Here is a 65209-nt window from a genome sequence, read left to right on the forward strand (position 1 = left end):
GACTCGTTAAAAAATGAACAATAGTAGTCGACTTTAGAAAATGCATATAGAGAGGCCATTTGAGGTTTCCAAGCTTTCTTTCTAGCATTAAAGTCCCCTTTTTCTGTCTCTAGATTGTGTGTTTTCATCACTCAGTAATGTGATCCACCACACTTTTTCTCTTTTTGTTGTTACTTTTTTTCTAGATTGGATAGAACTTATTTAGCTGGAATTGAAAATTGAGAGCTGAGAGCAAAGTAATTTTTAAATGTGTGAATAGTACTGTGAGACCTATTTTTAATAAAAAAGTTACTGAAAAGTAAATTTTATAGATTCCATGAACAATACACAATGCAATGTTCACGATTGAATTGATCAAAAGTTGCGATTACTGTTCATGAACACTAGCCGTAACACCCATTTGTGTGCAGCCAAAAAAAAAAAAAAAAAGGCGCAAACACACATAAGTTAGATCCAAACGCCACCTATATCTTCCAACATACTGAAGTCTAATGCTTTCTTCTTCTTTCTTCTTTCCTTTTTTTCTCTTTTTTTTTTTTTTTCTTTCTTTTCTTCTTCATGCTGGGTTTTTGCTCTTAGTTTCTTCTCTTTTTTCTTTTTTTCTTTTCTTTCTTCTTTACTCTAGTTTCTTCTCCTCCCACAGTCGGACCACACATGTGCTCCACCACACTTTTTCTCTTTTTCTTGTTGATGCTTTCTTCTTCTTTCTTCTTTCTCTTTTCTTTCTTTCTTTTCTTCTTCACATTGGGTTTTCTCTTTTTTTTTATATATAGATAGAGCGATCTTCATGCTGGGTTTTCTCATTTTTTTTATATAGATAGAGTGACGAGAACCACATTTTTTCTCTTTTTCTTGTTCACTTTTTATCTTCCTACGTACTGAAGTTCTTCCTCTTTCTTCTTTCTTCTTTCCTTCATTTTCTCTTTTCTTTCTTTCTTTCTTTCTTTTCTTCTTCACGAAGGGTTTTTTTTTTTCTCTTTTCTTTCGTTCTTTCTTTTCTTCTTCACAAGGGTTTTTGTTCTTAGTTTCTTTTCTTTTTTTTCCCTTCTTTTTTATTTCTTTCTCATTTCTCTTTTTCTTGTTCACTTTTTATCTTCCAACGTACTAAGGTGCGGTTTGGATTGCGCTGAACGCGTTCAGCGTTCAACGTTTTCCTCTTCTTCTTCTTTTTTTTCCTGCGAACATGTTCAGCGTTTTCCTTTTCTTTTTTCTTTTTTTTCCTACTGCACATCTCATCTCTAGGGGACAAATTATAGTGCAGTTACTGTGCACGTACTGTTCGCCTACTGTACAGTCACTGTTCACGTACTTTTAAAAAAATTTTAATTAAAAGTGGATCTCACGGTACTATTTACACATTTAAAAATTATTTTTCTACAATATTTTCAACTTTCAGTTTTTGATGCTTTCTTCTTCCCTTTTCTTGCTTTCTTTCTTTTCATCTTCACGCTGCTCAAAGTGGAAAATCAATATACTTTAAGTAATTAAACTTAACAGAATTCCATACCACTAAATTAAATGAACTTTCCATTTTACTTATTTTATATTATAAATAATTTTCATAATATTTTATTATATTATATATTTTAATTAACCATCTCTAAAAAAAAGTATAAAATATATGAATTCGGTTAATGTGTGCTTTAAATTATTTATTTTTTAAAATATTTTTTTTTAAATTAAAAAAATTGTTAATACTTTCTCAATTTTTTAAAAAAATATTTCTAAAAATAATTAATTATTATGTACCCGACACACATTAACTAAATCCAAAATATATTCATACTTTTATACTTCAACAGTTAATTATAACTTTTTCATGTATTTTTTCATGCTTTATTGTTTTTTTTTTAAACTACTTTGTTTAAATTATACACGTAATTACATTTTACCGACAAAGCATCTTTTCTTCTATTTTGGCTGCTTATCAATCAATAAAATATCAGACGTGTCCTTCAATTCTTTCTTTCATGACAGCTTGTATTTAGTTGGCACCTTGTGAAAGTGGTCCGTACATATCCTTTCTATAGTTTACTTACTCCGACTTGCATATCAGGGGAAAAAAAATTGCATAATTTTTCGCAGCACACCTAGCACCCATTTTTGCAGAAACTTGCATCCATGGTGGTGCTGGCGGCGGCTTCTTAATTCTCATGCCAAATTGTATTTAAAAATTTTTTATTAATTTTCTTATTTTAAATATGCTTGAAAATCAATTAATTTTCCTCATATATATAAAAAGTTAATTATGCTAATTTTATAAATTTAATATCTATATTTATATTTAATTAATTAATAAAGTAGTTATAACAACATCGCGGTTCAATCTCGGTCGAACCTCAAGCCGACCCAAAAACCATAAACCTCTCCCCTTATTGGTTCTGTGAATGGTCTGGGTCTAAAAATCATGCTCATTACTAAAAAAACTCCTAATATATTTGTTGAGTAATTTTTAATGCTAAATCTACAACATTTTTATAATAAATCTTAAGTGGTAAGTTATTACAAGTAATTACTATGGGCAATAAATTAATTTCAGTGATGAATTCAAATTAAAAACTTGTAACAACTTGTTACTTAGGATTTGTTTCAAAAATGCTGTGAAAATGTTATAGATGTAGCACTTCTCAACTATAAAATCAGGATTATTTACACAACTTTATCATAATTTATACACGTAACGGCTTTGAGTGGTGAAATTATGGCCATATCATTTTTTTTTCTCACCATTTATAACTCGTCACGTAGGTAAATTGTGACCAAATTTGTGAAAATTATTATGATAGTATACTAACTTGTATTTGTGCCCAATCTATATCTATATACATCTAAAAGCTGAAGTGTAGCATTTATTATTGTTACGCTCTTGTTGAGCCACATCAATGGCCACACCATCCATCCATTTTCAACATTTTCTCTCTTATGTTTAATTCTTTTTTTTTTTCCTTATTAACCTCCCAACTTATTGTTATACTTTTTCTAACTTTCCCCCTCCCTTTTACATTTTCATCTCTCCACTACTATCTACTTTAATATCACTTTTCCTCTATACCTTTATCTTCCTTTATTTTTTTCTTTTTCTTATTCCCCTCCTCTTACTATAAATTTACAATTCTCTTTCCATTCTATTCATAACTTTTCACATATAATATGTTATTTCTCTCGCTTTCCCTCTCTCATTTTTCACTTACAAAAGGTTATTTCTCTCTCTTATTTTTTTCATTTTAGGTGGATTTTTTAATATCTTTCTTGCATCTCTACTTTAGGTTGATGAATTTTTGTATTATTTGGAATTCTACTTTGAGTTGATGTGATTAAGTTTGGTGTTTTTTAGTTGTTATCTTTTTTATTCTCTTTGATTTCCTAGATGTTGTCATGTTGCATTATAAAGATAGTATATAAGGATATAATATTATTTTATTACATAACATGACTTAGATAATTTGGTGTTTATTATTATATTTTTTACTTTTTACTTTTTTTCTTCTCATATCATTTTCTATAAATTTCTTATTATTCTCTCTCAAAATCTCTTTTGAAAAAATGGTTATTCTCTTTCTCTTGATTTTTTATTTTTTCTTGCAGCTCTACTTTATATTGATGAATCATTGTGATTTTTAAAACTCTATTTTGGGTTCTTATGTTTTGGTGTTGTATTTTTTAGTTCCCCATCACAACTCACAAGTAGTCTCTCTCTCTCTCTCTCTCTCTCTCTCTCTCTCTCTCTCTCTCTCTCCAATAAAATTTCGAGAATAGACAATACATATTCAGTATAAGTTTGATATGAGTTTTGATTATCATGATAATCTCTTTTAAAGGAATGAATAATTTATTTAAAGAAAAATTATACATAACTACATATGTATATATTTTTATTTTGCTTAAATTTATAATCAACCTCATGCAATTTATTTAAAAGTAATGACGTTAAAACAAATGAATAACTGCCCTAAAGATTACATTTGTATATCCATAGCCTTTATATTTAGAAAGACTTTCACTTAGATTAGGTGTTTTCAACCCAAACATGTCTTTTCTCATTATGTAACTGCACAAAAATAGATCAAAGTGGACCAAAATGAACTGAAGTGATCCGAATGGACCGAATTCCCAAGCAAACCAATGGTACCAGAAGACAAGAAACCAAGGAAGGCGGAAGAAACATGTGAGCAAAGAAAAAAGGAAATATCTAGATAAAGTAGTCATCACCTCTACATTTAATGCACTATACCAACTCAGATGGTCGCATTAATGAAGTAGTGACCCCTGAACAGTGGTCTCATAGCTTGCAGCACAGTTTACCACCTTCAGCACAGCTCTAATGGGACAAGTATCCAAAAGAAGACCCCTAGCAGTACAAGTGGAGAGCTAGGATGAAATCCAAAGGATTATATAAAGGAAAGGAATCCCTCCAAGGAAAGGGAGGAAACATTGGAAGAAAAGAATAGAAACTTAAGAACATCACCTTGTATTAAGAACTTGAACATTGCCTCCTCGGCCAGACCCGAGGAAGTGTTATTTCCATATTTTGTACTTCTTTTACTATTCTCAAAGCCCTAACTCCACTAACCTTATAATTTGATCATAATAAAGCATTAAAGTTGACCTTGCAAGCTCATACTCTAACAAATTAATTACACTAGGCCTATAAAATCTAATTCCACTATTCTAAGTGGGCCTAGCATTTTTGGGCTCCAACACTAGGCATCTAGGAACCTTTTTATTTTGTTCATCTATTTATCTTGTCATCCCATTTATTTTAATGTTCATTCTCCATCCCCTTTACTTTATTGTCATCCCATTTATTTTAATGTTCGTCCCCCTCCCCTTTATTTTATTGTCATCCCATTTACATTTTGCTTATCCCCACTTCCCCTTTTTTTGTACCTTTTATTTCTTATGTTCATCCCCTCCCCTTTATTTTATTGGCATCCACTCCCCTTTTATTTTTGCACCTTTTATTTCTCACTCTCTCTCCACACATGCGCGCTCACGCGTATATCACTATCTCAACACCTAAAAATTATTTTCTATCTATTCTTTTTAAATAAGCTTTAAACCTTTAGTAAAGCACAATATGCGTATGTTGTCTCAAAGGATGGTTGATGGCTTTGAACTCCCATCTTTCTTTTGGAAAAAGGACCAATAAGGCTTGAAATAAATTAAAGCTTATTTAAGAAGAATCTCTAGAAAAAAAAAATTAATGAACCTTTACTTTTCCATGCCATTTAACTTCCTAACAACTTTATGTACTTGTCTTTATTTTATTGCACTTTATTTTCTAGTCTATACCACCTATTTACTTTTCTTTTCTTTTATACTTTTGCTCGTTAATAATGTTGCCATAAATTAATAGCTTGGATGAACAAATCTCTATAGCGTGCTTTTCCAAAAGAAAATGATCTTTCAAAAAGCTTTATTCCCTTTTCACAATTTGTTTTCAAAAACAAAACTCTTTCTCAAGGAAAGAACTTTTTAAAAATCTTTCCTTTTCTTTTAAAATGCTCTTTCTTTAAAAAAAAAAAAATCTTTTTCTATTTAAACCCAAAAAACAAATGCTTTTTTTTTCTCTAAAATATCTACCTTCCTTCTTTCGAAAATGTTTTCCTTTACTATGTTAGAATTTCTTTTCAAAGATATGATAAAAAGAAATCTTTTGAATGAGCAAAGTTTCTAAAATGAGTAATTCTTTCCTAAAAAAATCATGGGATTTTTGGAACCCAAACTTTTTAGAAAACAAAACCCATGAATACTTTTTTTTAAACCAAAAAAAAAATTGTTCAAAATAAATTTTCCCTACAAAATGTTTTTAATACAAGTTTCTTTCCACTATGAAAATCATGGGATTTTTAATTCAAAATTTTCCTCCTCAAAAATAAAAACCCATGAAAATTTTTCAAAGAAAAAAACCTTTTCCAATTCTTTCTTCTTCTTTTTTTTTTTTTTTTGAAATTACCCTCCTTTTACAAAAACATTTTCAAAATAGAACTCCTTTCTTCAAATCATATTCTCAAAATAAATTCATAGAATTTTTAAAAGTAAACCCTTTTTTTAATTAAAAAAAACCGTGAATCTTTTTCTTGAAACCCTAAAATGGCACGTCTTTTTTCTAAATAAACTCTTTTCAAAAAAAAACTTTTTCAAAAAAAAAATGAAAATTTGTTTCCTATTTCAAATTTTTCTTGTTCAAAAGAAATCTTTTCTTTCAAAAAAAATGATGAAAGTAGTTTTCAAAAACTTTCCATTTTTATATATAAAAAAACAATAAAACCTTTGCTCATAAAAAATATATATATTTTTCCCAAAACTTTCCTTTCAATAAATATAATTAATGTTTTCAAAGAAAAATTCTTTTACAAAATATGTGAATTTTCTATAGAAAAAATCTTTTACAAAATATTTGAATTTTCTAAAAAGAAATCCATTTCAAAATAATTCATACATTGTTGTTTAAAACTTTTTCTTAGGATTGCATCTATAGAGATTTGTGCCTATGGTTCAATTTCATTGAACCCATAGGCACTAATCAAGCTTACATAGTTCCTCCCCTTCTTGGTACTAATGTACTATTATTTTGTTCTTTTTTGCATGATAAGATAAGAAAACGTGGTGGATAACAACAAGGTGCTACTCTTCCAACTCCCTCTCTCTCTCTTTTTTACATTGTAATCTCTTTGTGTAATACTATGTAATATTCACATGCTAATTACATAGTAATTAAATATTTACATGCTATTGTATATATTATTTCTAGCAATGTGGTAAATGTCCTTCACATGTTATATGTGTGTGTGTGTTTTCATTTGAATAAAACTTTTTTTCAAAAAACCAAAATGCCAAATATCTTATTTCTTCACTCACACGTAACTGAACTTCTGAGTCCAAGATCTTTGGTTCGAGATTTTTGGTTCCAATGGGGTTCGCTCCTGAAGAGCACTCTTTGTCATCAAACCAAGACACCAATCAGTTTTTGGTATAGGTAGAGATTAAATTTCAGATCTCTTATTTAACCATCAGAGGTTTTACCAGTTAAGCTAACTGGAACACACATAATAAAGTAGGTTTTGAAAATGTAAAATAAAACTTTTTGTAAATTCCAAATATGAATGCTTTAAATAACAACCCATTCGATATTGATAAACAGTAACTGTACGGGTGAAAATGCTTAATACTTTTTATTCTATTTTTATTCGTCTTCTCTCTCTCCTCTCTTATAAAAATCGATTCTCTCTTTATCAAAAAAATGAAAATCGATTCTCTCTTCTCTGTCTTCTTTCTTCTATTATTATATAGTCTCACAAACATCTACTCTGCTCTCTCTCTGATGTAGTTGTTTATGGTGACCGTGGATGGCAATGGTGGTGGATTATGGTGGCTGAGGTTGTGGCGGTGAAGGTGGCGGCGGATCGTGGTGGCCATCTTTCCCGTTTTGAGATCTCCATCTTTTCGTTGTTCATCCAAATACTTGCCTCAAACTCATTTTCGCACCGATTAAACTCCAATCTCTTCATTTTTGGTTGATTTTTGGTGTTGCTTGGTGGTGGTGGTGGTGAGCTATCGGTGTTAGTGGTGGGTTGTGGGTCTATTCAGATTTGATTGCTGGGCTGTGGGTGGTGACTGTAGATTGGCTTCGATGGGTTGATTTGTGCTTGATCTATTAGATTTAACTGATTTGAGTTTTGAGAGGAAGAAAAACTAACACTAACCCTAACCCTTTCAATCTCTCTAATCCAAACTCTTAGCCGTCTCTTTTGTTTTGTCTCAATGGGGTACTCTCTTTTGCCTTGTCAATCGAATCCCAATACTAGGGCGGGTCAGTCTGTTTCGGTTTGTGAACCGAAACTAAATCCTATAGAAGCGGAGGCTGAGTGGGAGGTGGGGGAGGAGCTGCTGAAAAGTTGGGGGAAGGTAGATGTTGTTGATGGTGAGTTTGACATCGCTTTCTGTACAACAAGCGAGTCGGATGAAGCCATGGTTTTTACGATCAAGATCCCAGACCCCGAAGCCTGTCCACCTCTTTCATACTTTATTCAAAGTCCACCTCCACCTCCTCCTCCTTCTATACTGAACCATATTAAGGGAGTGAAGAAAAAGAAAATCACCACCAAAAACAACAGCAGCAGCTTCAGCTTCACCCCAAAGAAGATCAGCCCGGTTTCCAAAGTCGCCGAAGACGGGCCGCCGGGACCTTACCCCTCTCGCTACTACGCTGTGTTAGACGACCATCTATATTCTGTTGGTGGCCTTGACCCTGATTTCTCAGCTTCAACTATTGCAGATGTGTACGAAAATTACACACTCCCCCATGACAACCCTCTCAATATAGTCGGCTATATCCCCACTACCGACGTCTGGATGCTCAACCTTAAATGTCCTGACAAGGGTTGGGAACGTGGTCCATCCATGAAATATCGTAGACAAAACCCTCAGACCATTGTTGTTGATGGTAAGCTCTATGTTTTTGGCGGCGGTTTGGGTTGGTTGCAACCCAAAGATACTTTCTCTGGCTGGATGGAGGTTTATGACCCCAAACTGCGTACCTGGGAAACCTTGCCAAACCCCCCAACTTATAGCAAGATCGACATGGATGTCATTTTCGCACACTCGAATTTTAAAGGCGAGAATCAGATCATAATAAATGGGCCGCCAGTACTTGGAGGAGATTCTAATGCGAAGGGTCATTACATTGCTTATGATGTGATATCTCGCTCTTGGAATCATGTGTTTGATGAGGCTCACCTTTCATGGGCAGAAGAAGTTCAGTGTAAAAGAGCTCAAGTTGTTTCTACTACTCTTTATTGGACTACCCTCTTAACTGAGTACACTGATATGATATTTATCTACGGATATAATGTATATTCGAGAGGGTGGACTCGGAGAAAGGTCAATATTAGATCCATTTTAATTGAGGGTGAAGATTTCCTTCCAACCGGTCCTGGTTTTCTCCACTTAGCTGGTTCGAAATTCTGCCTTCTGTTGTTTTCCTACCACAGACCTCATTATTATCTTAATTGTCTCATATTTGACCTCTATGGTGAAGCGAGTAATACAACCATTCTTTCCGTTCAGAAATACTTGTTGGATTCCTGTTTACAATTTCTGGACTGCATGATTATGTAGGTTTTCTCTTTTCTCTTTATATCGCTTTCATCTCTTATGCCATGCCACACACGTGACACGCCCATATATTATTCTTCTCATTTTTTTATAATTATTCTTTGTACTAGTGGCTAAACACACAGCAATGGTCCATCCCGTTCTAAATTTCGAATTGGGGAGTTCTGGTTTCCTTAGGTTTGAGTATACAGGTATTCTTTATTCAATGTTCTTATGCATGCACTTTATAAAAAAGATGACAGTTGTCAAATTTTTTGTTTTTTTTTTTATTTTTTTATTTTTTATTGTGGCTATTCTCTTGCATAGGGTGGTGGGAAGATAGAATATAATAATAATATTGTGCGTGTAATTGCATGTATTCTTTATGGAGTAATTAATGAGACCAGAGTCTTGTGGTTCAATGACACTATCGAGTCATTCCCATGGGAAAACTTGGGTTCAAATCAATGGCGAAGTCAGGATTTTAATTTAGGAGGGCAAGATGAAAATAAAGAATTGAAGAGAAAATCAATTGCAATCTTTTTGATTAGTATAATAAAAAAATACTTAACTAATTAAACAAAAAAAATTGATTAACATATAAATATAAGGTAAGTGTTAAGTTTTTTTTTTTTCCCTTGTGCGTAACGCTAGATTTAGTATAAATGTCTTTGTATTTAAGATACTTCATATGTGACTATAAGTATATTTTTCAAACAAGTAAAAGTTAAAAAAAAAAACAATCAATATATGGTTATTATTATACAAAGTTAAAAGAACTTCTTACTAATCACTAGCCGAGAAGAGTATATTACAACTGGAGCCAAGAGTGACAGCCTCATAGCACAATTACATGCAATTGCAAAGTTGAAGACCATAAGCTTAAAGCAAACAAAAACTTATACAAAACAAATACTAAATCTACAAGAAATATATATATATATATATATATATATATAAGGGGGGTGGGGTTTGGGTGAGGTCGGGGGGCAATTGCCCCCTCTCGAACCCCCTACCTCCGCCCCTGGTTTAAATGCCCCCTCTCCACTTGTTGTAAGAAGAAAAAAGAACAATAATTGATGAGAATCTAGGTGACATTTAAATTAAATTTCACTAGTAAAATATGGGTGAGCGCCCCTAATTAGACAAAATATTAAGAGTAATAGCATAATGTAACAATTAAAGATAGAATTCTCAATTTTAAATATTCCCAAGAACTCTATGCTTTTATAGTTTTTTTGTTCATAGCATGAATCATGGCAGAAAGTTGTACAATTGATCTTCTTGAATTTGAAGTAATAGTAACTAGTCCTAAATCAGGAGACGATTATGCTTAAGGAGTGTTTGGAAACTATTTAGTTGACTGCAAAAATATCATTCAAAGGTGACAGGGAGAAAACTGAATAATGAATATTGTTTAAGAGGGAATGCATACTCAGAAAATGAAGCATATGTTGTTATTTTTAAATTAAGGAATATTTATGAAACTGTTGACAATACATGTTGCTTATTCTTCCTTGCTGTTTGATTGCAGATTATTGCTGGAAAAGATTCCCCACATCACAATGAAGCATGTATTTCAGGAAGCAAATAGAAGTGCTGATTCACTTGCTAGTATAGGTTGTACTTTGCAGGAAGAACTTATAATTTTTGATTACCCCCATCTGATGTAGTTGCTGCATTAGTGAGTACAGACAAATGGGGAAACATTTTGTAGGTATGTTGCTACCAACTTAGCCATTTTGGCTATCTAGTTTATATATAATTCCTTTAAACCAAAAAAAAAAAAAAAAAACAATACATGTTGCTAAGGCTTACGTCTTGGGAGTTAGAGAATCAAGGAATTTGTTTGATAATGCTTTTTTTTCTCGACTACTTGTTTAGCTCATCCCAAAATGACTGTTTTTCTTTTGTACTCTGAAGCTCAACAGAGAAAGAGTAGAGGCTTAGAAGGAAAGGAAGAAGGAGAAGAGGAGGAGGAGGAAGAAAGAGAAGAAGGGGAGATGGTGAGGTTGGGCAGGAAATGCAGAAATGTAAACATAGGCACAAGGATGGCAGGAATAATGTTCATTTTTCATGTTTGTAAATTATATATATTGCTTCCTGTAGTACAGTCATGGTCTGCCTGCTCAATTCAATTATCTACATTGTCTATGCTCAATACTTCAAGATGTTTTTCCCCCTCTTCTTTGGGTTTGCATCAATTTATTTATATGCGTGATGTATGTTTTATTCTAGAATTATTTTTTCTTTGTTTAATCTTCAAGTGAAAATAGAAGCTTGGGTGAGAAAAATCTTACACCAGTAATATTCTATTAGCCGTCATTTTCTATCTTTTGTTTTGATAAGTGCCTTCATCTATTTTTGTATTTTTCTTTCTTAAACAGCAAAGTTTTGTTTAGATTAGAAACCTCTGCCATTAGATTAGGCTGCATGCACTATAAATATTTGTGGATCTGGTCTTTTTTCTCCTGAGATTAATTTAAGGTGCATGCTCATTCTACGTTGGCTGTCCCCAATAAAATCATAAACTAGATTGGAAACTTGGAATTGGCACTGTGCGATGTGCTTTAATTGAAGAATATAATGTGATTTTTATACAGCTAAGATTCTTTGGTTCTCACAACAATGGTAAATTGATGTTTGAGCTTTTTAATTGTAGCAGAGGATTCTTGCATTCTTATTGCCTTATTGTAGCTTAATTGGCAAGCCAGCTGCAAGCTAATGCAAGGTATAATTTCATCTGTTATAAATGATTCTTAATTTCAATTCTTTGTGCTTTCAAGTGTGTAGAAGTTGTTAACTAAATGGAATCAGTTGGTCAATGTAACATCGGTTGTTGTAGCTTTCTTGCCGCTACCAGCACCTTTGTTTTTTTTTTTTTTTTATAAATGGTCATTAAATATGATTTAGGCTTGGTTATTTTGGTTGGATTGGCTCTCTGCCTTCAATATATGCAAACCATCCATCATGGTTTATGGAAAAATAGGTTGGTGCTTTTGAGGTGTTATTTACTTCAAAATAACCTCTACAGCATAATTATTGGATACTCTCAGAATATCATAAATATATACTCCCCCTCTCACATAACTGGGGTTTCATTAATTAAATTCATAGTGAGATCTACAATTCATATAAGAGGGGGAGTACGCATTTATTGTACTCCCAGAGTATTCAAAAATTTTCCTCCATATACAGCCAACATATGTCTTGCTCCCTTATGATTTGTTTGAACAAGAGCAAGAAGACAATGGGAGAGAGAGAGAGGGAAAGAAGATGATGGCGTGAAAAGCAGAGAGTTAATGCTATATTTTTCCTTTAATAAAAAGAGTTAATACTTTTAAATCACTAATTTTTAGAGACCAATAATGACTTGAGCATGAGTGCTTTTTCACCGTTAGATCTAATAGAAATTAATGATCAGAAAAATGTGCAACTCTTGCTAAGATTTTTTTTCTTTTCTTTTTCTTTGAGAAATCTAACGGGGAGTTTTATTATGAAAATAGAAAACTTCTGTCTTTCGTTACAAGAAGAGAGACATCAACTAGGATATCCTCTAACCAATACTGAGGTGCATACAAAAATTTGGCTTTTTTTGCTAACTTGTCAATAACAAAATTGCCAATCCTGCATACATGATTAAAAGCAACAATTCTCAGACTTGAAGCAGCAACCCACGAATCTTCAATGAGGTGACCAAAATGGGCGAGACAAACAAACCCCATTTGAAATTAGAGACTTAGGGTCTGTTTGAATAGAACTTATTTTGCTGAAACTGAAAACTGAAAACATAGTAGCAAAATAATTTTTAAATGTGTAAATAATGCCGTGGGACCCATTTTTAATAAAAAAGTTGCTGAAAGTGAAGTTTGTGGGCACATGAACAGTACACGGTGCACTGTTTGCGGTTGAATTGGTCAAAAGTTGTGGCTAGTGTTCATGCACAGTGCATGAACAATAGCCTTTGTCCTTTAAAAGTTGAGAGGCTGCGCAGGAAAAAAAAAAAAAAAAGCTAAAACATGGGACTGGAAAACATAGACGCAGATAAATTGGATCCAAATGCATTCGTAGTATGCATTTGGGTTTTGCATTTTTGTGTTTGCCTTTTTTTTTTCCCTAGACAGCGCCTCTTGCACTATTCATTGTCCATGAATCGTGCTTTTAAGCTTATGAACAATGCCAAACGCCTAAACAGTAACTTTTTTATTATTTTTTTATTATTTTCAGTTTTCAGCAAAATAAGTATCTAAACAAACCCTTAATAATCATCTCAGCATCTTTCTCTAAAACCACATCTTGGGGACCTATTTCAAATGCAAAGGCTATAGCTCTTCTACAGGCAAGAGCTTCCATTTCATCAACTGATGGAGGCAGATTAATTTTTTCTGACAAAGCCCCAGTGACCTACCCTTCACTGTTCCGAATAATGACTTTGATACCTGCTGTTGAGATGTCCTCAAAATGTGCCTTATAACAAGAAGGCAAAGGGGGATACCACTGTTTGGCCGAGCAACAAATTTGGGGGAGTGCTGAGAATCCGTAACAACAAAGAACTCAAGTAGGCTAGACATGGTAGTGGAATAAACCTGGGAGTATGGCAGTGAAGCTTGCTGCAACGAGGTAGCATTTCTCTTATGCCATATGCTGCAACCAATCATGGCGAAACACTCAGCAAGGTTTGGCTCTCCAATCTTCAAAATACCCATGAATAAGTCACTGAATGTTGCAAATTGTTCTAGAAGGCAAGACCGACAAAATTTACCCTCCCACCATATTTCCTTGACCATCTAACATCCCCAAATGGCATGCACTGAATCTTCCAGCTCCGAGTTGCAAATATCACAAGTGGCAATTTTGGTGATGTGTCTTTTAAACAAGTTCTTTTTAGTGGGTAAGGACTCATTACATGCCCTCCAAATAAAATGTTTGACTTTGGCCGGGACCTTCAGACCCCAGATATTGTTCCAAAACACCGAATGGGCTGCTGGATTAGACGTACCTGGTTGCAAGGAAGCCTCTTTAGCCAAAGGCAATTTATAGGCACAGCTAGTCGTTTAATTTCCTTGGGTTGTTCCTTGCCATATTAGCTTATCTGGGATGCATCTGTTACTTAGGGGCAAACCCAGAACAGACTTTGCTTCGTGAGGTAGGAATTCAACAGAAATCCTGTCCTCCAACCAACGTGGACCTTCCTCATCCATAAGAGCACAGACTCGGGCATTGAGTGGCAGGCTTTTCTAAGGGGATATGACCTTACCCTCTGGAAACCATGAATCACCCCGAACTTTAACTTTCCGACCATCACCTATACGCAAAGTAGAACCTAGACCAACCACATTCCTAGCCTTCAAAATTCTTTGCCAAGTATAGGAACCTCCAATCTCGACATCCCCATCCATGATTGAGCAATTGGGGAAATACTTAGCTTTGAAATATATACGTGGCATTAATTTATGTAGTCATATGACACAATAAAGAGCAATTAACAAAAAGTCAAACGTTTCGACTTTATATTATACTAGTCACTAATCCGTGTGATGCACGGGAAAATTCATCAAAAAAATATTTATACATGATATATAAATTGATATTAGAAAATTTGTAGAAAAGAGTAACATAATTAAACTAAATTTTGTTTAGACAAAGTAGAAAATTATAGAATCAATTTTTTGGTTTATTTTAATAAAATAATGAGTTCTAACCAAATAAATAAATTTTGTTTATATATATATATATATATATATATATATACACACACCATAATTAAATGTGGAAAAATGCTCAACTTCATTTTCTTTTTCTTTTACATCTTCCCCTAGATTGATAGAAGTTGTAAGATAAATTCCCTAATATTTGAGTACTTGAACATTGAATTTGAATGGTTTAATGAGTAAGTTCTATAAATCCATAATCATAGTTTTTAAAAATATTTCATCCTACCAAAAGTCTTGTAGTTCAATTAGTATGTTCAAGTGTTGTTTCCAACTAAGATATTTAAGTTTTAATCCCTCTACATTCAAGCTTACACATATTAGCAAAATGGATATCTTGCATTATCTTAATGATGTTGCTACTCTATATAGATTGAAATGATTGTGTATTCAAGTGTTTGTTGTAAACTATTACAAAAAGTAGTAAAAGCAATGAAATTTGCAGCGAAGAGTAAAAAATGTTTCTACTTGCAAAAAAAAAAAAAAAAAAGAAGAAGAAAAAAAACCTCCATTCTAGACTAACAAAGCAAATTTATGAATCCTTGATCCTCTTTTGACAAACAAATTTATTATCCTATCTATGATGACTTTCTAATAGTGCTTGGATAAAAGTTGAATGCCACTTAAAAGAAATGGGGAAAAGGATAATAAAATGGGAATAAAAAAGGAAGATGATTTAGAAAATTAGAATTGCAAGACATTTCCAACCAAACTCAGGTTGGTATTAGCATGCCGCATCTTATGAAATAGAGATTATGCAACAAAAAATATGAGTATGGGGTTGCAACATAAAATGCATAAGGTTAGGCTAATTCACTAACAACTAAAGGCATGAGAGTTGAAGAAAAATACTAACCAATTCAATTAGTCTATGTTTATTTTAAAATATTAGATGTTTTATAATTTTATAATTTTATTGATGAAAGTACACAAATATAAGACATCTCTTAAGCCCAAGTATGACACCTAGTTTAAGTTGCCTAGTGGGTCTACCACAATAATACAACGCAAATTCAATAACAGACTACACTTCACAATTTTCATCCCACACTCCTCTCACCAATTCAAACTGGATCACTCACTCCCAACAATCTCAAACCCTTGATCCTCCAACTACCTTCCACTCCCACCTCACCGTTAACTCAACCACAAATCTACCATTCCTTGGTATACCAACCCAGCATCCATGAATCCCTTGGAACCTAGCAGAAATAAGTCAATAACAAAGAAATAACCCATTGGAAATTTTTTATTTCGTATTAGTGCACACCCAAAGAAATTACAAAAAATAAGAAATAAATCTCCACGAAACAGGATCAAATTCACAAAACTAAATCAAGATTATTATCCATTAAACACAACTAAATACTAAAACTTCCTTCTAACTATGATTATTTTGAAGTTTAGTCGCTTATGGAGACTCAGGGCTACTAAGCTTTGGAATGATTGTTGGGGCTTGTGATTGTTACAAGTCCTTAGATTTTGGGGATGTTTAGGCTGATTGTGGTATTGACTGGGAGCAAAAAGTGGGGTTTGTGACAAAGGCAATTGAACATGTTGATAAGAGATTAGCTCCACAATGGTTGTTTGGTTTTTGGGAATTCATGGATTACATCAAAGGAAGTTGTAGATTAAGGGGCGTTGATTGTTGTTCGATGTTGTTAAAGTTAAAGAAATCATCTAAATTTTAGGGTTAGAGAAAAGGCCAAAGAGAGAGAAAGAGGAGTCACAAAATAAAGAACCAAAGAGAAGAGAGGAGTGGCATTAGAATTCAGGTACAAATTCTAGTTTTAAAAAAAAAAAGTTAAATAATTTTGTTTAAGAAAAATAATAATGATGTGGCAAGCTCTAGAGAGGTCAACAAAAAGTTAAAGACTTCAATTATATATATATATAAAAAGAAGCATGAAACAAGGTCATTTCATTAAATGAAGACAAAACAAATTTAGCACGAAACAACTCCTATTAAATGAAGATTGGGTTTGTTATTGAGAACAACAATGTTTCCAACCAATGCATTAAGTCTTCTTGCACGTGATAAACACGTGGGTTTATTACCTATTAAAGTTGGATTTAATTTTCTATGAATTATTGTTATTAGTTAGTTAGAGTTTCAAGATTTCACGATTAGTAGATATTTTTAGTTGGATATTTTTCTGAAGGCTTTGTAAAGTATATATAAGTCTTTGTACAGTGTTTTGTAATTATTCACTTTCATTCAATATGATATTGCATATTCAAATTTAGAGAAAGTGTTCACTGAGAGAAAGAAAGAGAGAATTTCAAATTCTAACATAGTACAATGTTTGATCATATCCCTTCTCCACATCCACTTTCATCTGTCCCATCTACTCTATTTGATTCTGATTCTGATTTTCCTTCTACAAGTGGATTTGAGCATTTTACTCTAGACCTTGTTCAGTTTCAGATACTAAACCAAAACCAATTATTGATCCAATTCATGAACCTATTCTTGCACTAAAACCTATACCAGATAATGACCCTTCTGCTCTCGATGTTAAGAGATCCACTAGAATTCCTAGTCCTATTCCTAGTCCAATTCATTTTAGGAGACTTGTTAAGTAAAGCACTTGGTTTTCATTAGTTTTCTTTCTTACTATTCAAGATGAACTTGATTAACATTCATTTCCCTACTCATCTTGAGGGGGAGTATCAAAGAATAGAAGATAACAAGTGAGAAGCAAGTCGAATATCTAACTTCTTTTAATATGACAATAGCAGCTACAAGTTGTTTAGTGTGTGTTAGTATTAGTCAATTAGTTATATTATTAGCCACGTGTTAATTTGTTAGTGGTTGTTTTTGCAGTTTATAGAAGGAATCCACATAGTTTAGAGCTAAATTAGGGACTTATTATGTAGTTAAGCCTAATTGATGTGTATAAATACTTTCTATTTACACAAACACTATTCACTATTCACTACAAGAAAAAAAATGTTTATTGCAATGAAAAAAAATTGTTGCAATAACATTAGAGTCATTGCAATAATTGATAAGGGGTGTTGCAATAAAATTTTAGGTAATAGGTTTGTGCAACAAAAAACAATTTTGCAATAAACTCCAAATATTTTAATGACAATATATATATATATATATATATATATATATATATATATATATATATATATATATATTCACAAATCTTATTGCCAGGGACAAATCTAGGTGGGGGCCTAAAGGAGCCTGCCCCCCCCCCCCCCCTCGGCGCGGGCCCAAAAAAAAAAATTAACAGCTTAAATTTTTCACCAAAAAAAAAAAAATATATATATATATATATATATATATATATATATATATAGGCTTGGCCCCCTTTTGTTTTTAGATTAGGCCCCCCTCCCAAAAATCCTGAATACCAAGCCCAGCCGGCTAGCCCAAGAGGCAAGACTCACAAGAGCCCATGGCCCATGTTAAAAAAAAATAAAAAAAAATAAAAAAAAAAAACTCAGCAGTAATTCAGTAAACCTAACAGAGAAAAGAGAAAGTGAAGAAAAATAAAAAATAAAAAGAAATGAAACAGAGTACCCAGAGAGATAGTGAGGCGAGAGCAAGACAGAGAGATAGAGACCCATCACGGTGACACTAACACAAGACCCACGCCTGACGCCACTACCCACGCCACTGACCCACCCCATCTTGCCGCCACCGCCAGTTACTCGAGCCTTCACATCACAAGTATTTAATCTATGAATCTATGATAGTATGATCCTTTTCTAGTTTCCTTCAAAACCTAAAAAATAAATAAAATGTTTGTGCTAGTTGTGTTGCTTGTGGAGTGTTTGTGTTTTTATTGATGACTGATGATGAGTGATGAATTGATTACTACTGATGTTGGTGATTGTGATTCTATGAATTGAATTTGTGCTGCGGCCTATGGTGTTTTTTTTGGTGGGGCTTTTTGGCTTTGTGACTCTTTGTCACTTTGTGTGTGTTTGTGACTCTTTGTCACTTGTATAGTTGTATTATATAGATAAGAGAGAGAGAGAGAGAGAGAGAGAGAGAGTTTGTACAGATTACTTTGACTAGAGAGAGAGTTTGTAGAGATTACTTTGACTGTTTGTTCTCATCTTTGTCATCCAACTCACTTTTTGCAATAACTTAAATTGAAAATATCATTGTCATAACTTGATACAAATTATTTTGCAATCTATTATGTGAAAATTTCAAAGTGACAACTTATTGCAACAAATATATCATTGCAATAACTAAATATAAATCATTTTACAATCTATGAAAATGACAAACATGAAGTTGCAATGAAGATATTTTTACAATAATCTAATATCAATTATTTTACAATCTATTGTAATGATAAATATGAAACAATTAATTGTCTATTACGATGAGATATCATTGCAATACTTTGACCTAAATTATTTTTGTTAATTATTTGCAATCTATTGCAATAAAATTCGTGAAATAATAACCTATTGCTACAAGATATTTGAAGCAGTAAATTTTTTATTACAACAACAAATATATTATTAGCAGGGACGGAGCCAGGAATTTGAGTGAGGGGGGCTGGAGTATTGAACAAAACTCACCTGTTACTCAACTTTTTATAATTTTGCTTAAGAATTTTTGGAAACTGAGGTAATAGCATTTTATGGAATTGAAATGTCAAAAAATTTTGGAATTGAGATCAAGATTTTGAATTCTATTTCAGATTGACTACTGGAATGAAATATTTTGGTATCATTGTGTACTGATACACTGTTTCACAATTAACATCAAATATATATATATTAACACACATACCCACACGACACACACCATTATTAAACTAAATGAAAGTATAATTTATAATGAATATAATATATTGTTTTACAAAAATCAAATAAAATGATTAGATTGCTATTAAAAATAAAGCAAATGTGGCATTTTTGTAAATAAACAAAAATGTTGGGTATTTTGTAAACTATAAATAAATAACATTCTCTATTCCCAATCCTACCCATTCTTGTTTTTACTGTTTACCTCACATTTGGTCTTTAAACAAGTGTTACTTTCCGTTTATCTGCTTGCTCTTCTTCATCCGTGTACCTTCTAATAATCTTCTTCTTCGCTTTTTTTTTTTTCCGATTTGTCTTTTTTATGTTTTTGTTAAATCATTTTTTTCATATTGTTCTCACCTTCCTTTCTCTCACTGTGCCTCTTGACTATTTTAGTCAGACTCAAATCCTTCATATTTTTTTCTCCTCTGTTTTAAACAAAAATGAACTACAGCATATGCAATGGTTCACAAAGTGGCCAACCATAAATTTATTTGGGTCCAAAATGCTAGGAGTGAGCTGATAATAAGCAAAGAGAGACCAATGATGACCAAGTTTTTTTTTTTTTTAGGGCTAATTGAAAATTAAATGTACCTATAGAAAATTTTTTCTCAAAATCCAGGCCCATCCCTGATTATTAGATCAAAATTATCATTATAATATTTTAAGTTTATTGCAACGAACTTTTTTGTAACACAAACCTATTACCTCAAATTTTATTGCAATACTTTGCATAAACAATTGCAATGACTCTGATATTATTACAATGACTCCTTCTTCTTCTTCTTTTTTGTAGTGAGGCTTTGAATTTGGATGTGGCTTCTCATGTTTCCTATGTCATCCTCTCATTCATACGGTTTATGTTTATGCGTGGGGAAAGGATTTACAGAATCTCTATCAATACAATAAAAGAAATGGAAAAGAAAGATGGGAACTTGGTTTTTCTCAAGGAAAAGCTCTCTCTTTTCATACAAAGGCTTGACTTCAATAATATTCACACTTTCTGTATTTCTAGGGTTTGTCCAACCCTTATCTAAAGCCTCTTGCCACGCCTCACAGCTATGTGTGTGCTAACAGATGTGCAGTGGACAAGTACATAGCAAAGTACAGAGATTGTGCAGCTCACAACCTGGTCTCTCCCTAAGGTCGTGAGTTGGTCGCAAGGTACACGTCTACACTTTCATCCAAAATACCTGCCACGTGGATCTCGCGCGCAAGCTAGGTCGCGAGCAGGTCACCTCCAAGTTGCAAGATCACTGGCTGATGCTACTTCAAATTTTCAAGATGAGGCTCAAGTACTCTACCCCAAAATACATGAAAACCCAGAAAAACAGTACATTAACATTAATCACATAACTCATTGCTTCATCCAACTTGATTTTTGCACAAAAACAAATGTCAAATTCACTATCAACAACATCTACCTTCCCCCAAGTTTTCAGCAGCTCCTCATCCACCTCCACCTCCACCTCCACCTCCATAGGATTGGGTTTTGATTGACAAAACAAAAGAGAGACCGCTAAAGGTTATGGTTTGGAATGCGAGAGAGAATAAAAATAATACAGAGGGAATATAAATAAAAGGGTTAGGGGATGTCTGAATTTACTACTCCTAGTCAAAGTCCATTTACCCTTTACATAGGCCTTTAAGCCCATTTTAAGGACATGGACTCCTTTCTATATTCTTTGTGTTCTTCTAGCCTAATTTGCCATCATTAAATGTGTTTTTTTCAATACTAAACGTTTACCTCTCAATATTACATAGGGGATAAAGTTGATTAAATGTTGGTTATTTTTTGTTTCTTTAGTAAATACTTAAGCATGTATTTTTGGATTAGCTTTTTCGCTTCATTGCCTATATGCAACTTTTTAAATCCTTTTTAGCAAATCAACAAAAAGCTTAGTATCAAAGAGTTGTTTATCCTTGGATGAGGAACTTTTCGGCTAGCCTAGACTACAAGGCCCACTCATCTGAGGAGGCCCACTCGTCCCAAATGGAGGACCCATTGCAACAAATGCAACCCATGTCTACTCTCATGACTCATCCATCACACACACAAAGACGGAGAGGGAAAGCACTTGCGAGCTTGGCTTTGGTAACCATCCGTCACCCCCCCAAAGACAGACGAGTGAAGGTGGCTATACGAATTCTACCACCCTACTACACTCGCATAGAAACTATTACATAAGACTCCTACATTCTCGCAACTGTCAGCAAATGGGTAACTCTCATCTCCTACAAATCAGCCAAACGATAACTCCAAATCCCTACAATTCTGCTAAGGTGGTTATTCACAGACCCCTATCTAAACACCAAGACACCACAATTTGAAGGTACGTGAAAAAACTCAATTCTCAAGCTCTTTCTTTTGAGTTCATTGAGATTATTGTGAGTTTCTAACTTAATCTTTGGAGAGTCTTTGGTCAGCACCACATCAATGCGCTCTGAGGGTATGTCCATTTTTCAAGTTTCTTGATTCTTCATCTTTTTCTAACGTCTACAAGTTTGGACGATCGACTTACTAACAATTTTGGACATCATCATCCTTCAAAAAATTAATTAACTTTTTAGTTTGTTATGTCCAATTACACTATGGTTTCTATTTTGTAGGATGTTTACTTTTAATACAGTCCTACTACAGAGATAATTTTTGGGTTTTGTTGTTGATGTAAAATATTATCAAGGTGTATAATTTATAGATGACATCAATTTGTGTTGCTAGTCTCCTTTAGATTTGGACTCGTTAGTTTTTGGAAGTAATTAAAATTTTAAATGAAGTTCACTTGAAACAAGGAAAGTAATTAAAATTTTAAATGTAGTTCACTTGAAACAAGGGAAGAATAGGATAGCTTTGTGACCTTTCGAAATGGAAAAAACAAGCACCTAAAACTTTTTAAGTGCTGTAAAGAAAGGTTTCAGTTATCTCTAGCTCAAAATATGATTTAAATTCAAAATCATGTAAAAAACAGATCATTTTTGTATTACGTGGCTTACTTTTATTAGTTTTATGAGTATCATGTGTTGTTCACTATGCTCCGAAAATATTTAATAATTTTCCTCGCCTAAATTGGATGAGAATTGGTATCAAGGGAACTAAAAAAGAGAGGATAACAACATTAATTGGATGACCCTATACAACCATGCACATTGGCAGAGCGGCTTAAGCATTCAAATATCAATTATCTTTGCTGCTTTCTTATAACAATGTATAAACTACAAACAAGCCAAAGCAATGCCTCGATGAGATTTTAAATGCAATATCAAAGCTATGGAGGTTTAACTCACAACTATAGTTATTATTACAACCGTGTACATGACAAAATAACAAAGTGATATAGAATGAATCTAACAAAAACAAATGAAACGTCTCCTTGTCATGCACTACCTAAACTCAGCAAAGTCTTTAGAGAGGGGAATGTGTATAAAAAGAAAAGAAAAAAGAAAATAAAATCCGCAAGTTCATGAAGTCCTCCATTGCAACTCAATTTGAATACGCCCATTCTTCGAGTCTATAAGATGGTACTTCTCATTTATTCGTTTATTGGAGATAACATCCGAAAGATTGATGTCAATATAACCCAGAGATTCCTGATTCAAATGAAAACAGTGTCAATCACATCTGAAAAACAAAACTACGATAACTAAATTACAGTACCCAAAAAAAAAAAACAAACTATTATCTTCAGGTAAAGCATGTTGATGAAGAACTGGATTTATTAATAAATTGTCATCAACCAACCAAAATAACGATAATCGAAAAGTATATTTTGTACCTTTGGATGCAGCAGGCCCATCCTTGATGAGGTGCTGACCACCTCTACATGCAGTCTGTCATTAGTGGGAGGCTCGTCCAGCATAAACGTGAATTCCTCCTCCCATCTTGGATCTCTGTTCTTCTTTATATGCTGTTCCATAAAAATAAAAAAAAGTCATAATCCATAGACCATGAAGCAACCATATCATCACTACTGACCCCAAACAACCCATCTTGAAGGTGAGGGTAGTAAATTTATAGAACCATTTTTACCTAACCACTGCGCAGCATATACAGAAATGAACTACATGCACAAGTCTAATGACCTATTTTAGAAACCGTGCTTTCCCAAAGACATAAAAGATAGCTGCTTTTAAAGGGTATTAATTGCATGGTCCCACTATCTTCATACCTTAGTCTTTCTCTCCTCCCCTCTGAATAGAATCCGTGCATATGGATTAGTATGGTGCTTCCCTTCAACATCTTGAGCTTCATGAATTATAATTACCAACATACCTCCACCAGCAGGTGTCCCATCTGGAGCCTTCTTTATCGACTTTGATTCTTCCAAACTTTTTGGTAATTCTTCCTCTTTGAAAGGTTTGTATGTCAATTCCACTACAATCTGCCCACGTGACTTCTCGTTCTGAGGATCGTTCAAGTCCATATTCTTAAGAAGGTCAAGTGTCAGAACTTTTGGCTCATCAGGGGTGAGGTCTTTCAGAGGGACAACATGCATGCCCATCTTGTCAGGTTTGCCAACCTGAGAATAGGAAATAAAAAGCTTCAGACACAGCAACACAGAAACAGGAAATGCCACTTACCTGCTATCTCAGCATAATATACCTGCTCCCAATCATAAACATGAAGCTCTAAAGCCTGGGATTGTGGATCTTTAACGACCATATTGAACTCTTCATTCCATTCAGGGTTCAAGTTTTTGTGCTTCACAGTTGTCTTCTTTGATGGAAGCTTATCCTCAGTGAGTTTTAGTTTCACATATGGGTCCGATGCACCTAAGAGATCTTTCTTTTTTAGTTTCACAGCCCTCAGAACCTTGACATGGAGAATTCCAACCGGCCTCTTTAAAGCCCTATAATTTCCAACCAGTATTGTTAGCAAAAAAATAGAATTGACAATGGAATGGAACAAATACACAGAAGAATGCAGAAACCTACTTCGTTGGATCCAAAATAGGCACATCCAGGGCTTTGGGCCACAGATACATGTTGGCAACCTGATCTTTGATAAGTTCCTGCAGAAAAATCTCTTCCAACAAAGTTAAAACCATGGATCATAAAAAAAAACAAAAACAAAGCCTTAGTCCCAAAATGGATCATATATACCATAAAAAACATAACTGATAATTATACTTGATCAAACAACCATCTACAGCATTAAACACCACTTTTTTTTTTGTGCTACTCAGGGGAACACCACTGCCCAGTGATATAAAGTAGAAATAATTAACAAAGCTTTTCCTTTATCTACTAGGATAGCTAAAAGGAGAGAAGAGCTAAATGAAATATGGATGTACCTGGACAAACCTGTAAAGGCCAGGTATTGACATAAGATCAGCCCCCATAAGCTTCAGTCCAAAGTCAACATGTGGCTGCAAAATGAAAGAAAATATAATCGAGCTTTAGTCCACATAAAAAGCATTGATTCTAGTATTCTGCAATGAATAATCCCACAGCAGTCTAAAAGCCAATTACCCAAAAAGATAATTCCAAATAAAAGATCACCCAAGACATCCAATATTAGAATTTTTTCTGAATGATAAGTGTTTAAAAAATTATCATGGTATGGCACTTTTAGCTGAGGCTACAATGCCAGAGCCATCAACTATGTGGTACCAACACTGGCAAATTATACACTAATAAAATATATAAAAAAGAAATGTTGTTTTACTTTTATCCAGTTCCCACAACTAAACTGACTGCCCCAATCTTTGAGTACAAAAAAAATTCTTTGGCATGAGACCTATATATGGGGTGACTATGTGCCATGTAAACTGTAATGAAGTTTCTGACACATCTAACATCTAAATCTCCAAGGGCTCAAGTATGCGTGTAAACAGTAAAGTGCAGCTATAAGTACAGTTTTCAGACCTATATAACACCTAAATGTCCAAATATTAGTAGACCAGGCAACAACCAAATTCTAGCAACTTTCTGAAAATAGCTCAACTTAGTGTTTCAAAGCAGAGGAAGACATAAAAAAGTGTTATCAAAGGAACTTCAACCAATAGACATTTTCAACTCCTCTTGTTTAAGCTGCCTATTAAATAAGGACCCAAGAACACTGTCCCATAACCGTAAGGCCATTACACCTCTTGTATATGACAAGGATACCCCATCATTAAGCATAATTGTTGCGTGGACTTAAGCAATATAGACCCAATGGTAAATAATCATACACATCATCACAAACCTTATCCATGAGAGACACATGGATATTGGCAAAACAAGGAAAGCTTGGAACCAAGGGCTTCAGAGTAATACGTGGAGCAGCAAATACTTGCAAATCCACCACCTGAAATCATTGAGACAAAACAGAGTAAAGAAGCAGTAAAACTCTCTCTCCCTCTCTCTCTCTCTCCCTCTCAAACACACACACATAATAGAAATTCTTCCTTGCACAGTAAACTAAACCAATAACCTGGACAGTTGCTTTCAAACCGAATGCTTTAACAGCAACAGTGACATTGGGATTTCCAGCCCATTTTATGGATGGTTCCATAATCAACTCCTTCTCATCAGTTATATAAACTTTCATTCCTGACATTACAAAATTTGATGAAAAGAATTAGAAAAGAGTTCTAGAAATACAGAGTACAAAATAAATAATGAAGATATACAACTAATCGATCAAATATATATACAGGAAAAAAAAGGGGGGGGGGGGGGGGGAGGGACTTCAAAGGTGCTCCTGATATATAAAAGCACTATGGATTTCATAGTAGATGCTGGTAGAGATTGGGAAAACTAAGTTTGGTTACATAAAAGGTTGTAAACAAGACAAGGTGAGCCGAGTATTAAAATTTTTAAAATTGTTCATTTAACTTTATTTCGAACACAAGCCAAGCTTGAACGCATCAAAAAACTTTTTTTTTTTAGAAACAACACATCAAAAAACTAGAATACATGTTCAAGCTTGGTTCATTTTCTTGTTGAACAAACTCAAACTTGATTAGCTTATTCTTTTCCCATATATAGTAAACACTGAAACTAGAAAATTTTACCCACAAATATATGCTAATAATTAATAACTAAATCATAGCTGAAACTAAATTACTTGAGTTAATTAGATAGAACGCTTTTGGTTTATAAATTCAATAAAAATTATATTCACCAACCTTGTTTTGTTAAAAATTATATATAATAACTAAGAAATTGACTATTTATATTTATAATAAATCACAAATAATAATTTGATATTTTATGAAATTGTTTACAAACTTAAGCAATCCACTATCAAGTCTGTAAACAGCAACAAGCCCTAATCCCAATTCTTTTAGGTCGATTATGGATCCTCAACAAATTAGTTAGGGTTGGCCACATGTATTCCTTTCCTCCATTCTATTTTATCTTAAGTCTTACACAATCCACTATCAAGTCTTTTTTTTTTTCTTAATTTGATAATTGGGAGAGAGGATTTGAACCCTAGATATCTTCGTTAGAGACACCAGGAGGTGCCAACCAATTAAGCCAATTAAGCTAAGAGCCAAGCCAATAAAGCTAAAAGAATCTTCGCCACTATCGAGTCTATACAAGAACATTTTTATACAAGTATAAATATAAACATAGTTATATATATATATATATATATATATAAATCGAGTCTCATACTTGCTAGATTTTTCACAAAAACATTATTATGTTTGAGCTCGACTCGTTTAATAGTTGAGCCTCAATTTGGGATTGATCTTGCCTAGTTTGCTAAATAAACTAACATAAAAAACTTTTTCCCCAAGATGAGCCCAAACTATTAATAAACAACTTGTTTCATGTTCAATTACAAAGTAATACCAGATTCTCAAAGCCTAAAAAATCTCTTAACAAATATAAGATCAGAATATCCATCAACCATGTAAATAGGAAATTATAATGAAAAAGAAACTTACTGCAAACAACCAGGAGAGGCTTTTCTTTTTTTATTTTCAACTACTAGCATTTATTTCAAAAACTGAAGATGGAACAAAACAGTGAGTCACGTATGCTAAACTTTCCAGATTGTTGGGCATAAGAACACAAGAGATGAATCCAAAAACAAACAAACAAAATTTCTCAGAAATTCCAGTGATTAACAAGTTACAATAGCAGTTCCCAACAAAACAGTGTCCCAATAATATTTTAAACGTAAAATGTATATGTACATGAAGGCATCTTTAATATCCTTTCAAAAATCTTCAAATATCAATACCCCAATAACACTAATCAAGCATTCTTTGACAATGTTTTTCCTCCATACAAAAGCTAGCTACAACGTAAGAGTTTACATGACAAGTTTCAATGAAATAGAAAAACTATAAAATCAGGTGCATCATATCTACGAACCTTGAAAAGTTGGTGGTAGGGACCCTAAGGTAAGAGTTTCAAATTCAACGGACTCAATTTTATATTTCGGAATTTGCTCAGCAATTATAGGCTTCGCAATGTTCTTTGCAGTCTTGCAAATTGCCTATGTAAGATAAATTAAAGAGTCTCGAATAATCAATATGAATAGATAAGTAGAAGCAATAAGGTATTGAAAAAGGGGAAAAATCAGGAGTAGTCACACAGATACAAAACCTTGTCAAGATAAGGCCACATATACAGTATAAACTTGTTTAGCCAGTCAACCTTCAAAAAAACAAAAAAAAAAAATATGATAAAAATAAGAATGAAATTGTCTAGATACAAAACAAATCAAGACCCAGAAAACATTGTAGCCTGAGGAAGTTACAAATAGTATTTACATACACGATCGTAGTCTGGATTTTTCACCCATAGTGGTATCTCAGGAAGCATCCGCTGCAAAGTTTCTGAGTCGTGCTGAACCAAGGGACGGATTTCAGGATCCTGACCAAGCCAATCAGAAACCAATTAAACTTAACCTCATATGTTAACGTGAGTTAGATTCCAAACTTTAGGCAAGGTTATACCCAAATCCACCCACATTTTCTCTTCGTTTTCTTATAGATGAGACGCCCTTTCATATATTATAGAAGCATTAAATTGGCTAGAATGCTAAATATTGAACTGAAAAGTATCATGCCAGAATTAAGCAAAATCACCAACATATTTGTGTGCGTGTACATGTGTTTACTAGGAAGCCAAATAGTCTGCAAACTGCATTTCATGCAGAAAAGAAAGCCACACAATATATATCATTCTTGGCCTAGCAGAGATCAAGATTGCCACACTAATATACAAGCTAGGAACAAGAGAATTCAAATTCATCAAATTAGTAATAAACCTTAACACTAAAAAATATCTACTCCAAGAAAGCCAATGATAAATATCCTCAAAATTTTCCCATAAATAGTAACATATTATATCCCTTTCCTTCTCTCTTAGTCACAACCATTCTCTAGGAAATAACAAACCAAAACAAAAGACCAAACCAAATCACCTACATTGGCAAATAACAAAAGTCACACCATGTATTCATATGTATTAGGACTTCACTTCTTTTTCTTTCACTTTGTTTTGCTTTCTCATCAACCCAACACAGCATCAAAAAAAAAATATTTTAAATCTATAACTGCAACCGATAGCCAAATACACCAAAAAAAACGTAATAATCTTGATTAACACAACACAAACCAATCCATATATCTTTCTTAGTACATGTCCATACATACATAAAAACATTCAGAAAGAAACAGAGAGATAGAGAGGGACCTCAACATCAATGGGCTGGAAATATATGAAGAGGAAATAGCCAGCAACAAGACCTATAGAAATACCAAATCCAAATCCACAAAAACCCAATATAGTACTAAAGAACCCCATCTCAAATCTCCTCCCAAAAAAAGCTTTAAAAACCAAAACTTTCCCACAAACCAAACAACCCCAGATCACAAATTCCCTCTCTTTCTCTTTCCCAATTTAGAAAACTCCTCAAAACCCCATTTTCCTGCTTCCTCGAGTTCTCCTCAAATCACCGATCCTCTGTCCATATAAACCAATATTAAAATAATATAAACCAAACAAAGTGTCATAAAATATATACTAAATATAATATTATTAATATTATAATGACTTATTTGTCCTTGTCGATTGAGATCAAAAAATGTAAGAAGCTGAAAAGGTTTGTGGCACTTGTCACTCACTGAAGTAGAAACGGAGAGACAACGCAAGGCATAGAATTTAATTAAAAATTTAATTTAATTTAATTTAATTTAAAATACATAAACATAAATCAAATTCAAAAGTAGTAAAGTCCTATACTTAAGTATTTAGTAAAAGCGTGTTATACAAGGTTTTTTTTTTTTTTTTTTTGTTTCCTTAACTTTTCAGGTAGGATACGTTATTCTTGGCGCTTTGTGTCGGGACGAAGAGGAGTGATCCAGTGAAACTCAAGATTTGGTGAGCTCGTCCACTTGGAAGGATTCTATTGGTGGGGTGGCGGGGAGAGATACGGAGTTTTTGAGGAAAAGTAAGATTTGGAACGAGGGAAAAGTAAATATTTGGAACAAGGGAAGCGGGAAATGCGGGGGGGATGCCACGTCGACAAATAGTAGTTGGTGGGTTGGGTTCTGCGATAGGGTAGTAGCTTAGCTAAGAGGGTTTAGAATTTTGAAGATGTGTGTTGTCAGTTGTGTACTTGTGTTGGACCTTATCTTGAGTAAATTTATAGTGTCATAAATTTTTCTACAATTTTACCATAATTTTGCTATGTAACGGGTTGTAAATAATAAAAATAAAATAATAGATCTATATGGGTTCATAATTTCATCACTCTCAAGTCGTTACGTAGTAAAATTGTGATAAAGCTGTAGAAAAGTTTGTGATACTAAACTTGGCTGCTTATCTTAGGTTGGGGCCCTTGGGAGTAACTGTCGCCTGTCGGTAACGGAAATAAGGGGACTGAGATAGCGACATCAATTGTGATGTAAGTTTGAATATTGGTTCTAAAAGGATAATAAGGTCATAAACTCATAATGTTGCAACACATTTTTTAGGTATTTACTTTGGAATGAATAATAATCAATACAACCCAATAGTACTCAAATTTATTGTAGATCTTATGAGTTATGACATAATCAATACAAAAATCCAACCAAATCAAGAGAATCCAAACATTTGGGGTATTATTTATGACTACAACTTCCTTCAATATATTTAGATTGGACATGATTTTAACAAATCTACAATAAGATTACATTTTTGTTTTCCTTATATCCTCCATACTTGCAAAATTTCAAGAAAATCAAAGATTTATATCTATGTCATCAATCAAATATTTAAATTTCAAGTTTTTATAATCTAAAATTATGCATTTGAAATAAGTTTATAAATCGAATAGTAATTAATACATCAAATTAACACGAAATTTGACATGTGTGTTAACAATATAAAAAACATACAATTCAACGATTAGATTTTCAAATTGTGTAACCGTGTTAATTTTTTTAGTATGAGTTATAATCAAATTTTGTCATTTAAGAAAACTCACACAAGCACACCAATAAGAACTTACCCACACAAACCTAACCAAGTCATCCGCTATCATCAACCTATGAAGACGTGGTGTGATATAAAATAAGATTGTTTTTTGCTTTTTTTTTATTGAAAGTGAATTAAAGTATATTTGTACTTGAAAAGTAAGGTTTTAAAAAACTGTACATGAGCAAAATAAGCCAAAAGCTAGATTTAAAAAACTCAAGGCAAACGGACATGTTACTAGTCACCAAATTTGTTGTCATCTCCAACAACATCAAGCATCGACAACCAAACTAGAGAAAATGAGCGGCGTATAGAAAGGTGAGGAGATCCCAGGGGTCAAGGTTAGGGTTGGTCGCTAAAAGGGTGGGGTGGGTCACTAGGTCATAAATTGTTGGTCGCAACTCACAAGTTACTAGGGGTGAGATGCAAGTTGATGGGTCATGGATTATCAACGGAAGGTAGGTTGATTGGGTCATAAGTTTATGGCAACAATTAGGGGTGTGCATAAAACCCACCAACTCAGTGTTTATAGTTGGGCTTCATGGGTTGGGTTAGGTTGGATTTATTTTGACTTTTGGATCTGGTTGGATTTTAGTTGATAGTTTTTTCAACCCATCTAACCTAACCCGATCCACATTGTATATAAGCTTAATTCAAGCATATTTATAACTCGTAATAATTTATTACAAAATGTTTTAATAATTGAAGAAAACTCAATTATTTATAATGCATAAAAATATTTATTCACAATCTACTAGTTTAATTTCTCAACCTAACAAGGTTAGGTTAAATTTTTTAAAGAAAAAAAAAAGAAAAAAGAAAAAACCTCCAGCACAACAAGTTCACACCCTTAGCAATCCAATGGATGAGATGGTGGAGGTGGGTGGGGGTATGTTGTTAATGATGGGGGAAATTGTTTTACGCCCCAAGTTTTTTGCTTGACTAACATTCTTAGTTTAGCCAGTGGCGAAGCCAAGAATTCAGTTTAGGGGGGCAATGTTGAAAGCAAAATTAATCTAAAAAAAATTAATTGACATTAATAGCAAACTAAATACACAAATATATATTAATGTCATTTCGAGATTAATCTAAATAAATAGAGTTTAAACTATCAATTTTATGTCTAACAATAAATTGTTGTAAAAGTGTTAAGAGTATAACAATGAACTAGTAATTTTGTATCCTCACTGCCTTGAAAGATATTAAAAATAATGTTGAATTCAAAATTTTTTTCTCTATTATTTTAAGCAGTTAAAATTTGGATTATAGCAAAAACGAGATTAAAAAAATAAATAAAAACTAAAAAATAAGAAAAAGAGTGGAGGCTGTGGTTTTAGTGGTATATATGAATATAAGTAGGCCATTTTTTTATATAAAAAATAATGATTATGTAGAACCCACCTAGAGGAGAGTTGGTATTTTCACAAGTTGACACTGAGAATTATATAATTAGTAGACAATAGAGCAGCGTAAGTAGTGGGCTAAATGAAAATTGAATGTTCAACAATTGTGAATTTATTATGAGAAATACTATATATACTATATAGTATTGCTCTGACAATTGTGAAATTTGTTATGAAAAAAATTGTGTAAATTCGTTATTTACTATTAGTAGTTTGGAAACTTGTCAAAAGACAATACTTTTAGTCTTATATGGGGCAATTGAACTTTGTTTTCATTGGAAAAAGACGAAAATGTGTTATGTACTTATACAGGACATTAGATTAAGAAGCAGAGAAATTTTCTTATTTATGCTAGGGCAAAGAGATAGAAAATTTTTGTAGGGGCAAGTTGCTTTAGTTTTGGGGAGGTGAAGGGGACACTTGCCCCCTCTCGCCCTCCCCTGGGGCCACTAATGAGTTGAGCCAAATACTAAAAAAAAAAACATGATTTTTATTTTTTATTAAAAAAAAATCTTTAAAATGGCTTTGCGGCAATTATGTTCATTTAACTCACAATTAACTTATTCTCAAACACACAAAAAAAGTCTTAATAACAAAGAAATTCCTTTAAAAAATCACAGAGTCTAATGAGTTCTACCACCTCACATGCATAGACCCCTCAGATTTTGAACTCAAAACTCAAATCGTGAGCTCATATGTATAAGGTGGTAGGACACATCAAACGTTGTGTAATTTTGCATAATATTCGAAACACTCAATAAGAAAAGTTAGGAGCCTTGTAGCTTATTGCATGACACAATTCTTCCAATGAGAATAATATAAGTTTGAATTCTTCCTACCTTTGTTCGATAATGATACCAGGAATGTCATCAATCTTGCTGTGATATATATCAAAAGTACCTTTTTTTCAGTTACATGCAAAGAATAATTTCTAATACGGGTATATAATCATCTATTCGTCTTTCTTGCAAAATATAAAGATTTTATGTAAAAGTCAAGACTAAAACTTGCAAATTAGGCGAATTTGGTTGGAGATTTCTAGTATCGTTGTTTAAAATAATGTGAAAAATGTGGTTTAAAAAGTGTTATGAAAACACGTATTTACAGTATTTATAGAACAAAAAGATTTGTTTGAAACTATGTTTCAAATAACATTTTTTATATTTCAAATAACATGTTTCAGTGTGAAGGAGAATAAAAGTGATCGTGATGGACCAACCCGATGGGTATGATTATTTTAGGTTGACGGTATTTATCGTGGCCATGTATGATGGGTCCACAGTGGACGGATTGACACAATACGGGGATCATCCTTCCAAGATGATTTCCAGGAAGTCTTGAATAAGGGTCCACGCTACGTAATTAGGGCTGATGTGACCTTGATTGTTCTCCACATAAAACGTGCACAAGAAGAATTCTTGCCTCGCACGTTTCGCCTTAATAAAAGGTATTTGAAAGGAAAGAGTTCTACTCCTAGAAGGAAAGGACTTTGTCATCAAGGTGTGGATGCTAACCCTACCCCATTATAAATATGCCAAAATCCTCACAAATCAAGGTACGCACAATTAACCTAATTCTAAAACTCTAGGGTTGTAAAAAAAGAGAATCTAACTTGACCTTCGGAGGGTTTTTGGCCGGCACCACACCGGTGCACTTTTTTAGGTCCTTTATTTTCTTTTTGCATGTGTTGCTTCGGTTTGGGAGTGCTAGCAGCTTACTAGTGATTTTTTCGGCATCATCAGTTGGCGCCGTCTGTGGGAAGGATTATTTAGCCTTTGCTCTATTCCTGAGACAAAAAGTTGCATGGTACTCACTCGATCGATGGCAACAACCAACAATCAAGGTGATGAACTGCACGCCACAGCTCTAAAGAGGCAAGTCCAGACGCTTGCAGCGGCGGTTGAGCGCCTCACTAAGCAGAATCATGATTTAGAAGAGCAACTGTGACAAAGGAATGCACACCAAAGTGCACCTGAGGAAGACCAGGAAGGTGCTAGTCTGAAAGGAAGGAACGCGGAAGGACCTGAGGGTAGCAACGTTCTGACCAGACCGGAGCGACAGGAGACCAACCAACCATCCGTCTCAGACACCTTGCCGACTCACATAGCAGCTGAGATGCAGGAGATGAGGGAACGTATGGATGTGATGATGAACGCCCTTAGAGGACGAGTCTCCAGCGACCTGGACGACCTAGTCCATAGAACAGATTCGCCTTTCACAGCGCTCGTGAATTCATGCCCCCTTCCTCCCAAGTTTCGCATGCCTTACGTGGAGAATTACGACGGATCCAAGGACCCATTGGATCACTTAGAATCTTTCAGAACCCTAATGCATCTTCAGGGTGTATCGGACGAAATCATGTGCAGGGCTTTTCTCACCACTTTGAAAGGGCCTGCGAGGGACTGGTACAGTAGGCTGACGCCTAATTCCATCAGCACTTTTAAGGAATTAGGCGCACAGTTCATATCACACTTTATTGGCAGTCACTGGCATAAGAAGTCTACTGCGTGTCTATTGAATATTAAGCAACGAGAAGATGAGACATTAAGATCATACATAGCCCGCTTTAATAAGGAAGCCCTCTCGATAGACGAGGCAGATGACAAGATACTTGTGGCAGCATTCACAAACAGGTTACGAAAGGGTAAGTTCTTGTTTTCTCTGTACAAGAATGACCCAAAGACTATGTCCGATTTGTTTTACAGGGCGACGAAGTATATGAACGCAGAGGATGCCTTGCTAGCTCGAAAGGACAAACCCAGAAAGAAGGAAAGACAAGAAGATACACAACAGGACAAAGGACGAAAAATGGCAAGGACCAGAAAACGACGGGAAGATCGACGACCCAAACCGCCTACGAGAAGATTTACGAACTTCACCCCCCTCACAGCCCCAATTGACCAAGTGTTAATGCAGATCAAAGATGAAGGAACCTTGACGTTTCTTGGCAAGTTGAAGGGAGATCCGAACAAGAGGCCAAGAGATAGATACTGCCGTTTTCATGGCGATCATGGCCATGATACGACGGACTGCTATGACTTGAAGCAACAAATTGAGGCCCTTACCAAACAAGGAAGGTTATAGAGGTTCGTGAGGAAGGAGAGAATGGATCAACCCCAGGACCAGAATCCCCGACGGGAAAATGAGCGTCCCAGACCACCTGTAGGAGATATACGGATGATTGTAGGGGGCATTACTTCTGCAGGGTCCTCCAAAAAGGCCAGAAAGACATACTTGCAAACGGTTCAAAGCGTCCAGTCGACAGGTCCCTCACTAAAAGCAACACGACGGGATAGCCCCAACATCGGGTTTTCGGAAGAGGATGCACGACGCCTTCACCACCCACACGACGACGCGCTCGTGGTCAGCATACGGGCAGGGGACTACAACATGCATCGAGTTTTGGTAGACAACGGAAGCTCAGCAGATATCCTCTATTACCCCACATTCTAGCAAATGGATGACTGGTCCCAACAAATACACATCTTGTTGGTTTCGGAGGAACAAGGGTCTATCCTTTAGGCATCGTCACGTTGTCTGTGACGGTGGGAGATTACCCACAGCAAGTAACCAATGATGTTTCTTTTCTCGTGGTTGATTGCTCTTCAACATATAACGCCATCCTTGGACGGCCCACCCTCAATGCATGGAAGGCTGTCACCTCTACCTACCATCTAATGATCAAATTTCCCACCAAATACGGAGTTGGAGAATTGAAGGGAAATCAGGTGGCTGCACGGGAATGTTACGTCGCCATGATGAAAATGGATGACCACTTACAAGCAATGAACATCGAGGAACAGAGAACAGTGGCAAAACCAGTAGAATAATTGGAAGAAGTACAACTGGATGATTTAAGGCCCGACCGAATAACCAGAATCGGCACCCTCACCAGCCAAACAGTCCGACAAGCGCTCGCATTATTCTTAAAAGAAAACCAGGATGTTTTTGCATGGAGTCACGAGGATATGCCCGGGATAGATCCAACAGTCATAGTTCACAGGTTGAACGTGTCACCCTCTTCCCTCCTGTTCAACAGAAGAAGCGAGTGTTCGCCCCCGAACGAGATCGAGCCATAGCAGAAGAAGTACAAAAGCTACAAGAAGCAGACTTCATACGCGAGGTTTACTACCCTGATTGGTTGGCGAACATAGTAATGGTCAAGAAGGCCAATGGGAAGTGGAGAATGTGTGTCGACTTCACGGATCTGAATAGGGCCTGCCCTAAGGACAGTTACCCGCTCCCATGCATTGACACCCTAGTAGACTCCACTGCAAAACATGAACTCTTGAGCTTCATGGATGCTTTCTCCGGCTACAAGCAAATCAAATTAGAGAAGACTGATCAAGAGAAAACCTCGTTTGTAACGAGTCAGGGGCTTTTCTGCTATAAGGTAATGTCTTTCGGGCTTAAAAACGTGGGAGCCACATATCAGAGGTTGATGAACAAGATGTTCGCGCACCAAATTGGCAGAAACGTGCAGGTTTACGTGGATGATATGTTGGTAAAAAGCGTAAAGGTGTCTGATCACCTGAGGGACCTCCAAGAGACTTTCAATACTCTTCGGGCATACAAAATGAAGCTAAACCCGAACAAATGCGCGTTCGGAGTAACCGTAGGAAAATTCTTGGGGTTCATGGTATCCCGGAGGGGCATTAAAGTCAACCCAAAAAAAGTAAAGGCAATAATGGAACTGACTCCTCCAAGGACGGTAAAGGAGGTACAAAGCTTGACCGGGAAGATAACAGCATTGAACAGGTTCGTATCAAGAGCGATGGATAAATGCCTTCCATTCTTCCGAACACTGAAGAGATCATTCGAATGGACGGACGAATGTCAAAAGGCCTTTGAAGAGTTAAAGATATATCTCTCCGCTCCGCCATTGCTTAGCCCATCTATGCCGGGAGAAGAATTGTTCATGTACCTTACCGTCTCCTCAGTCGCGGTCAGTACAGCTCTCATTAGTGAAGAAGGAAAGGTACAAAAGCCTGTATACTTTATAAGCCGGGCCCTAAGAGGAGCAGAAGAAAGGTACCCTCAAATGGAAAAACTTGCGTTTGCCCTTGTGACCGCGGCTCGGAAGCTCAAGCCATACTTTCAAGCGCACACCATAAATGTCCTGACAGATAAACCCTTACGAAAAGCAATGAGTAATCCCGAAGCTGCTGGACGGATGGCGTTATGGGCAATCGAGCTAAGTGAATTCAATATCCAATATCAACCACAGACGGCAGTAAAGGGACAGATATTGGCAGACTTCGTTGCCAAATTCACTACCGCAAATGAGCAGGGGGCAGAAGAGACGCCCATATGGAGAATTCATACAGACGGATCTTCCAATAAGCACGCTGGAGGTGTTGGTGTCGTGCTCCACACCCCGGAAGGAGATAAGATTCAATGCATGATCCGTCTGGACCTCACCACTACTAACAACGAAGCAGAATACGAGGCCTTGGTTTCGGGATTGGAGCTTGCAATAGCGGCAGGAGCTAAAAGGGCGGTCGTCTACTCCGATTCTCAAATCGTGGCCGGTTAGATTAATGGGAGCTATGATTGCAAGAACGAGAGGATGAAAAGGTACCTTGGGGAAGTAAAGGGTCGAGCGAATAACCTCCCATTCACGATGATCCAAATCCCAAGGAAGGAGAACCAAGAAGCGGATCGACTCGCCAAAGCAGCTTCGGCCGAACCCATGATCATCCCTGAACATGTATTATCCTTCATCCAGCTTTCTTCATTATTAGATGACGTTAGCATGCAGGAGGTAAGCAGTGAGTATTGTTGGACGGCTCCAATTTTGGCGTATCTCAAGGAAGGCAAGCTGCTTGATAAAAAAGAAGACGCAAGGAGGTTGAAGGTTAAGGCTGCCCAGTTCGTCTTGATCAAAGACATCCTATACAAAAGAGGATTCTCCCGACCATATCTAAGATGCATCGGCCGCGAAGAAGCAGACTACGTGATGAGGGAGGTCCATGAAGGAGTTTGCGGAAACCATTCTGGATCAAGGTCTCTAGTGCACAAACTACTCCGAGCAGGATATTACTGGCCAACAATGCAAAAGGATGCCCACACATATGTTAGAGCTTGCGACAAGTGTCAACGATTTGGCAATTTCATTAGACAGCCAACGAAAGAACTTACCCCTATAACGGCTCCATGGCCGTTTGCACAATGGGGGCTAGACATCATGGGTCCATTTCCAACAACGGTGTGGCAGCTAAAGTTCTTGGTGGTTGGTATTGACTATTTCACCAAATGAGTAGAAGCAGAGGCTCTGGCTACTATCACGGAGAAAAACATTCGTAGTTTTGTGTGGAGAAGTATTATTTGTAGATATGAAATTCCGAGGGTACTCGTTTCAGACAATGGGAAACAATTTGACAACGACACATTCAGGAACTTTTGTTCTCAACTTGGAATAAAAAATCACTACTCATCACCCGCCCACCCGCAGGCCAACGGATAAGTTGAAGTCACGAACCGGTCCTTGTTGAAGATTATCAAGACCCGGCTCGAGGGGGCAAAGGGCATATGGCCGACGAATTACCAAGTATTTTATGGGCATACAAGACAACGGCAAGAACACCGACAAGAGAGACACCATTTCGATTGGCGTATGGTACTGAGGCCCTCATACTTGGCAAAGATAGGATTAACAAGCTACCGTGTGGAAAGCTATGATGAGAGCAAGAATGACGAAGCTTTGCATTTACAACTCGACCTTGTAGACGAAGTTAGGGCAGCAGCTGCACAAAGACTAGCGCGATACCAAGACATGATGGCAAAACATTACAACTCCAAGGTGAGGCACAGGGATTTCCAGGTGGGAGATCTGGTCTTACGAAAAGTACTCGGCGCTACAAAGGATGCCTCCCAAGGAAAACTGGGTCCTAACTAGGAAGGACCATACAGAATCATTTCATGGCACAGGAAAGGAACGTACCACTTAGAGCCATTAGACGGAAGAAAGCTCAGCCATCCATGGAACACAGAGCACCTGAAGAAATATTATCAGTAGATGAAGGGTAAAGACAACAGCAATATCTACCTCCTCGTTTCTAGTTTATTTTTAAACAGTCATAATTTTTACTTGTTAAAGCCAAAGTTTTTTATTGAACAATATAGTCTATTAGTATGTCGTAATAAGAGGAGTTTTATTTACAACATATGGAATGTGTTTTGCTTAAAGTCTACCAAGTCCACACAATGGACGGATCCTCCAAAAGGATGGAGATATGTCAAGTCCACATAGTGGACGAATCATCCAACCAGGATAAAAATCTACAAAGTCAACAGTGTACGAATCATCCAAAAGGATGGAAATATGTTAAGTGCACATAGTGGACGGATCATCCACCAGGATGAAAATCTTCTAAGTCCACACAGTAGACGGATCATTCAAAAGGATGGAAATATACAGTCCACATAGTGGACGGATCATCCAAAACGATAAAAATATGCAAAGTCCACATAGTGGACGGATCATCCAAAATAGATAAATATCTACCTAGTCCACATAATGGACGGATAATCCACAATGGATGAAAAGTTTTTAGTTCCACAAGGTGGACGAATCATCTAAAGAAAGGTGAAAATGCATCAAGTTCACATGTTGACGGGTTATCCAAGAAATATAAAAATACGCTAAAGTTCACAAAAATGAACGGATTGCCCGACGAAAAATAAAAACCAACTAGATTATAAAAAGAGAAAGTCCTACACATTACAAAAATAAAGTTAACAAAAGACAATGGTGAAATGTTCACTACAAAATTTACATTAGTCTTGAACTACAACGGTCTCTTCATTGTTCTCGGGACCTTCTGGCAATGGCTGGAGGGAGTCGACGACAACGGTTTCTTTTTCAGCCTTGAAGACCCCGTCATCACCAGGACCTTCGCCAAAGAGCTCTTCCATCCCCTCAGAGTTGACGGGTCGAGCAGGTGTCTGGGCCTCAGCATCAATGTTGATATGAGCAAGGTCCAGGTTAGGAAATGAGGCCTTCACCTGACAGAGACAATCGTCGAACCCGTCGCTAAAGGAGGACCCAAGCTCGGCAAGAAGGGAGTCGAAGTCACGGTATTCCTTAATAGCCTCGACTTTTGCTTGATGAATGTTGTCGTTGTTAGCCTTTACCGTCTCCCTCAGCAACTCCACTTCTTTCTCCAAGTTCTCACGAGCTTGCTCGGATAGTTTCAGTTTCTGCTCGTGACGAACCCTCCAAAGCTTTAGTTCGTCTAGCTCCTCTGCCGTCGCCTTTGCCTTGGCGCGAACCCGTTCAAGAGCTCTCTCTTGGGCCAGGCAACGGTCAAACAAGCCTTTGGCCATGAGCACCGCCTACACCAGTTCAGATAATAAATTATTTCAAGGCTTAAAGGAACAAGACGGAGTGAAAATGTCTAAACACACATATGACGGACACTGACCTGAGTTAAACTGAACAAGCATGTCTCACCCATAGCCTCGGTAGCATGATTTCCGAGGTCTTCATAGTCCTCGTCCGTTATAATGGACCCAATACGACGGAGAGCGTATTGGGGATCCTCTCGGAGCAGGACGGGGGGCTTTTCCTTGACAGGGTCTGGGTTAGTCATTAGGCCCTTACCTTTGCCTATCCCCAGCTTGGGAGGTAGTCTCGCCACGCCCAACCCCTGGTCTGCAGGTAGACCCGTCACTAGCTTCTGTTTCTTGTTATGACGGTCCCACTTTCAAAAGAAGGTCTCTTAGTGGACGGGTGCGACGGATCCGTCTTTGGAGCGTCACCTCCTTGTTTCTTCTTGGCCGCCTGCTGCTTGATAATAGCCCGTTTCCTGGCATCGTCCATTTCTGCAAGAGAATACGGTTTAAAAAAAAAAAAAAAAAAAAGAGCGTTATGAAATAAGTGACGACGGAATGATTCCAGAACTTACGTTTGCGTACTCCTACGTCGTATCGACGAGCTACGGCTGTAGGTTCAGGACCGTCACAGTACCAGTGCAGCGTATCTAAGGTGACGAGTTTCGACCAAGTCCTTTCTAACAACTTAGTTTTTTGAAAAATTCTCTCCAAAAAGCCAAACTGCTCGGTCATAATAGGTGGACGGTCCCTCGCTGTTAAAAAAAAAAATGCTAAGAATAAATCCATGGAAAGAAGGTGCAACGGTTGATAAGAAGACAAGCTCATACCAGACGGGGGGCATTATCCCCCACGTTTTATCTACCGGCATGTAGTCGTCATCACCTGGACGACACATCCAGTTATCTCCTCGAAGGAAGAAGTATCGACCCTTCCAGTTACGATTGGAGTCCGGGGTCTCGAACACCAGCCTAAGTACCAGACTCCTCAGCACAAAGCTGTACATGCCCTTTAATTTGGTAATCTCGGACGGACGGTAACAATGAAAGAATTCTTCCACTGTTAACCGTCTCGCTCTGTCGGACATTACACCGTTCAGCACTTCAACACTCAGGAAAACTCTCCATGCATTCGGTGAAATCTGGGTGACAGCCAGACCCAAGTATTGGAGGAGACGACGGTGTAATGCACTCAGAGGAAAACGGAGGCCAGCTTTTAGCATTTGCTCGTAAACCCCGACGTCTTCAAGACCATAATAATAGCATTTCTCTAATTTGAATGGAATACAGATGGATATGGTGTCGGGTATTTGATATTTTTGCCTTAGCGTATTGAAGTGCGCTGGCTTGATGGTTGACACGAAGTCGTTCACCATCCACAAGGGGAGCAGGACGAATTCTCTGAAACCATCAGGGCCTATGACGGATTGGACCGATGGATCTACACCATCTAGGTCGTCGGTCGAGTCATACTCTGACCCGTCCTCGTCCTGCCCTTCATCTTCCTCATGGGAAGGAGAGCTAGCTGACGGTTCCCTCTCCCCGCTGGAGGTGTCATGGTCTGCTCGACCTGACGGGAACACCTCTTCGTAGCCCGCTCCCTCGCGGGCATAGGACTGACTACTCGACGCCTCACTAGACATCTGACACCTACAGATGACGGGTAAAGGAAACCTGAGACTTTAGATCTATACCGACTACCGGACCAACATGCAAAGTAAAAAGCGAAAAACTAAGTGGTAAGAAGGAACTTACAAGTAGACGGCTAATAAATGCAACAAATCAAACAAGGAAGACGGTTGCTCTCTGAACAAGGAGGACGACTGCTCTCTGAACAAGGTGGACGGTTGCGCTCTAAACTGCAGGAAAATCTCTAAAAGTGTGAAAATGAGAACGATGGGTAGTATATATATAGAGGGAACGGCGCGATAAACGAAGAGACGCATCGGTTCCTTCAAACAACCAGTTAAGTACCTTCACGTGCCCCTGTGCATTTATGATAGCGTTCCAGCCTGTCTGTCAGAAACACACCCGGTAGGTGTCATAGCTAACCGTCATTCCATGAGACCGTAAAGGATAGGTGACGATCTCATGAAATGAGGGGGCAACTGAAGGAGAATAAAAGTGATTGTGACGGACCAACCCGATGGGTACGATTATTTTAGGTTGACGGTATTTATCGTGGCCATGTATGACGAGTCCACAGTGGACGGATTGACACAATACGGGGATCATCCTTCCAGGATGATTTCTAGGAAGTCTTGAATAAGGGTCCACGCTACGTAATTAGGGCTGATGTGGCCTTGATTGTTCTCCACATAAAACGTGCACAAGAAGAATTCTTGTCTCGCATGTTTCGCCTTAATAAAAGGTATTCGAAAGGAAAGAGTTCTACTCCTAGAAGGAAAGGACTTTGTCATCAAGGCGTGGATGCTAACCCTACCCCATTACATTATATGCCGAAATCCTCACAAATCAAGGTACGCACAATTAACCCAATTCTAGCACTCTAGGGTTGTAAAAAAAGAGAATCTAACTTGACCTTCGAAGGGTTTTTGGCCGGCATCACACCGGTGCACTCTTTTAAGTCCTTTATTTTCTTTTTGCAGGTGTTGCTTCAGTTTGGGAGTGCTAGCAGCTTACTGGTGATTTTTTCGGCATCATCACAGTGAGTGTAAAAATATAATTGTATGTTTGGTATGTGCGTGTTTTTTTTTTAAGCCGACAAATGGGCCTCCTAGTTGGAATTAATTTTTTTGTCATCAAAGGTAGATCCCTGGTTGGAATTGAATAATGAAGCTTTATGTATTGTCTAATCAAGTGGGCTCCATGGTTTTTAACATATTTACAAAAGCGTCATTATGGCTGCTTTTGTTTCACTGGTAAATCAGTTTCAGAAATTATTTTCCGCATTTGTGTGTGTTTGGTAGCAACTAAAAATTTGGTCAAACTGAAAATCACTTACCTTTGACCGTAAAATACCCCTTCCCACCCGTAAAACAATTTCTGTTTCTATTTTACCTTCAATTCATTTCCGCCTCTCACGCACTCTCTCGGGTTCTCGCATTCTCCCTCATGCCAGTCGAGCTCCACCCTCTCCCTCATACCAGTTCGAGCTCAACCGTCTCCCTTACGCCAATCCGAGCTCCACCCACAGTCTGACGAGTGCAGCCACTCTCCCACACACCTCTGATCCACACACCTACGACCCATCTGTTCAAACCCACCCTCGCCGGAAGTCCCCTCCATCTTCGTCGAGCAATGCCCAAACCACAATGCGTCGTCTGAACTCCCCTCCAGCTTCGCCGTCCCCTCCATTTTTTCTTGTTCAAACTCAACCCGATTTGGTTGCATCCCACCACACCCATCCCTGAAACCCAGAAAACCTATTCCTCAAACCTACTCTGACGAACCCACCACTCTGCGAGATCAAACCCAGTCGCCTCCGCCGCGAGATCAAACCCAGTCCCCTCCGCCGTGAGTTCGAATCCAATCGCACCGGTCTCTCTTCCTTCTTCTCTCAATTAGACCAGATTTGATGAATTTTTTTGTTGGGTTTTGTTTGTTTTGTGTTTAACTATTGAGAAATGATATTATATATTTATTTGGAAGATGAGAAAATGTGAGCAACAAGTAGAAAATGTGTTTTCTATAGTATTTTCAAGAACACAGCCAAACACAAAAAAATATTTTTCAGTATTTTTTAAAATGCAACCAAACACTAGAAAATATATATTTTTTTTCCAAAAATATTTTTACCTGAAATTATTTTACACCTGGAAATTATTTTACACCGAAACAAACGCAGCCTAAGCAACGTTGTTTGAAAACTAAAAATTAATAAGATGAGTTTCTAAATTCAGTGTTTAAACACCCTAAAATAAGCAATGTAACTTAAACATTCCTAAAGAAACACCATTACCAAATGCAATGGTTTTTTTTAAAAACTTCAGCTTTCAGTGTTTAAACACTGAAAATTGTTGTTTGGAATAGACACTAAAAATTGTTATTTGGAATCACGTACCAGGCCAACTTCTATAAAAGTGAAGCCCATACTGTTGGCCCAATTAGTGCAGATGAGGTGAGCTCAATAAGTTGAGTAACAAATCCGTTCTGGCCCATTCTATGGGCTCATTAAAAAAGAGGCCGCGAATAAAAGCCCAGGATTATTGCAAACTAGAATTTGGGTGTCAAATAATAGAATAGAAGGTGGCAACTCTAATTGAAGAGGAAATCATGAATGAAGGTCCTCAGTGACAGTGCACCAACACAGTTTGGATGAGTGTATCCTTATTTGCTTATTTTATTACAAACATTTAAAAGTATGTTAAATACTATATTTGTATTAAAAAAAAAAGTGTACCTAACCAAATGAAGAAAATAAATTAGAAAAATCACCTTAAGTTAAGTTGACCCAAAAGCCTACGAGGGAAGGAGGGTGAATAAAAAAGGAAATTCAGTCTGTTAGTGGAAAGGCTAGTTGTATAACTATGAAGAAGTGGGGAATGGATGTTAGAGTTGTAGAATAATCAATGGTTGATACTTGATAATATGTCTCATTTCATGCCTGTTTGCATGAGTTTATTTTATTTATTTGGTTCGGTACAGTTTTTCAAATTATTAATTGTTTTTGTTAAGTACAATTTTTTTTAAATAGCTTGTATTTTAAAAAAATTGTTTAATAATAATAAAAAAAGCTCATAGGTAATAGTTGGAAAGAGCCTTCTTTGTCTAGTGAGGTGCAGGAGTGCGGCCAGTGCAGGTAAGTGGCGCTAGCTGGGTGACTGGCCAGTCAATAATGGTCGGCAAGGACACCCGCACCAGACAAAAACGGTTAAGAGCTAAAATGGTAAAAGCCCGCCACAGCTGGCACTATATAAGGGACTTTTGTTGTGCACGGCGAGGAGGAGGAACCTCGGGGGGGGGGGGGGGATAATCCCTAGAATTCAAAAAAAAAAAAAAAAAGGACAATAAGAGTAAGCAAAACCAGGAAAAAAGAGAAAGAATTAAAGAATAGAAAGAAGAGTAAAAACGAAGAAAAAGAAAGGAAATAACCAAGGAATAGAGAGAGGAGTAAAGAAAGACAGAGAGAACAGAGTGATAGGCATGCATCGAATGGGTTGATCTCCCTCTCCCTCTCCAACTCATGTTTTCTGATAACGGAGAAATACCTCATTGAGCACAAGTCATTCAGGCCCGCCCCTTTAAAGCAATTAATTTCTCCTTCAAAGAGGTTAATCGCGTTGAAGGGGTGATTCCCCCTTCTTGACTTAGACTTGGCAACGTGACTTGATACGGCAGACTAACATTTATTTCTTTTAATAAGCTTATTATTGTTCATTCAATACCTACCCTTTTGTTGTTGATTCATGAAACGGGCATTCCTTATCAAAGCCCATTATTCACTTTTGTCTGAATCTTAAAGAAATTTTCATTATTGTCTCTATTATATCTGTCTGCTGTAGTTAATGTAACAGTTCTAGCTGCCATGGACATGCGAATCAAAGCCTGATTAACAGGTGCATTGTTTGCGCACAGGCCGGACCAATGAAGGTTGTTCTTGGACTGGTCCCAACTCCCTGATCCAAAAATCTTTGGGTCTAGTGTAGCAGCAGGCGGCACAGCCCAACAGCTGCAAAAAGGCCCACACAATATTAAACCATAGTTTATAGAAAATTCAATTAGAATCAAAATTGGATTTTTCTTTTGTTGGCTTTCCATACAAATTAAATTGTTTAGAATTTTGTTATTTCTTTTTCTAGCTCTGAACTAATGAATGTATTCTTTATACAGTTTCTATTCAGATATTTGTATATGAAGATATTGAACATAACAAACTGTAATTGAACTGAACGATCTCATACTCTTATCTCCATTCAATTTAAGAGATATATTTGACCAATTTATTATTCTATTATGTGTTCTATTTAGTAGACTTTCACAGATGATAATTGTGAATTGATATTATATATGTAGATCCGATAGTGATTTTCAAAATTATATACGTATAGGAATGTAATGAGAAACTTAGTGCAACCAATATTATGAAAATTGCAAGAAAAAACTATTTTAGTACCTCCAAATGTACTGGTCAAACTATGTCATATATGTTTAATAACCCAATTTAATATCAATAGTACCACTACGATTCTTCATTCTCGTGCGTAAGCATGGGTTACATACTTGTAATCTTTAAAGGAAACTGCACCGAGACATACTAAGCACAATAAATGTAATTCAACTATAATCAAATTAAGATTTGTATCACGTGAAGCAACTTTGTGTGCGTTTGGCTACCACTTAAAAAAAGTCAGCTTATTTTTGGTACTATTTATGGGCTCCACTGCACTTTTTGTACTATTCATGGGTCTCACTGTATTATTTCAGTTAACTTTTACCTTTATTTACAGTACTTTGAGCAAAAAAAATTCAGTTTCAGCAAAATAAATGGATCCCAACCCTTTATCTCCAACTTATTTAATTATGTCTTTCCCAATTCTAAAATCTCTCACACCTCCACGTTAAAAATAAAAATAAAAAAGAGTAAAAATTACATGAATTATAAAAAAGTAGTTGATATGAAAATACAACTGCTACTTTATCCAAAAAATAAAAGTTGATAAGAACGAAATTTAAGATATATTTTATAAACTTAGAAATTATAGGAGAAGACAAATTATATATATTTTTAAAATCTAAAAAATTTCTGCAATATGATGAAGCCACTTGGTGCAACCACGGTGTCTAAGCCAAACTTTTATTATTTAGTATATGATTTATTTTAGGGCTTACAAATGATTAAAGGGGTTTAATTTGCAGGGCTCTGTTCCACTTTCTCAGTCAAATTGTGCTTGATTTAAAAGAGGGTTGCTTTGAGTCTTGACAAATTGTTACAAAAGTGTTTGTTGAGACACTTTAACTTGTAAGTTGTAAAGGCTGAGTACATTTATTCGAAATTGTGTCTTTAACTTGTAAGTTGTAAAGGCTGAGTACATTTATTTGAAATTGAAATAAAGGACTTTTAATAAAATTTTGTGTTTCACCTAGATAATTAACTTTGATTTTATATCAATCACTCACTCCGAGCAAAACCTTCCCTTCCTCTAAACATAGTTCTATTGATCTATCCTCTCTGTTCAATGGGTGCCAAATACATTTAAAACAATTCTTAGGTGAAACATAGAGTTTAAACAATGGTTTTTCGCTTTTCTATGTTATGATAATGACCAAAATAATAAAAATGACATAAGAAAAAAGATTTATAAATGCCTTGAATTAAAACGACCGTATATATTTGACACTTTAATTGACAAAATTAACAATAGGAGAACTAATATATGAGATAAAGTTTGGATCTATTTATAGCATATACAATGTTCCCATTTTTTTAGGGGAGAAAAAAGAACTAATCTAAATCCATTAAAGCTATGGCTGTTTGCACGTCACACCGCTAAAACGAGATCAACGAGTCAATTATGAAATGTGTTTACAAAATTTTACAGCAGGCAAAACTAACAACAGTTCCACCTGACCTGAAACTATGACATTGGAAGTGTTTGAAACTTAAATTAGGTAAGAGACAATTAGGTGACAAAATTCAATCTTTTGGCCTCGCTTTTTTGGGGCCTAGGTTGATAAGGAACTCAGTGATGGAACTTTGAAACTCAATTTGTTTTTTAAAGGTCCTCTAGCTGATAGCCTGATATTGTGTTACTGCTGGTAATTAAAACATGAAGGGCCTACAAGAATTTTTAATGTCTTGTCCCACCAATGTATAAAGTTTTTTCCACTGACTTTGCATGCTATATGTACGTATGTGCGTAACATTTTCTCATTGTTTTAGCCAAAAAGAAACTTCTTGTCAGTATTTTAGAGCCATTTTTAGGACTGTTTCCTGTAAAAGTTTAGTGCGTGTAGGAGGAGGGACTACAAATACTCGAAAAAAATACTCAGATACTCCTAATTTTTCAAAAAAAAAAAAAAACTCTCATTGTTGTTTTTCTCATTGTATTTTTCCTCTCTTGTGGGCTTCTCTTAAGTACACTGTTGCTTGGAAAATTGTGAGTCATGGCCCTTTTTGTGGTTCAATGTCTGTATCTATGAGAAGTGCGTAACCTCACCATGGGGCCTATGTACCTTGGAAATATGTGACTCCAATCAGCTAATGTATTAACCAGCTGTTAGTAAATAATTTTTTTTAACTTATGTTGTTAACAAGCTGTAATAAAAGATGAACCAGCTGTTATTTCAACATTTCCACCATAACTCATGAAAGAAACCTTTTTTTTTTGCCATCTCTCTCTATCTTTTTTTTTTTTTTTGATAAGACTCTCTCTATCTTTTTATAGGTAAATAGATGAAAGGAAGGGAAAGAGGTTCAAATTACAAACATTAGACACATAAAAATCAATATTACTAGACTATTATTTGAACCCAAAAAAATTTGTTTGAAATGTTAACCAATGCCCCCTAAGGGCATTGATTTTTAAGAACTATTTTTAGAAACATTTTATTAGAAAAATGATAAAATAATAAATATTGTTGACAACATTTTATATTTCCTATGAAAGTTGTGTTAAAACTTTCTTCTTGTGATTTATTAACAATTGTCCACTCAAAATTTATTACTACTACGTGAGAAATCAAGTTACACCTGGTGTAACTTTAGGGATCCGTTTGGTTGGAGGAGTGGAAAAATGGGAGGATGAAAAATTAATGGGAGAATGGAAAAGTGGGAGGATAGAAAAAATTTGGTTTTCCCTTATGTGTGTTTGGTTGGAGGGGTGGAAAACTTTTTTGTTTGGTTGGAGAGAAAAAAGGAGGATGAAAAATGTAATTTATATAAATTAACTATTATGTCCTTGTTATATAATATATAAGAAATAGTGGGAAAATGAGAGGGGCAGATGAGTGCAATAAAGTGAGGGTATTTATGTAAATTACATCATTCAACATCTTTTCCTCCCAAATTGGGAGGATAAAAAAATGTGGGTCTAGATGGATTATTTTCCTCCCCATTTTTTGTCTCTCTTGTTTTCTCTCTTGAACCAAACGGTGAAAAATGCCATTTTTCACCCTATTTTCTATCCTCCCTATTTTCACCCCAACCAAACATACCCTAAGCAATGTCACACCAACCAATAATTTTTAATTGGATGCAAATTTTGACAAATCCACCGTTAAATTACATTATCTTCGTATATTCTCAATTCTTGCAAAATTTCAAGGTGATCAAAGATTAATAGTCATGTCATCAATCAATTATTTAAATTCAAATTTTTATAGTTTAAAATAATGTATAAAATATAAGTTTATAAATCAAATGTTAAATAATATTTGATTGTCATAAAAATTAGCATGCATGTTAAGAACATATAAACCATGTAATTCAACGATAGAATTTTTAAAATGTGAAATTTATAAAAAGTTATTGAGTAGTGTAATATTACTTAGAGTTATATCAGGTGTAATTTGAACCTAACCCTATATAATAATAATAATAATAAATTGGGGGAGGGGAGGAAAGGGTTTCTTTTATTGATAATAAAAGTTCAAAAAGATGGGTTGGTCAAACTTTTTAGATTTCTAGGATCTTTGTGACTGATTTTTTGTTCCTATTTTATTTTTGAAAAAAAAAATACTGAATTTGTGTACTTAAAGATGCTTCATTATGATTTTTGATTAGTAAGACCAGCATCCAATCCTCTCATTCAGTAAACTTAAATTTATTTAGCAAGAAGAATAAAATCTTTGAATATGTGGATATTTCATTATTTCTCCACATTGTTATGAACATGAGTAAGGATTATCATTTATTAAGTAGCTAGGCCTAAGCTAGATTGGAAACTTTGAAGTGGACTTAAACTTATGCTTAGTGAGTCTTTATCCACTCATTTAACACTGTAAATTTCCTTGAACCCCCCCCCCCCCCAAACAAAGAAAAAAGGAAAGAAAAATCCAAAAAAGGAAACCACGTCAATGATAGAGTGTTTGCATATTCACCGATTGGTTATTGCACATTTTTTAAATTATAAATTCAATTTTAATTTTCACATTAATGTAATGCTAGTTATTTTTTGTTAAGATGCTATCCATGATTCCATGTTCCTTGTACGTGGACATGTATGTAAAATTAGAGCATTAGAACATTGTAGTATTAGAACAAAAAATAAATAGGAGTAGTATTTGTGTATAAACTTGAAAAGCATTTTATGACTAACATGATAGGTAGATTGTCAAAATCATCTCAAATCAAAAGCAACTTTAAATTGTGGTTAATGTGAAAACCCAAGATCTCAACTTTGAAGATCTACTATTAGACATATAAGATGATTCATAATTAAACTAAATAATTTTGTACCTTGAAGAATGTGAACTGTGGCAGCTCTAAGAAATTTCTCTAAGATGGTGATTAAAAAACTTAAATTATACAAAATATAATAAAAAGAGAACTTCATATATTGACAAAAAAAAAAAAAATACACACGCACAAATACATGTAGTATTACAATGTCCTTCTGTAACACCCATCTCACCTAAATTTAATTTAATTGCTTCTAGAGTGGAGTTGGCAGATTATTTAATTTATTTTGGAAGTGATATTATTGATATTCTACACACAAAAAAAAAAAAAGGGTAACGTGAATGGTTTTCTTTTGTGTGGATTATTTATATTTAATTTTTAGTCTCCTTGTTGTTTAAGGAAAAAGATAAGAGGTTAAAACCTATTTGGATTAGGAGTTTAAGTGTTATTGGAATTCTTTAGAGTCTTAGCCAATCTAAACAATCTTATGCTCTGTTTGTTTTGCTGGAAAACTTTCTGTAAAGATAGTTTTCCACATTTTCCAGTGTTTGGTAGCGCAAAAAAAAAAAAAAACTGGTCAACGGAAAACTATCTTTAATCAATGGAAAATCCTAATAAAAATAAGGCTTGTTTTTTATAGCTTGTTTTTTAAAAAATTTTTTTGGAAAACAATCTCTATCTCACAGTACGCTTTCTCACTCTCACTCTTTCTCTTTTCCCTTTTCTTTTTCTTTCCTCACACCCTCACTATCATTCACTCTGGTCTCTCCTCTTCCGTAGATCTCTCTCCCTCACTTTCTCTCCATATTTCTCTTTCCCTTTATAACACAGTTCTTTGAGTAAATTTTTTTCCTTCATTGCTCAGTAATTATTTCATTCCTCTCTACCAACTTACAAAAGAGAACATATTTGCAGCGGTAATTATTCATTCCTCTCTACCAAAATCTCAATTCTTTACTTTGAATTTCAAACTTAATTTTATTTTTTTCTCTAAGAAACTTTTGGTTTGATGGATTCCATGTATAAGTTTTTTTTTTTTGCACATAAAAGTGCTAAAAAAAAAAAGAAAAAAAAAAGAAGAAAGTATGAATGAATGAAGTAAAAGACGAAAATTTTAAACATAGTGCCTATATGGCTCTAGCATAATCTTTTTTGTTGATAGATACATTATGCATATATTATGTAGTGATGATATATTATGTAGATACATTATGGGTCTGTTTGGATAGAACTTATTGCTGAAAACTGAAAACTGAAAACACTGTACCAAAATAATTTTTTAATGTGTAAAAAGTACTGTTCATGCCAAAAAGTACTGTTCATTGGCCTAAAATCACTGTTCATGGCCAATGAACAGTAACAGATGCGCTTGTAAAAAAAAAAAAAAAAAAACTGGACTCAAATGTGGACGTGGACGCCAATCCAAACGCCCTTTATATAAATACATAATTTTGAGTAATATTAAAGACTTCTGGTTGACCATAATAGACAATTAGTGTACTAGCAAAAAGAGTAGACAATGAAAAGTTATTGTTATTTTGTACTTATTAAAGAAGTATTCTCCTGTCAATTTTATGTATATAGACAAATGGTTAATATATATATATATATATATATATATATATATATATATATATATATATATATATATATAAATGTGTGTGTGTGTGTGTGGATGTTCCTATCCATATATATAAGTAAAATGAGTGGTAGAGATCATGAAAATTTGACAACTAATTTTTATTGTATCTATTGTCAAAATTTTAGTATGAAAACCAAATTAATTCTTGTTTTGTTTTTTTTTAATATTGATTACATTATTTATTTTACATAATACGCATGTTTTAAATTACACAAGAAATATAAAAAATAAAAATAAAAATTTGCATACCAAACACCAGAAAACATTTTCAAGCTTATTTTCAAGGTCGTTACCAAACACTGGAAAATGATATAGTTTTCTAGAAAATGCTCTTTGGAAAATGAACCATTTTCCAGAAAATGTTGTTGCTGAAACAAACAGAGCGTAAATATGAGTTTTAGTGGGTTTTAAACTTCAGCCAAAGTGAAAACAGTTTTAAAGTAAAAAGCTGAAAGGTAAAATAGGGTTTAATTGGTGAAAGGTAGAGGGAGAGGCTTGATACTAAAAGCTACGGCAAAAAGGATTATTGCCAAACTTGACAAAGACAACATCAAGGTAACTATTAACAAGCAGATTATTGATTTTGTGTTGTATCATAGGTTAAAGATACGTGTTGTTTATCTCCATATAGCAGAGTTTACATTACAATATTACATGGTGCAAGATATCTTGAAGTTGAGGGTGTAGGGTTTCTTGAAGTTTCTGCGTTATGACAATTAAGTGGCATGATAGGCATCTATATATATATATATATATATATATATATATATATATATATATGTAGAGAGTAAAGAGTCATAATTGATGCACATGGCATGGTGAGTCATAAGATTCATGATATAAATACCCCATTTGAGATCGAATTCCCTATATCCTATTTAAATAGACTATCCTGAGATGTGAGTAAATACTTATGCTCGTGGATTATTTCGGATCTGATAGTAAAGTATTAAATGCTAATGAAAGGCCTTTGGTTAAGGATCTGACATGTAGTTATGATGAAAAAAAAAAGTTCCATGTATGATTTGGGAAGAGGGATAAGATGAATGGATTATATAAATAGAGTAAGTATGGCTTAACACAATAAAATCATCTCTATAGCTAATGCAAGAGCTTTTGGTGGCTGGTTTATTTATTTTATTTAAGTAAGGGGATTTTTAATTAGTAGTGGAAAGCTTAGCACTTAATAAATCATCTATTTATGTATTAGGTTCGAATGACATCGACTTGAATAGTTGAGGTCTAACGTGTTTTGGGGATTTGAGGTAAGTGGACTTCAGAATATGACGTCTTTCAAGATGTGTATATTTATATATATAATATATATATATATATATATATATATATATATATATATATAATTGCAAAATTGAAGTTTCCAAAAACTTATACCATTGTCAATGTTTTATACACATACTTGAATTTTATTATTTATTGTATATTGTTTTGAAACTGTATAAGTTAAGAATGACTCAAAATTATATTTTTGAGAACGTATTTGTTATATGATATGTGATTGGTATTGACAATATTGTAATAAAGTAAGAATATTTTTAAACGGTCAACTAGACAGTCTGCAACCTTTGCCAACGCAGGGTTAAGTGTTGGTCTTCGGCCGATATAGTGTTATTGTGGTGTGGTGCAGTGTTATTGTTTGCTCTTTGGAGTCAGTGTTGCCTCTCTGAGGTTAGTGTTATTGTTTCCTATGGGAATCATCCACCGAGTGTTTAGTAGCTTATGTCTTTGTCTGGCTAATATTTAATGTTTTCCATATCGAACTACTGTTTTATTGTTATTGACCCTTATAAGTGGAAAATTTGTTTATTACTATATTATGATTGTTTTCTACCTATTAAGTGTATTTTGGCAAACTAAAGTTGTTATTATTTTATTTAATGATTACAGCGTTAAAGATTAAATGTTTTATTTTGGACAGTTTTATAGAATATATTATACTCTTGTTAAAATTATATGCAAGTGTTTTGTAAAGACTATATTTTGTTGATGATACTAATGTTTTGATTTGAAAGACATTATTATGTTATGTAGTCTCTTATTGGGCTTCTAGCTCACCCCCCATTTCTCCACCCTTTCAGATTAGAGCAATAAAATATCTTTTGGTGGTAGATCATTGGAGTCATAAATTGAAGACTACTTTTGGAGCTATGTTAATTGATGGACTATTTTAGTATATTTTTTTAAGATAGTGAGTTTGACATTTGTGGAACCCTTTCAGATTATATTTGGAGACTTTATTGTTAAAGTTTTGTTTTAATGGATCTTTGATGAAAGATTTTGATGGTTAGAAGTTTATTTGTGGATTTTCATTTACGCTCTGTTCCATTATATCATTGTTGAATATTTTTTTTAAGACAGGTTATGCATCTAAATCCTTGGTATGGGTTTGGGGTGTTACACCTTCTATGAGGTTTTTTTTTATAAAAAATTTTGAAATCACCGCATGATAAATTCATTATATATAATTTTAAATTACAAAAACTCAAAATTTAAACATTTGATTGATGATGTAGATATTTAACTTTGATCTTCTTGAAATTTTGTAAGTATAGAGGATACCTAAAAAAAAAATCCAATGGTAGATTTTTCAAAATTCACATCTAATAAAAAAAAATTGAGTGAGCTTGTAGCGTTAATGTACAACAAGTTTGTTGCCAAACTTTGTCCAAAATTTAATTATGTTGGAACTAAAAAATGTAGGGTTGTCACAAATTTTTTAAGGGTATAAAAATCATAAATTTTTTAAATTTTAGATATAATAATTATTTTTCCCAAGTTAGGGTGGTCCTATGACCACACTGGCTTCAATGTAGAGCCGCCCTTGAACGTGGACAACAATGACATTGATAATCAGATTACATTTCTACATTTGTCACTGAATTAGTCTTTAGCTATTATTTGTTGACCTAAACTCGAGATCTATGCATATTACTTCTAATAAGCTGTAACTAACTACTGTTTTTTCTCTTGCTTTGAAAATGGACAGTTATATCACTAGCATAATTATTGTAAATAAACCATTTTCTTATAGACAAATCAATAAAATAAGGGTAAAATACAGTTAATATCTCTGAGATTTAAACTAATGTCAGTTAAATCCAAAACATTTCAAAATTGACTAACATAGTTCTTATACCATTACTCATCTTCTTACCGTTCTCAAAGTAATTAGTTGATATTAGCCCAAATTTCAATAAACATTAACCGTATTTTACTCATAAAATAAATTTAACCAAAGTAATAATAAGGTGTTAAAGAGTAGAGACTCTAGCGAGAGACACTATTTAGACATGTTTGTAGGGTAACCCCAACAAAATTGACATTTAGGGCCAAACCCAAGCAAGTAGGCCCAACACAAAGCCATTAAATCATTGGTTTTAGAACTAGAATTGCTCAATTTGCCAATTTGGTATCACGTAAGGGTCCATAAAATTTGTCAAGTACCTCGCTATGAAAGTGAAACCCACACCAGAAAGAGTTGCATACAAAGCACGTACGGGAATATTATGTGTGCCTTTGGCTCCGCTTAAAATACCAGTTTATTTTATTATTTAGTTTATTTTTGTTATTATTTATGAGCCCTATTACACTTTTTGGTATTATTTATAGGTGTTATTATACTATTTTAGCTAACTTTTATCTTTATTTACAGTACTTTCACTAAATTTTTTTCAATTTTAACAAAATAAACAGATTTCAAACAGACCTTATACACGCGTCCTTGTCTACTTGATAACCCAAGAAGTCATTTATTATTATAATAAAAATACATAAAAAAAACATAAAGTCATTTACCCGATAGGGACGTACCAAGTCGACGGAGGCCTTATCAAAAAAAAAAAAAAAATCGACGGCGGCATTTGTTATAAAAAAAAAAAGAAAAAGAAAAGTCGACGGAGGCATTTATCAAAAAAATAAAAAAAGAAGTCGACAGAGGCTTTCATCGCCAGGAAACTCCTTATCCCACGTGACAAAAAAGTACAATTACGTCATAATAATAATAAAAACTATTTATATCATTCTTATAAAAAAAACTATTTATATCATTTAAGATTGCTTTGTTTTAATATATAAAAAGAGAATTGGTCTATTAACTATGAAAATTATATTTATATATATTAAAGTTTAAGCATGATTAGAGCTCTAATAGAGTTTAACTTAATTTTTTAATTTTTATATAATTTTACATCATATGTCCAATTTTATTTTTTTAATTAATTTGATTAACACTTTTTAGTATTTCTAATAAAAATTTCAAACTTTAAATTACCCCTCTCTTAACTGTTGAATTATGACAAAAACCTAGTTTATTATAATGTACACTAGAGCTATTAATATACCGACGTGCCTCAACATAATGTATTAAAGACTAACGTGTTTTATTTTATTCTGTTTTATACTTATTTTGTTTTTATTAAGCAAATAAGGTTAGCAGAACTAAGAAGAGTAATTTTGATTAAAGTAACTTAAGATATAGTTATGCCTATAAAATATGAGAGTTTCAAAAAATTGTACATAAACAAATAAACTTAAAAGTTGTTATCAAATTAAAGCGACTCAATATATTGGTTTTCTTGAAAAAAAAATAACATTGTTTTGAATAGAAGAAAATAAAAATAATTTTTAGATGCGTTAATGATCATAACAAAAATAGACTTTGATATCATTGCAATTTTTTGATTTGAATAAATATAATAGTATTTCAAATTTATGGTGTTTGTTCTATCGTGATTGCTTTCTATCATTACGTCAAAACATCAATTAATTTTTCATGTTAGCATAGATTGAACCCTATATCAAGAGATTTTACTAGTTAAGAACGAAAATGAATTAAAAAACAATAAGGAATTTTATGGTATGAACCATGGAGTGAATTTTATGGTCCATTTATTTTTAAGTAAAATATTTTTCATAAAACGTTATTTTCATTATTAGGCATTTGTTTATATGTAAAATATTGTCCGTTGATCACAAAATTTGTTGTAAAAAGTTGTAAAACATTTTACCTAATAAAACATTTTACAAAAATTCACAATGGCCCTCCTCACCCTATATGATGACTAGATTGTTGATCGTAGTTGATGTCGACAGTCTAATCGCCGGAGCCACCATTTCGACAGCAAATATTGGCAACTAGTGATAATTAAGGGTCTAATGGCATGAGCCTCCATTTCACTAGCGGGTATCAGATTGTTGGAGAAGATAGTTCTGACAATTCGATCGTTAGAGCCATTGCTCCGAGAATCGATGCCAATAGTGAAGTTGCTAATCCAATCACCAGACCTTCGACATCAACAAATTCAATGGTTGAGCCACCAAATTTGGCAATTTGTGCTTGAAAAATTTGACACATCATACTAAATACTTGAAAATATTTTACTTCGAGATGTATAAATATAAATATAAAAAAAAGGGTATGGTTAACCTATTTATTTTTAGAAAAAAATTCTCGAAAATTAAAAAAATTGTCAAATTTTTTTTAAAAATAATAAATTATTGTGTGACTGTAAGGCACACATCATAGAAAAGAAAAAAGAAATAAAAGAAAGTAACGAACAACGATAAGGAAACCCAAAAAAAAAAGAAAAAAGAAAAAAGAACTCAGTTATTAAATCCTATATAAACAGTCTTTCCCCTTCTTTATTCCTTCGTCACTTTAGGGTTTTCGTTCCAGCCAAACTCTGTGTCTTTTCTCGTTTCTCTTATTCTCTCTCTGAATTCAGCCCTAAAATTTCACAAACCCATATAGCAATTCCACCGATACACCACACAATTTATACAAAATTCATTCCTTCTCTTCCTCTCTCAATTCCCAGATTCCTCCAATTCACAAGCCTTTCACAGCTGATTTCAACAATTCCCAAAATTTTTTTTTTTCCTGATTTTTTTAGGGTTTTAATAATCTGGTGCTTTTATAGATGCAATTTGGAATCGGATCTCGTGGCGCGTAATCGCCCCGCCCGATTCGGGGGCGCGGCGATCGGCGGAGTTTCGGAAACTCTCTCGAGGGGGTTTTCGCTTTTGTATGGAAACTCGTAGCCGGAAGCGGGCGGAGGCCACCTCAGCTGCCCCTACTACTAACAACTCTTCTTCTTCCACCACCACCGCCACCCGCTCTTCCAAACGCGCTCGTCTCTCAACAACCACCACAACAACACCAACAACACCCGTCGCCGCCGCCGCCGCTGCCGCCACCGCCGCCACGTCATCGCAATCTTCGATCTCAACACGCTCACGTTCTGCTGCGAAAACTACTACTGCTGCTGCTGCTGCTTCTAATAACATGGATTCCGTGACTGAATCATCCGGCTCTCGCCGCCGCGGCGGGGGTGGTGGGGGGAACAGTCGAGGAGGCTCTGAGAGGGATAATTCGGATAAAGGCAAAGAGAAAGAGCATGAGATTAGGGTTAGGGATAGGGAGAGGGAGAGGGAAAGTAGGGAGAATGAAAGGAGCTTAGGGTTGAATATGGATGGTGCGGGCGCCGCCGACGATGAGGACAACGATAGCGAAGGCGGTGTTGGGATTCTGCACCAGAATTTGACATCGGCGAGCAGTGCTTTACAGGGTTTGTTGAGGAAGCTCGGTGCTGGGCTCGATGATCTGCTGCCATCGTCGGCTATGGGGTCTGGGTCCGGGTCGCACCAGAGCGGGCGGTTGAAGAAGATTCTGTCGGGTTTGAGAGCTGATGGTGAAGAAGGGAGGCAGGTCGAGGCCTTGACTCAGCTCTGTGACATGTTGTCAATCGGGACCGAGGAGTCTTTGAGCACTTTCTCCGTTGATTCCTTCGTGCCCGTGCTCGTCGGGTTGCTGAATCACGAGAGCAATCCCGATATCATGCTCCTCGCTGCCAGGGCTCTCACTCATCTGTGTGATGTGTTGCCTTCTTCTTGCGCGGCCGTCGTGCATTATGGTGCGGTTTCGTGCTTTTGCGCCAGGCTTCTCACGATAGAGTACATGGACTTGGCTGAACAGGTTTGGTTTCCTTTGTAAAATTAGTGTGAATTGACTAATGGGGTAATCTGCTTTTTGTTAGATATAGTTGTTAGCCATGTAGAATTGAAGAAATTTGTGATTTTAGGTATTTCTTTGAGAACTGCATTGTGATATTTATGCTTGTTATGATGTCAAACAGTCCCTGCAAGCTCTGAAGAAGATATCTCAGGAACACCCAACTGCCTGTTTGCGAGCTGGTGCACTTATGGCAGTGCTTTCGTATCTCGATTTCTTCTCCACTGGAGTGCAGGTAACTTATTTTAGTGGAAATTTCAAGATTTTAAGACTATTTTTTGCGTCTTAGATCTTCTTTGAGAAATTTTTGTTTGCCTTATACTTTGTTTCAGCGAGTGGCATTGTCTACTGCTGCAAATATGTGCAAGAAGCTCCCTTCAGATGCAGCTGACTTTGTGATGGAAGCTGTCCCCTTGTTGACTAACCTTCTTCAGTATCATGACTCAAAGGTGTGGTTTTTGTTTCGTATTTTTTGAATTTAGGAATGCCCTTCTGGGTTTAGTTTTTCCTTATTGTGTGAAGTATGTTATGATTGTAGGTGTTGGAGCATGCTTCTGTTTGTTTGACTCGAATTGCTGAAGCATTTGCATCGTCTCCGGATAAATTAGACGAACTTTGCAATCATGGTTTGGTTACACAAGCTGCCTCACTTATTTCCACCAGCAATGCTGGAGGTGGACAGGCCTCTCTAAGTGCTCCTACATACACAGTGAGTGCAATTCAATTCTTCAAATTTGATGCTTATGTATATATGAGGGTTCTCCTGTAGTTGGGATTAAGCCTTTAAGGCTTAGTTGTACTTGAGATGAATTTATGTATAACTGAGGATTCTGATTGTGAGTTCATGGGGCATGCAGGGTTTAATTCGGCTTCTTTCCACTTGTGCTAGTGGCTCTCCTTTAGGAGCCAAAACTTTACTTCTCCTGGGGATCAGTGGCATCCTTAAAGATATTCTAGCTGGTGCAGGCATATCAACTAATGCATCGGTTTCACCTGCTTTAAGTAGGCCAGCAGAACAGGTATTGCTTTTTCTTTTTTCTTTTTTTGGGGGTGTGGCCATGTGGGGTTTTATTCTAGCTGGACAGGTTTTTTTTTTCTTTTTTTCATGGGTATCCAAAAATTGCAACTTTCCACGTCTGTTTTACCTTTGTGAACTATACAACTTAAAATTTAAGGAACTTAAGATCCATGCGCTGTTTTTCTTCCTGATATTCAATTTTTGGGTAAAACTTAGGTAAAGTACATAAAGTTCCCCAATTGAATTCAAACACTGAGTCGCATTGACCAATAAGATACATAGTGATTTCTTTTCAAGGACAATTAAATTCAAAACAACCAAGTGTTTGAATTCAATTGGGGAACCTAATGTACTGCATGCAAGTTTTGCCCTTAAGTTTTTGTAAGAATTTATCATGTCCTTTATCTATTTTAATTGTATAATATATTGAGGCATTATATTAGTGTCTTTTAATCTAGTACTTACCTTTTTTAATATTGAAATTTCAAATTTATCTAATTTTTAACATACTTTGTAGATTTTTGAGATTGTCAATCTAGCAAATGAGCTTCTCCCTCCATTGCCACAAGGAACCATCTCCCTCCCTGCTAGCTCCAATTTATTTATGAAAGGACCTGTTGTTAAGAAGTCCTCTGTCGGCAGTTCTGGGAAACAGGAAGACACAAATGGGAATGCTCCCGAGGTTTCAGCTCGTGAGAAATTATTAAATGATCAGCCCGAGCTTCTTCAGCAATTTGGAATGGATCTCCTGCCTATTCTGATACAAGTAAGTTTTTGGTGCAGCTAGCTGATTTTGAAGTTTTACTTGGTTTTGTCCATGAATAATAGTGTATGTTTATATGCCGAGCAGATATATGGTTCAAGTGTGAACGGCCCTGTTCGTCACAAATGTCTTTCAGTTATTGGAAAATTGATGTACTTCAGTAATGCAGAGATGATTCAGTCTTTATTAAGTACAACAAACATATCGAGGTATCCAACTTTAGTTGGTTATGATTTCTTTTTATGCCCACTCACTCCATACTAAGTGTGCAGAGATACTTACTGTTTCTTCATTATTTGTGTTGCTCTTGTAGTTTCTTAGCTGGTGTTTTAGCATGGAAAGATCCGCATGTCTTGGTTCCTGCTCTCCAAATTGCTGAAATTCTTATGGAAAAGCTTCCTGGGACTTTCTCCAAGATGTTTGTTAGAGAAGGTGTGGTTCATGCTGTGGACCAACTTATTTTAGCTGGTAATCCAAATACAGGTCCTGCACAAGCATCTCCCATCGAGAAGGATAATGATTCTGCCCCTGGTGCATCATCACGCTCTAGGCGTTATAGGCGACGGAGTGGGAACTCCAACCCAGATGGAAATGCTTCAGAGGAATCCAAGAATCCTGGTTCAGTAAATATTGGATCTCCCCCAAGCTCGGTGGAAATTCCTTCTGTCAATTCTAGTCTTCGTATGGCAGTCAGTTCATGTGCTAAAGCCTTTAAAGACAAGTACTTCCCTTCAGAACCTGGTTCTGCTGAAGCTGGAGTCACAGACGATCTTTTACATTTAAAGAATCTTTGCATGAAGTTGAATGCCGGTGTTGATGACCAAAAGACCAAAGCAAAGGGAAAGTCTAAAGCTTCTGGGTCTCGCCTGGCTGATAATTCTGCGAATAAGGAAGAGTATCTGCTGGGGGTTCTAACTGAGATGCTAGGAGAGCTAAGCAAAGGGGATGGTGTGTCCACTTTTGAGTTTATTGGCAGTGGTGTTGTTGCTGCTTTGCTGAACTACTTTTCTTGTGGCTACTTTTCCAAGGAGAGAATTTCAGAAGCTAACCTGCCCAAGCTTCGCCAACAAGCACTTAAAAGATTCAAGTCCTTTATTGCTGTTGCACTACCTTCCAGTATTGATGAGGAGGGTGCGACTCCCATGACTGTATTGGTTCAGAAGCTTCAAAATGCTTTGTCCTCCTTGGAGCGTTTCCCTGTTGTGTTGAGCCATTCATCTAGGTCATCTGGTGGAAGTGCACGCCTCTCCTCTGGGCTGAGTGCATTGTCTCAGCCTTTTAAGCTGCGCCTTTGTAGAGCCCAAGGTGAAAAATCGCTCCGTGACTATTCATCTAACGTTGTACTGATTGACCCATTAGCAAGTTTAGCAGCTGTTGAGGAATTTCTTTGGCCCCGAGTCCAGAGAGGTGAATCTGGTCAGAAATCCTCAGTATCTGCTGGGAATTCTGAGTCTGGAACTACACCTACAGGAGCTGGTGCTTCTTCCCCATCTACTTCTACTCCTGCAGCTGCCACTCGTCGTCATTCCACTAGATCAAGATCATCTGTTAATATAGGAGACGCTTCTAAAAAGGATCCGGCACAAGAGAAAAGCACAAGTTCATCAAAGGGGAAGGGTAAAGCTGTTTTGAGACCTACTCAAGAGGAAGGTAGAGGACCTCAAACAAGAAATGCCGCCCGTAGAAGAGCAGCTCTTGATAAAGATGCCCAAATGAAACCTGTAAATGGGGACTCTACTTCTGAGGTATGGTGCTGACACTATAGGGCTAAACATGGTAATTGATTGTCTGTCCAGATGCTTGAATAAATAAAAGACACGAAGTTAATGTTTTAAAATTTTAAATGATACTTTTTTATCGGAGTATCTTTTGGTAGCATGATTCTTCTAGCTTGTACTCTTTTACACTAATGAAAATTTTAAATCAATTTGAAATAAATGGAATAACTTTGGGTAAAAGTTAAAAAAGTAGAAACATATATCAACTGAAATTATCTTACAAGACATTGATGAAAGGTTGCTTAATGCATGAAATGGATAGTTCAGATGATATTTTAATTATGTAGTTGATGTTTTACCATTTTAGTATGTTGATACGAAGTGCAGTGATAAGCTCTATCATTGCTATAATATGAGAATTTATTAAAACCTATAAAAAAAAATGATATGTATTGCTATGACGTGTTTATGGCTGTAGATTCTAGTTCAGATGTACTTTTCTTATTTTAATTAGAAATTCCAGATTTTGGACTTATTCTTGCTCCCTTAATGTCTTATATATATATATATATATATATATAGCAAGATTTAGGTACAGTACTTAGGTGCTGCTCCTTAAATTCCCTTTTTAAGATTCTGCAATGTGGATTTTTTCTCATGGGATGGAAGTGTTTTTTTTTAATTACGTAGCTACATGATTGAATCTTAAGAGGGAACCTAATGAACAACACCCAAGGAACTGTACCTAAGTTTTGTCTATATATATATATATATTCTGGTATTTTAAATTTTTTTTCCATTGTCTAAAGGTCAATGAATAAATTTTCAACTTCCATAATTCATCATGCATCTGATTTACTTTTCCCCTTGTTCAGTTTAAAGGTAAAGGTAGTATTGTATAGTTAACAATGGAAAGTTGGTGGGAAATCATTTAATAATAATAATAATTGTTGTTGTAAAAGTGTTATTCCCACAACAACAACAACAACAACAACAACAACAACAATATATTTATTTATTTTAAGTTATGCATTTTAAAGATGGAGGCTTCATTTTCATTGGCTTCTTTCTGGAATCTTTAAAAGGTCTCATGTTTAGTCTTCATCTACTGCATTGTTTTTTGTATATTAGTGGCATCTCATTTTAGAACTTCGGAACACATTTTATCTATTGCAAAAAGATGAAATTTGAATATTGGAGTTTTACGAGTATCATATGAGTTATATGCATTTCAACATACTGCGGGCTGGTGGTTACTTGAAAATTTGAAATGAACATGATATGCAAGGTTAGACAATGGTACTTGCTCTAGGAACTGAGTAAGTCAGCAACCAAGAGATTGGAATTTTGAAGCTTATGAGGGACAGTGCACAACAAAAATGTCTTTGAGAACTAATCTCTCTCTCTCTGGTGTGGTTGGGTTGCTAATTAATTTGTTTAAATCTTATTTTAATGACTTATTCTATTAATTATAATGTTTTGCTAATCAGTTTTGTGTTCGTTACTCATGGACTCTTTCCATTTTGTTTAACCCATTCAAAATATTTTATACGTCTTTCTGTTTTTCATTATAGTACTTTTTCCTGTGATTAGTAATTTTCTCATCCATTAACATTTTTACCATCTCTTGAAGGATGAGGAATTGGATATATCTCCTGTTGAGATTGACGATGCTTTGGTGATTGAAGATGATGATATCTCAGATGATGAGGATGATGACCATGAAGATGTATGTTTTTGGGTCTTCTAAGTTTTGTTTATTTTATAATTCCTTAAATTTTGCTGATCCAATCTTGTTTTCTTCCAGGTTCTAAGAGATGATTCTCTTCCTGTTTGCATGCCTGACAAAGTACATGATGTAAAATTGGGCGACTCTGCAGAGGATAGTGCTGTTGCTCCAGCAGCAAGTGATAGCCAGACTAATCCGGTGTCTGGCTCTAGTAGCAGAGCTGCTACAGCTAGGGGCTCTGATTCTGCTGATTTTAGGACTGGAAATTC

At 35.3% G+C, this 65209-nt stretch overlaps 3 protein-coding genes across 6 annotated transcripts in view; 2 read left to right on the forward strand and 1 right to left on the reverse strand.

Moving 5' to 3' along the window:
- The first annotated feature begins 7706 nt into the window (after nucleotides 1-7706).
- On the forward strand, nucleotides 7707-11333 carry LOC142642752 (uncharacterized). Of its 2 annotated transcripts, XM_075817169.1 has the most exons (5): nucleotides 7707-8956; nucleotides 9070-9116; nucleotides 9228-9308; nucleotides 10631-10813; nucleotides 11020-11333. In XM_075817169.1, exons 1-3 carry the CDS (start codon nucleotides 7765-7767, stop codon nucleotides 9261-9263), a joined length of 1275 nt encoding a protein of 424 aa, XP_075673284.1. In that variant the 5' UTR covers nucleotides 7707-7764; the 3' UTR covers nucleotides 9264-9308; nucleotides 10631-10813; nucleotides 11020-11333. The 2 variants fall into 2 exon arrangements, with proteins under 2 accessions (XP_075673284.1, XP_075673283.1); XM_075817168.1 differs by having other exon boundaries at nucleotides 7707-9116.
- Nucleotides 11334-22821: 11488 nt separating this feature from the next.
- Nucleotides 22822-29543, reverse strand: LOC142644648 (synaptotagmin-1-like). Its single transcript, XM_075819226.1, has 12 exons — nucleotides 29238-29543; nucleotides 28314-28412; nucleotides 28143-28193; nucleotides 27909-28032; nucleotides 26011-26129; nucleotides 25783-25884; nucleotides 24887-24961; nucleotides 24528-24604; nucleotides 24196-24442; nucleotides 23762-24112; nucleotides 23369-23500; nucleotides 22822-23183 (listed from the first exon to the last, which is right to left on the reverse strand). The coding sequence occupies exons 1-12, from the start codon at nucleotides 29346-29348 to the stop codon at nucleotides 23055-23057; spliced, it is 1617 nt and encodes a 538-aa protein (XP_075675341.1). The 5' UTR covers nucleotides 29349-29543; the 3' UTR covers nucleotides 22822-23054.
- A 28812-nt stretch (nucleotides 29544-58355) lies between these two features.
- LOC142643333 (E3 ubiquitin-protein ligase UPL3) overlaps nucleotides 58356-65209 on the forward strand; it is an 11708-nt gene continuing 4854 nt past the window's right edge. For all 3 annotated transcript variants that reach the window (XR_012845844.1, XR_012845843.1, XM_075817898.1), the window contains exons 1-10: nucleotides 58356-59676; nucleotides 59837-59947; nucleotides 60045-60161; nucleotides 60251-60421; nucleotides 60570-60731; nucleotides 61248-61496; nucleotides 61581-61702; nucleotides 61807-63238; nucleotides 64845-64940; nucleotides 65019-65209. The exon at nucleotides 65019-65209 is cut by the window's right edge and continues 1369 nt beyond it. Coding sequence is in view for 1 of the 3 variants with exons in the window: in XM_075817898.1 (XP_075674013.1) it covers nucleotides 58729-59676; nucleotides 59837-59947; nucleotides 60045-60161; nucleotides 60251-60421; nucleotides 60570-60731; nucleotides 61248-61496; nucleotides 61581-61702; nucleotides 61807-63238; nucleotides 64845-64940; nucleotides 65019-65209 (3599 nt within the window). In the remaining 2 variants the exon portion in view is untranslated. The remainder of the gene's footprint in view (nucleotides 59677-59836; nucleotides 59948-60044; nucleotides 60162-60250; nucleotides 60422-60569; nucleotides 60732-61247; nucleotides 61497-61580; nucleotides 61703-61806; nucleotides 63239-64844; nucleotides 64941-65018) is intronic.

The sequence above is a fragment of the Castanea sativa genome, chromosome 7 (assembly GCF_040712315.1).
Source record: "Castanea sativa cultivar Marrone di Chiusa Pesio chromosome 7, ASM4071231v1".
Classification (NCBI taxonomy): domain Eukaryota; kingdom Viridiplantae; phylum Streptophyta; class Magnoliopsida; order Fagales; family Fagaceae; genus Castanea; species Castanea sativa.

Excerpts from the sequence above, each read along its gene's own strand:
- LOC142642752 (XM_075817168.1), top strand. The coding sequence starts at position 7,765 with ATGGGGTACTCTCTTTTGCCTTGTCAATCGAATCCCAATACTAGGGCG.
- LOC142644648 (XM_075819226.1), bottom strand. The coding sequence starts at position 29,348 with ATGGGGTTCTTTAGTACTATATTGGGTTTTTGTGGATTTGGATTTGGT. Across the intron at positions 24,605-24,886 it reads GCCTTTACAGGTTTGTCCAG|GAACTTATCAAAGATCAGGT; the intron begins GTACATCCATAT and ends ATTTTTCTGCAG. Across the intron at positions 24,113-24,195 it reads ATGTTTATGATTGGGAGCAG|GTTGGCAAACCTGACAAGAT; the intron begins GTATATTATGCT and ends TCCTATTCTCAG.